This window comes from Parus major, chromosome 4 (assembly GCF_001522545.3).
Source record: "Parus major isolate Abel chromosome 4, Parus_major1.1, whole genome shotgun sequence".
NCBI lineage: Eukaryota > Metazoa > Chordata > Aves > Passeriformes > Paridae > Parus > Parus major.
The window spans coordinates 9,247,508-9,315,533 of NC_031771.1; the positions used below are offsets into that span (position 1 = coordinate 9,247,508).

Here is a 68,026-nt window from a genome sequence, read left to right on the forward strand (position 1 = left end):
GTCCTTGTAAGATCTCAAAAAATTGTTTAACAGCTACCACATAAATAAGAATGAAAACATAATGAAAACAAATTGATATTTTTTTAGCATCATGTTAGAGAGCAGTAAAAAGATTTCACTATAGTAGCTGGATCAGCTCTCAAAAATATAGTTTAAGCTTTGGTTTCCCACACTAATCAAGCTGTATTAGCATTAATGACTGCTGGTCTTTCCCCTCTCCCCATTCCCTTCCCCAGGCCTGGTATATTGACGGAGCAAAAAGAGAGAATTAATTGGACTGTCTGGTATAAACAAACCAAACAACAAATGCTTCTGCAGAGGTTTGAAAGTGACATTGCTTCATCTTCCTCAGCAGATATTCTTCAGCAAAATTTTTGCACAGCTCCAAAAACAACAGATCAAAGGATTTGGCGGAAAGTTCAAAGGGAAAAGAAAATTATTTTCTCCATTTATTTTTTACCTTTTAATCCTTTCTTCTTTCTTTATACTGCAATCTCTCTTTTCTCCCTATCAGTGAGTTTGTTCTGAAAAAGTACCCTTTTGTTGAGGTGACTGAAGGACAGCACCTGACAAGTCAGAGGTCAAAACTCATTCAGTTCTCTTTTTATCAAGTCTTTTGTCTGGAACAAAAATATTATTTTCCTAGTATTTGAGAGTCTAACTGTTGTCTCTTCCAGCAGTTTCTGGGACACTTATACTTTGGATGCTTGTCAAAACCTGCTTTTCTCTCTTGCAACTGAGAGCATGGCAATTCTCAAGCCTTGCAGATGGGGACATGTATTCAATTTAATCTGTAAAACTTTAGGTGGGTAGGAGAGCTCCTAAATCACTGTTGTGGTGAGTTCACAGCAGCACCAGCTAAAAGGCACAGGGAACTAATGACAGCACAAGCTGGAAATGGCAATTAGAGATCTTAGGAAAAAAATAGGAGTGAGCAGTTATATAGGTAAAAATGGATGTAGGATAGGTCCAGAACCCCTTAACAAGCTTGACAGTTGCATCTCTTCCTGTAGACAACAAACCAATTATTCAGAGCAGCCATTAAAAGAACAGCTAAAAGCTTAGCATTTACTGAGAAAGGCAGAAGTTGATAAACTATTTTAGTCTTGGAAAGCAGACTCCTCTTTATTTCAGTGTCAGTCAGACTTTGCTCAGAGAATACTGAAAAAAACCACAATGTTTCAACTCCTTGATTAGGAACTTCTGGGGTTAGAATATGTAAGAGGAGATTAAATTACCACAAAGCAGGAAGAGAAAGCCTTTTATCTGGGTTTTTCTTTTGTGTGTGTGTGTTTTCTTTTTTGTTTTTTGGGGTTTTTTTTAATCTATGTAACACTACAATGTACATTAAAAAAAAAAAAAAAAGAAAAGAAAAAAGGGTTTATCTGGATTAACAGGCTGAGCATGGGATATCTAAGGACAGGCCTAGGTGGGAAGCAGACTATCTTACATCCCTTTTCCAGTAGGTGGTAAGCCTGGTCATCAAGTCTTGCGGGAATGCTGGAGGGACTTCAGAGAGCGGTTGGGTTGGTTGGGATACCTGTCTGGTGACCAGAGGAAGAAACACGAAGGAAAGTCCATGAGCAGCAGATAGCAATGAAATGGGACAGTCTGAGGCTTCAGGTGTCCTGTGCGGTGTTTGAGGTGAAATGAGGGATTGTTTCTTTGAGCCCTAGAAGAATTGTCCACAAGGCAATAAGAAGGTTTTGGTGCAGGTGTTTCCATGCATGTTTAGGCCAGTACCAGCACAAGTTCCCATGGCTGGTCTATGGGACAACATGCAGTGTCAGATGTTGGCTACCACGGCCCAAAAACACTGCCTCAGTGCTCTCTTTGGTTTGCTGGTTTTTCTGAAGTCATTGATGTCCCTCAGCAGAAAGGTGACTTCTGCCTCATATGCACTGTGTGGGAAGGTTTCTTTTGGTTAAGCTGACTAAGAGCTTAGCACTGAGTCAAATCTGTCCTGAGCTGTGGCTCTGAAAGTAAAAGGAAAGCAACACCAAAGAGGAAGCAGACAAATGCCACAGCTTGTACTACTTTCAGAAAACAAGAAGTACATCCATTTGCACTAATGCTAACCAGATGCTGAGCAAATACAGAAACCTATTAAAATCTAATGGTGTCCTTTAATACCCTCTTTGCACTGTCAATAAAAATAATTGAGCAATGGTGACCTGGATCTCCCTTCTCCGCAGAGACTACAGTGAACAAAACAGTCTCCATTTACCCAAGCCCTCTTAAAAAACTTCAGCTAATAAAAGCCCTCAGCATTCTGTGTTAGTATTTATTTCTTCACATTCCCTAAAATCCTATGGACAATTCATGGAATAGGAGGCTGCTACTTGGCATACATCTCCTCTTACAATCTGCTCTGCACAAGGCTATTTCAGTAAATAATATGAAGGAGAGAAGATCCCTTCTCTTAGTGGCTGCTTGGGCCCAGGTTAACTGTATAAAACATACAAGCCCGCCACAAAAAGTAAAATCTCGCCAGAAACAGGCTGGTCCTCCCTGAATTCTGAGTGATTTTTTTCTACAGCCACTTTTTTTCAGAGCAATCAGCTGTTCAAATAAAAGTCTTGTTACTTAACAGGGGAGAAAGAAGCATTTTTCTACCATTGTCAAATAATGAAGACTTGAGAATAAAACTGGACTATACAAATGTGCTAGATATACAGATAATCTTGACAGCCCACTATTCTCCTTCCTAAAATTAACTGCTAAGGATGTGATTACGTTCTAGGTACATGACCAGTTGCAGGAGGAGAAATACTGTTGCCTGCCAGCTATAAAAATCCAGGGATTGTTATACTTCACAGAGGAAGTAAATGCTCTTGACTTATGTAGCAACTGAGAAGGGGGGAGTGAGTCAGCACATTGGAGGAATGGACCTCCACTCTCCATCAGTCTTTGCCTGAGGATGATGGGAGCAAGTTTGGAAGTAAGTAAAAGCTCCTCATTTCTTGCCTTTGTACAAGGAAGGCAGTCCTGTGGCTTACTTAGGAGCTATTACTAATAAAAACAGCTCTGTGAAAGAGTAGAGTATTTGGTCATGACAATCTATACTTCAGCAGAGTATGAAATTACTGTAGTAGAGAAGGTTTTAAATAAAATGAAAAAGCTTGTTATTAATGATAGAAGTTTTGGAGGGGAAAAAAATGGTACTCAAAAAACAGTCCTAACAGTTTACATTCTAAGGAGCCAGAATTAGTTGCTTTCCCTGTAGGCAGTTCAAGTTGAAAGGGCAAGGATCCCATAAACATTGTGACTGAACGGCCCTTTAATGTCTCAGAGATGGTGACTGAGCATAAAGGCACTTTGAAAGAGTGTCTAGGGGACAGAAATGTTTTCACTGCCTCTGTGTAGTATCTTCTCTGAATAAAAGAATTCAGTCTCAAAGCCTGCTACCAGCATCTTTTATTAACTTTGGTGAATGACTGAATACAATGTTTATCAATCTGAAATGGAAAAAATCATGAAAATGCACACTAGTACTATTGCCTGCTGATACATTCAGGCACTATGGCCTCAATTTTCAGTGCCTTCCTGTAGCTTCCTACTGTTTCATTCTCTCTTCTTAGGCCAGCCATGTCACACATTCCTGAGTCATCTTTCAGAGCAGTTTTCAGACTGTCCTGGCACCAAGCTGCAACTAAAAGCATCACTAGAAACAAGGACAGGCATACCCTGAAGTCTTAGCTGTGCCATTCTGCAGTCAGTTGCACTCCTGGAGTCCTAGGAGTGGCAGTGAAATTATGTTACCTGTCCTAAACTGTGGAGAGGCCATGTCCTATATAGCCACTAAGTTCTTGGAACAACTCATGGCAGACTTGTGGCACTGTGGTGACAGAGAGTGGGCCAACCTGGTGCCTGAGGGTGGGAGCACATACCAGTGGAGGAAAGAGGGACAAGGTTGACCAGGGAGCTAGCTGGGAAAGCTCAGTGGTTTTGGCTTTCCCATCAGAAATTGCTAAAACTTGAAATATTTTAGTCAACTGTTAGGGGAAGAAGGGCACATCCCAGCAGCCAGAGTGCAAAGTACCCATTGCATGAAGAAGTGACTGGCTGACATAAGCCTGTGTTTCCCAGCAGGACTTAAAAGCCCATTTGATTTTAACTCACTATCTGATCATTCAGTTGTCAGATTATAAATGCATGAACTGCTATGAGGTGGGCAATGTTAGCATGACCCAAGCTGATCTGAGAAACAAGCTGTATCTCAACCTGCTTGTAAATACCCTTCCTGAACTGCATTATCCAGGGTGATACATCAGAGGTGTCCTCTGAGAGTGCCAAGTAAAATTCTTACATGTTCTTCATCCACTTTGTTCATGGAAGGCCTTTATAGTAGCTGGAGAGGCAGGTCATGCTTACTGAAGACTTCTTTAAAAGAGAAGTAAATGCAAGTAACAATTCAGCCAATCCTCACAGACAGGCCAGTACCCCTCAAAAGGGCATCCTTCTCTGTCACATTAAAGTGCACCTATGCTCAGTGAGAAAGAGCATCCACTGCCAACAGTCATGGAGATGCTCTTTCTGATATTACTAGAACAGGAAAGAGACCCTTAAGCTGCTAATTTGACTTAGGCTGATGACCAAGGCCAACTTTTCACCAGATTCCCTGTTGATGAGATGAAAATGGTTCTGTATCTCAAAAATGATGCTGCATCTCAAATCCTCACCAATTCAACTCTCCAGAACCAGAGGACTTTTGATACACCTACCCAATAAGAAGCCAATAGCTTCGAAATCAGAGCTACCTCTGCCTTTATACCTAGTATACCTGTTAGAGCACAAACTCTAAACTCTTGACCATCAATGAACAAAATCAATGTCATTCTGCATCAGACAAAAGATGAGGGAGAAAGCACATTTTACACACTCCCAACAATATTTAAAAGGCTCTTTTTAAATTTACACGTCCTGATTACTCTGACCTCTATAATAACTTACATTCCAGTTCTTCCAATTTCATCAGGAATGAGACAAGCCAGAGGAAACAGAGGTTTCAGGAAGTGATTCATAAATTGGTATTATTACTTGTATGTGTTGAGTCTTGTTCTTTAAAGCTGTATGTTTATTTTTGCAATCCAGCATATAAATATCTCACTTTACCAAGTTTACTATGGCTGGAAAACACAAGGGAGGGGAAAGTGATGGGTTCATTGTGCTGCATCTCTAAGCAGTAAGGGTTCAGATCATTTTATACCTGAAGCTTTCTGCAGTTCAGAAAACATGACCCAGATTGAATGTCCTTACATTCAAAAACTGAACTTGTAGATTTCTAAAAAATATCTTTAGAATATTTCTGTTTTCTCTTTGCTGTTTTAAATCCCTTTTAAACCTTACGGGTCTCTGGTTATGTTAGATGTCAGCCAGCCTCACTAGAATTCTTGACATGTTTCTCTAAAGTGACCTTTATCTTACACTGAACAAAAAGCTTCAGAGAGTAAGTATAAGGTCTTCCTTACCATTTCCATGTTTATCTTGCTGCAGGCTGCATCTGATCACAAAACTGACAACACTCCCACTTCACAGGAATTTTTCTTATGTAGAGAAAAGGCAAGTAAAACAGCACAGCAGAATCAAGTTATAACAGATACTGATTGCACAGTGTCTTTCTCAGTCAGTAATGAATCACTTCCTTGGTGTTATAAGAAAGGGGCATAAAGTTGCTGAAGGTGCTTAATTTCAAAAGAAACCAACTAAGGGACATGTTGAAGTTGTTGTATTTACTGAAAAGGACACAAAAAGGAAAAAAAAAACAAAAACAAAAAAATCCCACCAAAACGAAACCCAAAACCAAAACAAACAAAAAACCACAAAAAAAATATAAATGAAAACAACAATAAACTCCCCCCCCTCAAAGAACAAAAACAAAACCAAAAACCAACCCTAAAACCAAACCAAACAAACCCCCCCCCAGGAATCTGTATGGTTAATAGTTGCTTTTAATTTTTGCGCTACATAGTGTAGGCCATTTTGAAGGCTAGAAATTAAAGCTAGAATAGCTGAGGGCAAATTATCAACTACTACAATTTCCAGAAGATCATCCCAAATGACACCTGCAGATCAAGGACCTTAGAAACCCTGCAGAGCCATGCACAAGGGCTTTACTTTCACCCTAGTTCACCTCCCTGGGACTCTCTCAGCATTCAGGTGTTGATTGGAAAGCTCTTGCAGGCCAAAAATCTTGGATTAATGCCCCACAAATTACTTTTGCAGCAGGATCCTTTGGCCCTGTAAGTCAGACAGTAACCAAAGGAAGAGAAAGCATCTGTCCCAAAGTTTTAAACCATCTACTGTCCTTTATTTTGAAGCAATGTGATGAAATGGAACTGCTGAATCTTACAATGTGAACACAGAGTGGCTACAGTACAGTGGGAGATGAATTGTGCCACATGCGAAGCTTAGAAAGTTCTGCAAAAGGCTTGTTCTTGCACTATCTAAAGCAGTGACTCCTTCACCTCAGAGATCAGCAGGATGGAGACCAGGCTCTGTGCTTGTAACTTTAAGATTCCTCCTGCTGAAGTAGGCCACATACAGACAGTGTTGTCATTTTTTATTAATCACAGGTAACATAATTCTGGTCACTGCTATAGGCTGTTTCGTCGCTATATATAATCTTGCAACTTTCACACAATTTTGCAAAGCAAAATGAGAATGAGGAACTAATCCCCTTCAAAACGTCTTAGGGCTTTGAGGAAGAGAGCTTTATCTGTGTGTCTAGAGGCTAATTGTTCAAGTCCCAGCTGTTCTGCCAACTGTGGTTAATATTTCTCTGCCCTTCACAACTCAAGACATTACATCCAATTGCACAGTAACTATTATTCCCTAGTTCTGCAGAAAAAGAAATTCTAAAAGTGATTTGGACAGCACTGAAACCAGGACTCACAGGCCAGTATGGGGCTCCTGCACAGACTGAGAGGCCAATTCAGCTGTTCCTAGAATAATTTTCTTCCTATGTATTAAATCAATATATTACTTCAAGATCTGTCTTAATTTATCTTTTATTGCTACATTTTTCACTTTGACTGAAACCATCCAGCTTTTTGAGGACAAGCTGTGGCAGCCTCCTGGCTTCACTGGCATTGTGCCTCTCAGGTTGCAACATGTCCTTCAGTGGTGCACAATCTCAAACCAGTTCACAAACTGGGGTGCTTACTGCTGCTACTGGCAAGGGAGGCAAGTGACAAGAATGAAGAAATAACATTGTGCACCCTCTGAACTGGGCAGCCTCACTTACATTCCCAGAAACAAGGTGATTGGGTCTGTGCAAAATCCAAAAAAGATAAGGACTTAATATAATAAGCTTCTTTCCAAAACACTAAGTTTGGAAAATTAATGATATAGCCTTTTGCCTCTTGATACCAAATGAAACCCTACCTGGCTCAAGCAGGGATTAAAATTTACTCCCAGCTAATTGATGTTTGGAGTCAGTGCACTAAATTAAGTAGTCTCAGCTTCAGCTTCTGCTCCATGTGTTTCCCTGCACGGCTTTGAGGTAGTTTTTTAGGTCAGACACAAACTCTCACTGTGTGTTTGTGCAATGCCAAGCACAAGAGAGTGGAGAGACCCCCAAAAAGCTCCTGGTAGTAAATCCACCATTGGGACTGCAACCAGCTTGGTCTAAATTCAGAATACTGGCAAACTTATTCAAATTTTACCTCCCAGGGTCAGGCTGGTGGGAGTGCACAGAGCAGCAGACAGAAAAAAAAATAGGGATTATTATCATTTAATGTTGTGGGCTTTGGTTTAATTTTGTGATAATCAACATTTTCCTGATGGTGGTGTTTTAAAATAGTGGGCTATCATGATCAAGTACATAGTTTGTCCCAAAACACATCAAAATCAAATGTCATCACAAATGATTAAAACTGTAGAAAAATAAATAAATTTAAAGAGGCATCCTAGAAAATTTCAGTAGCTGTTATGCCTACCCATTTCTATATTTCTTCTCTCTGAAGCAGTGGTGACTGGAAAATGAAGTGGTTTAATTCCAACCTGGAAGAAAAAGACATATTGTGAATTTTTCACTTAATCAAAATTTTTGTAACATGAGTCCACAGTGAAAACATGTCAATAAATTATAAATGTTTCCATTCTGTTAATTTAGGCAAAGACTTTTTAAATAGGAGCAAAACTCAAGGCACTGCATTCTGCAGCTGTTCAACAAGACATTCAAATTTTTTCCAAAATAATTTTCCTCACTTTAAAATAGTTTCTTCAAAGTAGAAGATAAAATGGGGATGGGAGAAGAACTAGCAGACAGATTTTTTTTTCTTTACAAAAACTGCTTCAATAAAACATTTTTTATTAGCTTTGAGTATGCATGCTTCTTTAAAATTATCTGGAGAAAAAAGATGGATGTCAGAAGGACTGAATGATATTAAAATAAAATCTGGGTTAAATAAGTACAACAGGCAGTTCTTTCTGATTTAGTTAGTACCATTCTTCCCTTTGGGGGACTTGTTTACCCCCAGTCAAAACGTCTCAGCTCATGAGAAATTCAAGATGAGCTGCTATAACAAACTGCCAATTGCGATTCAGCAGGGATTTCATCCTACTCTAAAAAGCAGCAATCATAAAAGTTTTACATTGGAAAATACAGCCTGTTACTGTACTTTAGGGTTTCATACTATTCCAGCTATTCCTTTCATTACTAGCCCTCAGACCACCAATTCTGTCTCAACAGCCTGCAAGTAAAGTCTCTTTCCGAATATCAACATGTTGTACTCAAAGTGCTTCCAGAGCAAAAATTATGTCTTTCTGGGCATGGAATCTGTGAAGTGTTTCTCCCTGCACAATTCCATCTTTGGCCATTACACATAGCTGTTACCAAGCTTCCTTTCACAGTAAAGGGAGCCAGTTATGATGAAAGGGACAACTGGTACCTGAAGGCACCCTGCCATCTCCTCATAAGGTCACTGTATTCAAGAGACACACTTGAGTTGTGTCCTCAGATGTTCTTTGTATTCACAAGGATTATATTTATCCTGTAACATATCTAAGTGAATATTGACAACTTTATCTCGTACAACTCAAAAAGATGGGGCTGTAGGCACACATCTGTACTGTGTGTGCCATAATCCTACAGGCACCACATAAAGGTGGTCCCAGCAGCAGCAGTTGGCTTTGTAAAGGAGGCTTGGCAGGGAAGTACTCAGTAGGGGTTTAGTCGTCTGAATTGGAAGCAGGAAAATGTTACTGTAGGCAACTGCAGGTAAGCTGGACTGGATGGGTCATGGACTAAGAATTATTGGCAGAGTCCAAAAATAAATTTGATGGAGCAATACTCAAAGGTTTACAAACTGCCTCATAAAACTTTTATTTTTAGAGTCGCTGTCTTCACTACACTCAAAAACATAAGAAGGACAAGAAGAAAGAGTGAGGATTTTTTGCAGTTTCTCACCCCTTGCAATCCATGGATCCAATCTGTGGAGCAAATCTATGCAAGTATTTTTCTCCACTCTTCTGAGGTCAGGAAAGGGAGAAAGGGGTGTTCATGCATTCTTGCTCCAGTACCAGCTTTTCTAACAGCCAATGAATAATACAAAGTTTATCCTGACAAGTCGTTTGAATATTACTCTCTGAAAGCATGAAGTACTACAGTTAAACCTACAGCACAGATAACATTGCTGTGTGCACTGGAGCCAATTCCCAGCTGCCAGAAGCTTTTCCAGAAGGCACTCCTTCACAGTATTTATAAACACCTACACACACCATTGAAGAGGATTACAGAGATTTATGAAAGGGGGAAAAAAGGCCTACAAAACCAAGCATTTTCTTATTAGATATGGTGGGGTTTTTTGCTTCTGGGGTTTTAATTTCTGTCAGAAATAAAATACAAATATGGTAAACATGCTTTCTTGGTTAATTGACTTGCAGCTGCTGGCAGATAAACTCACTTTATTTCACTCATCTGTTCTATCACCTGTTACGCTTAGAACAGCTATGTTCCATACGATTTGAAGACATTTCAATATATTTTCTTATACTGATTTTTTGTACTTCACATTTTGCTGGTAAAACAGCAACATAGAACATTGGTTAATAAGTATTGTGTAATTCTCAAATGGATTTAGTAATCACTCTTCTATGGTCTTTCAGCAGACACAAACAGAAAAACAAGGGAAACTACACAAGATATTTGTAATAAAATCACCCAAATTACTATCATTTAAAATGCTTATATAATACTAACACAGCATTTGATCATAAGAGATAAGGAAAAAATGAGTTGGAACAAAATTTTTAAACCTCAAGAGATCATAAAAATGATCCTTTGTATACCAAAGTTTAACAACATCACACAAAAGTGATTGTAATGGTAAAAAGAAATGCTGATTTTTTTCCATGTGTATGTTGTTTGCCACTAAGCACTCTATTAACACTGTGTATTACCATAATATCAAATACTGCAGAATTGGGACTTAACTACATTTATAGAAGAAAACATTTTATATCTTCATTTACAGAACAAAAAAGTCCCCATCTCACCCAAAACCTTGCTGCTGGAACAGTCCTAGAGGCTTCTGACACAGGGTCAGGATTTTCCTGTTCAAGGAGCGGTTCCTATCACCAAGGTTTTTTGCACTTGTAATTACATACATTGAATCAGGATTTGCTAAACAACAGGGCTTCAGTTACTGTTCATTAGAGAAAAATAAAACTGTATTAAAAAAAAAAAATCTGTACAACTTTCTACTTCTATCTTGTGTCTTCTACTTAGGAACCGCACTGTCTTAAAGCACCACCTTAGAGCCCAGGTTAAAAGGAACCATTTCAAATGACACACCAAAAGTTAAATTTAGAAACACCCAGCTACTCTGTCACATAAAAGAGACTTTCAAGATGTGTTCAACATGACAATTATCTACAAGAGCCTCTGAAACATGTGATGAGTCAGTTGATTTCAATATGAACCTGACTTATTGTCTCAAAAAGATATATACTGTTGTTGCAACCTATTTAGTAGTTGAGGTTTAGCACCCTGGCTAAAAAGTTTTTTTTAAGATAAAGTATGTATGTGTTAATTTTAATAATAATTGTATTAATCATGATAACTTACTTCCTTCAATGTGTGCAGAAATTAATTAATAAAGACATTTTAAAAGTGTTTTTAGTTAAAAGAGAAGGTGGAGATGTTGCAAAGACAGAAAATACTTCAGACTTTAACATAAGAGATTTAATAATCAAGATACCTTAGCAAGAACAAACAAAGCTTTAAACATTACAAGAAGATTAGATCAGACTAGCAACAAGGAAAAGTATTAAATCATTTTCTGCACTAGAAGAGATGTTACAAAAATGTATAAGTTTGTTTATATGATAACTAACCCAATCACTGTAGTAAAAAAATACTAGCCTTCCTAGAATGGTATATAAACATATATAACCCACAATAAATTCAGATTCTTATCACCAGCCAGTTATCCCCGTCTCTCTCAATCACCAACAATATACCAGATGTGTTAGTTTATGAATTAAAAATATTTCTCATTCTCTACCTTCCCTTTTCTCCTGTCACCTGAATTACAGACCCTTTGGACAGGATTGTGAAACTTCAGTTATGTGAATCCTTATGCACCTTAATCGGTATATGGGGTTTCAAGGCCATCTTGCATGGAAAGTTGCATGGAAAGAACTGGGAGAAGCCAGTACACTGCACTTTTCTCTGCTGAGGTTCAAAATAATATGTTTTTTGCACTCTTAGAAACATAATGGCATAAGCAGCACTTGATTTGATTTACTTTTAATGGAAGACATGACACCAATTTACTTATGTATTATAAAAGTACACACACTCCCTTTTGATTTTACAGAACTTGCATGGATATGCCAAAGGAAATTAATTTTTTATATTAGATATACAAAAACAATATCTTTGGTTTATTATCACAAAGAACTGTAGAAACATGACTCTTTCCCACTATAAAAATGTATCTACTTTACCAAAGTTAAATAATTTCTGGCTTGGTTCTCTGAAAATGTGATTACAAAAATAGAATAGTCCCTGCTCAGCAACAAATCCTCTCTTGAAGTGTGATCAGAGTCACATTTTAGTGATAAAAGCAAATATTCTTCCTGTCAGATTCTAGAGCTGTAATAGGTAGGAGCCCGTGCTCAGGAATCCAAGGGCAGAAGTCATATATATTGTTAAATGAAATAGTAAAGAGTGGTGCCTGCAGGGTGCAAAAATCCCTGCATTCCCAGTCCATGACAGTGGCAGGGCAGGGGCTTAGTGGTGCAGGGTGTCACTCAGAGACTTTTTATTCTTGACTGTCATATGTTATCAACCACAGATATGCGCAGCTGAGGCTTTGTTAATGAGATATGAAGGCTACTTTTCCACACAGTCTCAGGATCAAGTATCCTTGTTTACCTCTGACTTTATGTGCTATTTTTCTGTCTGCCAGTCATGGCTGTTAATCAAACACAGCCGCTCCTGTGTGAAGCAGCCTCTGTGCAAAGCGGGGAACTAGGGCTCCCTGCAGGGCTAAATGTACATGCATTTTAGTAGCTTGTAAAAAAAAGATTATAAGAACTTCCCTTGATAAGACAACAATTACAGTACAGGACTGAACGGCTTTCCTAAAACAATCTACAGCAGCAAGGGAGAAAGGAGCCCTCCCAACCAAGAGGGAATTCTGGAGGGAAAGGGACCATAAGCCCTCTTCATTTAATGCTTCTTAGCCTCCAAAATTCCTATAATTACAAACTGAAGAAGATTGAAAGAAGTTACAGAGCTATGGCAAATCTCCCTGCCCCTAGACACTAATCCCCTCATTCTCCTGTCAGTTGGTTAGTCAGGTGAGACAAAATATTCACCAGTACCCGTAAAATCTGAGTCCACCACTATCATTGCTTTTGATGGATTCTGGGTAATTTTTGATCTCAGTATTGACCTCCCAGTATCTGGTCTTAGGATGGGCCAACCACAACTTGGAAAGCATAATAATCAGGACAGCTTTTGACTTGTTTCTGAGTCATCATGAGATGGGCACCAATGCACTTCCTTACTGAAATAAAGTTAGAGCCTCAGTTTCTGTGCAAAGTGACAGAAAGAAATGGTTTGCATTGACACTCTTGGCTTTTCCTTCTGTGCATGTGCAGACCAGCCCAGCCTTGCTGGAAGTACTTCCTGGTGGCGACTGCTCTGAAACATCTTTTGCATCCAACAGAAAGGACATGAGCACAGGGGTCTGGATGAGCATAAACCTTCCTTTCAGAAACTGTTCTGCTGGTAATGGAAATGGGGCATCACCCTGAGGAGGGGAAAAGACAGCTCAGTTTTACTGCCTCTAATAGTGATGGTTAACCACTAAATCATAAACACAGACAAAGAACCATAAAAATAAATATCTATTCTGGAGTTCCATTTTGGTAACTGTCATTTGGCTGTGTTCAAGTAATCAAGTAGATTAAAAATACTTCTCATAGTCATTCCCATTGCTTTCAATTCCATCATCCCTCACTCAGGATCAGGGAAGTAATAACTGCATGGATGGCAATGCTGTCACAGTTTGTATGGCACCAAGACTTTTCCTATAAGGAAAAAAGGAACTATACATGAATAGGATAGAGAAGGCACAAGGGAAAGGAAAGAGGCAAGTGATTTAGCAGAACATTTCAAATGTTTTTTTAAATCATAAATTTACACTGAAATGTCACTTTAGTGAGTTTCCCTTACAATGATCACTGGATGGCAATATATTTCTGTCTGCCATGCATGTGAAAGAGTGGAACGTGCTGCTATGTTTGCACAGCATTCCTAAGGAAAAATACTGATTGAAGCATAAATAATTTCAATTTATGCTACTACAGGTCTTTTCACATAGTCTCTCTTAAATCAGCATATTTTAGGAAGAAAAATTAAATTATACAAATGAACAACATAAGCAGAGATCTCATTCAGAGTCCTTAAAAATATGAAACCCAGAAAATCCTGGGTTCCTACTATTTTGAAAATGGAAGAACTTTATGCTCTACTGATTTTTTAATGAAGAGATCTTGGAGAGAAGATGTAAGTTGATGCAGAGATGCAAGAAAATATTTTTTGAAGTGGAAGAATCAGATAAACCATGAATCACCAGTGTCACTGCTAAATCTGCGCATGTTCTCAGTGCTATTTTTAGATCACTGACCAACATCCTACCATCCTTGCCCAAGGATTTTAAGCACTGTTTTCAAAGACTCATAAGCAAACGAGACAATCAAACATGAGAAATCAGCATAATAACCACTGTACTTTCTTACTTTCTGTTCTGCTCTGAACGGCAATTTTCCATTTAGAGCATTATTGCATCCCAAATTTAGAGTTTTAAGCCAGAAGTGATTTGCAGATTCAGTTACAAAATAAGTGATTGATGAATAGATTTAAAAATCAATAGGAATGGATATAAGTCATCAGGTTGAAGCTGATGACTATCAAAGTTACAAGAAAACTCCATCTAGCTTTTCTTCCACAGAAAATATTCATGCCAAAATCAGATATTGTAATTAGTACCTTTGCTCTTGTTTTACAGATAACTCTGTCTGGAAGATAGATTCTAAATGGTCTATCCTTATGGGTATTCCTGCTGCATTTCAAGATTGTATTCCTATATATCTAGCTCTTAACAGTGTTAAACTCAAAAAGATTCAAGAAAATCCATGCTAAGAAGAGTGAATACTTTAAAAAAGAACTTTTTTAAAATGTACTTCCATTACACGGCTGTAGGCATTGTGAATCTGAGCCATTTGGACACGGCAGCATTTTCTTAAATATTCTGTAATATCCCACAACAAAATAAGAACCAAAGAAAACTGTTTACAGTAGAGAGCAAAACTAGCATTGTCTTTTCCCCTTCATTCTCCCAATTTCTACTTTCTCACTCCAGCTCTTCAGCTCTTTTATAACCACAGAATCAGAGAGCTGTAGGTTAGAAGGGACCTCTGGAGGTCATTTGGTCCATTGCACTAAGTATCACCAATTCTAAGTCAGATCCAGCTTCAAAACTAGATTATATTTCTGATGGTTATAGCCAGTCCAGTGCTGAATATCTCTAAGGACAGAGATCCCACAACTTTCCTGGGTAGCCTGATTGAATGACTGTACAATCTAATTGTTTTCCTAGAGTTTACCTGGAATTTTCCTTGCTATAAGTAGTGCCTTCTTTAAGTCCACACCCTCTTTCAGTTCTCCTCAACAGTGATGGAGGCAAAATCTGGGTGCAACACAACCACTTCTGTTGCTTTAGACAACCATAGTGTTGCAATAGTCCTTGCTGATCACATTCAGACTTTCTTCTTCCAAAATACATTTTTCAAATACACACTAATTTACGGCTTTAAGTCACCTGAGGCTTTGCTGACATAGGCTTCATGATGGCATGTAGGAATCTTTGATGACCCTACTGCAAGACACATACCTGGTTGGCAGAGAAACAAGTTCTCATTGCTAATACCGAGATCTACATAATTTAGCCTGGTTTTTTTTAGTGAAGATTAAGATATCTTAGTCAGTATGAAGTCCCTGGAAAGGAGTTCTTGAAAGAAGTTAGTGCCTCTCTCAGAGAAAAAGGAGAAAAACCACTGGTTGAGAGATGCCAAATTGTCTTCTGCATAAAGCTTATATAGCCCAAGGGATAATATGGGAGAGCAGAAAATGGAGATAACTGTTTTTAAAAGAAAACATTGCTGAAACAGTATTTCATATAACTGAGACTATAGGTATAAGCAGGTAAGTGCAGGTCTTCTCAGATATTACAGAGGCAAAAAAACACTGAGATAACTGAAAGTTAAGGAAAACTCATAGAGACATGATTGCTACAACATTGATGTTTCTCACCTGGTTTATACAGTGATATGATTGACAGCTGAATGAGAGTTGTCCTTCACATTCTTTTTTTCCACTGAATGTTTGGTTGGGTATATCTGTAAGTGGGGAAAAAATGAATTCCAGGTATTTCCAGCTTGACATAACAGTTTAGATTAGCCATTGCACCTTTTAAAATAATTAGCCTGGAAGTGAAGAATCAAGCTCAGGAATGTGCTAAATGGAGCAATGCTCCAGCAAAGTGAACAGAAAAAGGACTTTATAGTTACAGTGAAAGAATAATCGAAACATCCATCCAGTACATAAATACAATAAAGAAGGTAAATGAAATAGTATTTCTTCACATGTTCTCCTGTGTTGATCAGAATTAAAACAGGAGAGCTTACAGGATGTACTACTGTATGTGCCTGCTTTATGGGGCACCATGGCTTTTGAGAACTACTAAAGCAATAAAAAAAATCAGATCACAACAGCATAAACCAATTTCTGTGGAACAGGAGACGTACATAAAGAGAGGACTGCATTGTGGTCTAACAGAACTGAAAATTGTGGGAAGGACTAGTAAAAGTGATAGAAATAAAGTTTTAATACTAGCAAGACATTTACAAGCATGGAGAGATAGCTTCAGGAAGTCTTCTCATTGTTTGACTAACAAACTCAGACAGCTATTCCACTCAAACACCAGCAGTCATACAGAATAAATTACCAAATAACCCAAACAAACATAACATGAATTCAACGACTGCAAGTGATGGTTTGTTTACTTCGGTGAGAAGACAGAAAACACACTTAATATAAAAGTAATCTGCACATGCAGACCTTTGACTATAGCCAACACATCCTGGGGCAGCACTGAAAGTGCTCAATTTCATCATTCTGAAATAGTCAGCAAGCTGATTAGTAAGAGACAAAGGTGGCATTTAAAAAAGGAACAATTTAATGATTTCTGATCATACACTCATCAGTGGTACCTCAAGCACACTCAGCAAACAGTTTTATGCTGGGGACTCCCTAATCTAAGGCTCTGTTCTACTAATGGGAAGGGTCGGGTCGGTCAGGATCACACAAACTGCTGTCCCCTCCGCTCTGCGCTGCGGGTCAAAGTGCAGCGCGTCAGGGACAGCTGCCAGGTTTTCTTCAAACGCACTCCCCCGATCTGTAACAACGCCATGCCAGTGGTAATGTGGATGTAACCCAGAGCATCCAAGTGAGCTCCTGCTGCGCGGTACAGCTCCACCTACTGATGCGAGTATTCCCCAAGTCACAGGGTGGCTCTGCTGCCTGGGTTTAAGCAAACATTTCTCGTTCAGTAGAGTGATGGTATCACTAGAAGGCATTCAAGGACAAGAGCACAAGGAGCAGGGGCATGAAAGGACACGACACTAAGAAACCTGAAAACCTGTAGCTCAGGTTTACACAAATGCCAGAAGAAGGTGCTCAGAACTTCTTCAGGAGCAGCATGACACAAAATTCTGAGTAGCCCTAACCAAAGGCAAAAATACATCTCTCGAATACACTTGTTTCAAGTCACACCAGGAATGAATTTCACCCCTAGTGGAATGGGACTATAATCAAATTACATTAACGGAAAGGGCTTTAATTAATAATGCTTAACTATAGTTGTATTATTTTCATTGTATTACTGTATTTTTGTTATGTATGACTTATTCTTCATTAAGTGTAATTATGGTAATATTCCAAAGCTGTGTAAGATTTTACTAGCACTTTGTCTTGTTTGATGGCTTTATTCATGCATCTACTCAAAAAAATTATGATTGTATTATAATATTAGTAACTACTAATAAATTCCTGGATGAATACTGGAATAAGATATTACAACAGGAATAGGAAAGAAAAGGAACCTAATTTCTTTTAGTACTTCAGAGGTGATTCACTTCCAGCAAGAATAAAGAATATTGTAGCTCAGGACCTTCTATGGAAACAGAAAACTTTTTCAGTCCTCCACTAAATCCCACATTTCAGATTAACCTCAAGAGAGAAGGAACAACTGGTATGAATTAGATGATGATGCTAAGTCCCACCAGTATTCCCCAGGGAAAGATTCCGATTCCCTGGGGAGCTACCTCAAAGTTTTCCTGTTAATTAAGGAAAAACTGTTTGCACACCCCTCTAACCTCTTAGAATAAGGCTCATGTGTGGTGTCTGCTGTGGGGAACTGCTATTTTGGCACCATACATTCAAGCTGGCAAATGTTAGCTCACAAAGAAAACACCTGTATCTTCAAAGTTTCAGTGCTGAAACATGCATCAGAGGAGAGTGAGCTACTGCTTTTAGCACACAAAAGCACCCAGGTAGATGAACAAACCAAGGTACTGCTAAAAGACAGTTGGCAAATGAAAGTTTACAGTCACGCTGGTTTTCCTCAAGTGCAACAACACTGACACCTATTTGTGGACACAGGGTAGAAAGGGAAGATACGTGCCTTGGCTTCAGCAACATCACTTCTTCCAAAAGCCTCAAAAGGTATAGCCAGACCCTATGCTGATAAATCCCAGAAGCAGTGGGAACACTTCTTCTCTTACAAATACTTTGAGAATGTCCACAGAGTCGAGAGTTGTTTACTCCCACAATGCACTCTAATAAGTGCTCACACCCAGACTGCCAAAGCCCCAAATTCTGTTTTCCATCACTCTTTAGGATTTTCACCTGTTCTTTGAAAAACAATCATCCCAATTTTGCCTAAAAGTTTTTCTCCTTCTTTCTCCTATCTAGATATTTTACCTTTGTACAGGAGATTAACTGCCCACTTTTTGCAGTTTACTCTTCCACTCTTGTCTTTCCTGTTCATACAAACTGGCTAGCATTTAGATCCTTACAGAGGTCTCTAGGTGATGACATTGCCAAGCAGATGAGCCTCCTGGAAACCCTTCCTATGGTCCCCCTCCCAGCGGATTTGTAGCTCCATTTCAAGCTTTCTCCAGTTAATTCCTATGTCTTCAGTCTCCAGTCTCCCCTATGGCTTCTAGGTCACACATTTTGCTCCTGATTTTGAAGCACATTTCCACATTGGAGATATTTTACTTGGAGAATTCAGATAGCTCCCAGCTATGACTGGATTTCACACATCAAAACTTTTCAAGCCTCACCTTTCAAAGGAAGACATTTTTTTTTTTCCTTTGTGTAATGTTTCCCTGTAATTATTATTAGCAGCAAAGAACAGTTAGGTTAATGTAATCAGGCTGAATAAGCATGTTGTTATAAGTTTCTTTGGGAGAAAATAAAGGACATGAGTCTATCTTTCAGTGATGGATATCTGTTTTTCAAATGTCACTGTGATTTTCAAGCCTTTATCCTCTGGGTGAATCTTTTTTGAGTACAGCAAGAGTTGTCTGCTCCCTTAGGAATGAGAGTTGGGGGCAATGAGGGGAACCCACAGTTCAGCGTTCTGTCAGGGCAGGGTCTGACACAGCTGTGGGGGGCTAGAGACCAGCCCAGCTGGGGTGTTGCTGAGGCAGGGGAGGTCCTTTCCATGGAACAGCCCATCTTCCTCAGTCATCCACTGCTCCTGTGCAATCAGTGGAGACAAACCAGCTAATGGGTACAGACAGGCAGACAGAGACAGACTGCCCTCATCCCCCCCCCCCCCCCCGCAGCCAGGTCTCCTGTGCTAGCTAGCATTGTGTTACAGTATCTGTGGGCAGAGACATAAAAGAAAGAGGAAGACAACCCTCTCTTTCCACTTGGGGAAATGAAGTATGGAGAATACTCACACCAAACCAGGACTGAGATGGGAAAAGACTCAGCTTAACAAATGAAATGTCACCCATGCTTTAGATGAACACATTCATCATCAGAGGCATGTTTCTGCTAGCTGATTGTACACCAAACTTTGGGGGAAAGCAAGGGGAACTGAAAGACAAATATGAAAACCAGTGGGTGTTCCATGGCTTTAAAGTGCTGGCAATATGGAGACATCTGACTGCAGAACCAAACATACCATTGGCCAGTTTAAAACTGGAATTGTGACACCTCTTATTTTGCAACTTTAAAACATGCAACCAGCTTACTGGTACTGTTTTGTACAATGTTATATTCCTACAGAGCAAAGCCACAGTGGAAAATCAGGGATAGCTTAACCTGCTCCACTACTCCTCAGCCACTCTGGAGAGGGATTGCTGCAGCCAGCACGTGCTGGATCAGCATGAGAGAAGCATGATGAACTGAAAAAGCTCACAGCTGCATGGCTGCAGCAGGAGACAATGTGGCGTTAACCAACCAGTAGATATACTACATAGCCCAATGTCTAAATTTACCCTTCCTACAGGCAAGTACCTGCATCAAGTAAAAATCTTAGTGAATACATGAAATACTGGAAATATAAATACATAGCAATAGTGTTTATAACACATGGGGACATGGCCTCATTATTTTAAAAAGTCTGTGGGCTTTCTGCTAAAAACTTTGCGGCTGCTACAATTTCTAATTCCCACAATACATCTGAGTTAACTTATGGATCTCAAAATCTCATGAAATTAATTGGAGGACTTCACAGCATCAAAAATGTGTTTTACATGTCTAGACAAATCTGATTATCATCATGCCCTTCAGAAATACGTTATATATTCCCAGCATATCAGATTTTACATAGCATTACCGTTAAATGTGGTCTAATTTCAGCTGACAAACCAGAGAATAATTATTTGGATGGTAATTTACTTCAGTTTTAAGAGATTAGTTATGTTAATGTCAAGTAAGATAATATATTTGGCAATGACATCAGACAGCTCTGAATAAAAAAACCCTTCATTTTGTGTCAAATGTATTTTTAAAACCATATTTTAAAACCACTTTCAGTACCACCAGTAACATAAAATAAAAATCAAAGTTTTCATTGCATTAATTTTGTCAGTGAGTAGTGTGAAAAATGCAGACCTAAATAAATAAAACCAGATAGAAGCTCAGGTTATCACTGGCTGTTTCCCTGTTTTGCCTCTAAAATCAGCATGCACAAAGTCATGCCAGAATCATCATAATCCCTAATTGTCAGTTCCTTGTAAAAAACTAAGGTACACAGGGTTTAAATACTATGCTACTGGTTATACAAATGAGGCCAGAATGTCCATGGCCTATGGGCAGTGAGCTCCTGACACAGGTAACTGAGAATGCAGAGAGGACAATGTGAATCAACAGCTGGAACAGGAACACTTTACCCATGCAACCCTCTTAGGTACAAGGCAATGAGCTTTGCAATCAGTAATTCTCCCAAGTTCTGCAATATTACACTCACCTGTGTTGGTCAATGCCATTAAGAGGATACTTTGTTGGCTGCATGAACATGAGAAGGATTATGTTTCACATAAAAAGAATTGTGCTATTGTGCATGCCCTAAGCTTTGTCCTGTCTCAGTTTTAATTAACACAACTCAATGCTTTGAAAGGACAGAAGCCAAGCTGCTCTTCTTTTGAAGCCCTTCATTGTGTAAATCTTTCCTGTTCCAGTTAAGCTAATCAACATTCTTACAATGCTTTTTCATATGAAACTATCATTATTCTTTAAAAGTGCTACTATCTACCAGTTACCATTTTCTACTGCTTATAACACTTCTTTCTTTTTCATTAGCACTTTGAAAGCTTCTCATGTTCTACAATATCTCATTAAACTGGAATCCTGATTATTTCTATTATGCTAGCAAGTGTGTCACTGGCACTGTAATGGTCTTTTTCTATCTTAACTATCCAAATGAAGCAAAAATCAGTTTCATTTCATTCTTTCCAGACAAATCCCAACTGCTTTTATTAAAGCATCTGTATTTGTATTATACAATCCCTATTCATATTTCGAATGCTACACTATTCCACTGTAATGAAACATCTTTTCATGGCATGTCCTGTCAGGATACAAGCATGCATACTAAGGCACAATTATGAATAATATTTTGGTAATTTCCACCTCATTTAGAAGCTCTTCTTATTACTGCAGTGGCAAACAGTCCCTGGTAGGTAAGGTTCCCTACTTACAGTTGGGTAGATGCACCTCTGTTCATGCAATACTCACTTGCTTTTTCCCTGGCATGTAAAGTTTGTGCATTATGGCTTTGGGACTGCTGGAAATGTTCTCTGTGAAGCAAACTATGCCCTAGCACATGCTGGAAAATCACAAAATTGGAAGAGCATTCCAGTTCTTGAGCATTGCTGATGTAAATATGGGCTAAGAGAGAAGAGATAACAAACAGATGGAGCATGAAGGTGACTGTGATTATTCAGGGCAGTAAAAACAAGGAATGATTACAGATAGTAAATTGGACTTTTCCTGTAAGTATCACACCATGACAAATTTGACAAAGAGGGACAAAAAGAGAATGAGGTGGTTTTGCAGGTATTCATTAGGAATGTGAGCTGGAACTTCATGAGGAAAATATTAAGGTGTTTACAGAGATGGATTTTCAAAAGCATCTCAGAAATTTCAAAACATGCATGCTACTGGCTTTTAGTAAGGCTGATGCTCATAAAGTGCTCTGAAACTTCAAGTGTAATTTCTTTTCCTCCTGATCTACTTTTAAAATACAGACAAATTACTGTCCAAACAAAAATAAATTTGCTTTATTTAATAAGGTCAAGTATAATTCTCAGAGAGTCCCAAGTGCTATAAAATCATTATTTGGCCTTTGGTGAATGATTTAGACTGCCTACAGTGATGTCTATGTCACAAGCAACTTGTGGGCTACAATTAATCTTTTGCAAGGGTTCTAGGAGAGAGAAGGGAAGACAATCTTTAACTGAGATTGCAGTAAAACTTTAACTAAAAATCTTTAACTGAGAAGCAGTAAAAGCCTTTTACCTTCAAAAGCACTGGTATTGGTGAAGTATTGGTAGAAAGTAGCATGGCAAACTGTAGACAATCTAGAAGATACCAGAGGTAACTTCTTAAGCCAGATAATAGCCAGCCCTACCAGAGGGAATATGACACTAGATTTGATGGTCACCAACATAAAGGAGATAATTGAGGATGTCAGGATTGGAGATACTTAGGTTGCAGCAACCATGCATTGGTGGAGTTTGCAGTGTTGAGGAATATAGGTCGAGTAAGGAGTAAAGTCAGGCTTCTGAACTTTAGGAAGGCAGACTTCAGAGAGATTGTCAGAGGGATCCCTGGGAGACTGCCCCTGGGGAGAAGGAAGTGAACAGAACTGGCAAATCTTTAAAGAAATCTTCTATAGAGCAAAAGAGCTAGAGATTCCCAGGAGCAAGAAATCATGCAAGGAAGGCAAGAGACTAGAATGGCTGAGGAGGACCTGCTGGTCAAATAAAGAGAAAGAAAAAAATGCAGAGGCAGTGGAAACAAGGACAGGTATTCTGGGAAGAGTCTAGAGAAGACCTGGGAAGAGTATAGAAAAGAAGTATGATTGTGTAGAGAGGGTGTGAGGAAGACCAAGACAATACTAGAACTGAACTTGTCAAGGGACACTAACAAATAATAGGAAAGGCTTCTACAGGCACATTAATTGGAAAAGGAAGGTCAAAAAAAGTGCAATCCCCCTGATGAAAACCACTGGTAACAGTGGTTTAACAGGTAATAAATTCAGGAGTGGAAGACTGAAGTAGAAGAATCAACATTTTTGGCCTCAGTCTTCAATGGCAACCTCTCTTCCCACACCTTTTGAGCAGGGGACTGAGAGAGCAGTCTCTCTCACTGTAAATAAAGTTCATGACCACACAAGGAACCTGAATGCACATAAGTCTATAGGACCTGATAAGAAGCATCCCAGAGCCCTAAAGGAATTGGTGTATGTAGTTGCCAAGCCACTCCACCTTAATATTTGGAAAGTCATGGCAGTCACAGGTAACTGCAAAAAGGGAAATATTACACCCATCTTTTAATAGGGAAGAAAGGATGATCCCTGGAACTACACACCTGTCAGCCTCCCCTCTGTGCCTGGGAAGAACATGGAGCAGACCCTCCCAGAAGCTCTTCTAAGGCACAGGGAAGACAAGGAGGTGATTCAGGAGAGCCAGCATGGCTTCACCATGGGCAAATCATGCCCGACCAGCTGTAAGAGACGGTCTGAAGATTCTCTCATCTGTATCACAACCATTCAAGAACAGAACTAAGATCCTGAATATCACGAGGGACTTGGTTTAGGGGTTTGGGCCTAGCTGAGGTGGATGTTTGCTAAGTGATTGTTTGCAGGTGGTTGCACAGTACACTGCCCTCGTTCCTGCTGGTGAGCAGAGGTTTGTGCGTGGTACCCTGCTCAATGGGTTTCCACGACACATTGCCCTCGTTCCTGCTGGTGAGCAAAGGCTTGCAAGACGTGGTTTGCTCTGTACCCTACACCTGCCCCCCATGCAATGGAATTCATCACAATGATCATATATCTCCTCTGTTTTTAGCCCTGTGCCCCTTGCTTTGTAAAAGATTATAAAATTACACCCCAAACTTACCTTCCTTTGAAATCTCCCCAACAGACAGAAGACTCCGGGTTGATGGACGGCTGAGTGGAGTTTGACATTGGTAGCTATAATCCCCTTATTCTCTTTTTCTTATGCTTTGCTTTCTCCTCTTTTCCCTCTATTGCATATTAGTGCTGATGAGCACTCAATAAAGTGTGTTTTGCTGTTTGAGTCCCTGGTTTGCTGATAATCTTTTGTACTCTGAGATTGAATAAAAGAACCACATCACAAATCCCGCCTTGTGGATCATGACACCAGCCCAGAAGCCTTCTATGATGGGGTGACTACATCAGTGGACAAGAGAAGGGTAACAGATGTCATTTATCTGGACGTCTGTAAAGCCTATGACACACTATGTTGTAGGTCCCCCACAACATCCTTTTCTCCAAGAGAGATGGAATCAATGGGCGGACTGTTAGGTGGATTAGGAATTGGTTGGATGGCCACATCCAGAAGGTCATGGTCAAGGGCTCAGAGTCCCAGAGGACTGTAACGTTCTATTTCTTCTTGCCTCCTTTGGGCTCAGTTCCCTGTGGATATAACTTTTCTCTAGTCTCTCAGCCTCCTTTGGGCTGAATTCCTGTGGTTACAATTTTTCTCTAGTCTCTCAGCCTCCTTTGGGCTGAATTCCTGGGATCCTCCCTCATAGGGAGTCCCACTTATCTCAGTCCTTATGATTTGAAGAAAACTCCCGAGCTCGTTAGAATCTTGTTTCTCGTGTTTATTGAAGGATGCTTACAAAACTTAACAGGTCTCTCCAGGCTGGTTACAAGATCAATCTTTGCAATTTGGCACATTTCTTTCCTCTGATGGTACAAACAAGGCCTTGTGGCTCACTTCGTGTCTGACGCACAAAATGGCCTCGAACTACGCAGTTCTTTTATCTTTATACCTATTCTTACCCAATTAACAATAGACACGTATATTATTTTTCTTAATGACCCAATGACCCATCACTTCTGTGATGCACTGTTGCATTTTCTATCCAATCACTTACTATTACCCAAAAACCTCTAGGAGATGAACATGAAGAAGAAAGAAGAAGGAACAAGGGACAACACCTTAAATCCTCCATCTTGTCTCCTGTTCTCTAAACTACTTTTTCACCCAGTGATTTAAAAAACTTTCTAATCTACCCACTTACACTTTTTCTATCTAACTTTAACATTTGTTCTCATGTATCACCATGAAAACATGCTCATGAATTTCATATTATATGAAATTCAGTGTTTCTTTGAATTCTAGAACTAAATATTAAAAACAAGGGCACACACACTGTATCTCAGACTCCAACAGAGGACGTCAGTGACGAGTGCTGTCTCTCAGGGGTCTGTACTGGACCAGTGTTAATTAAGTCTTCATTAATGACACAGACAGAGGGATCAAGGGCACCCTCAGCACATTTGTAGATGACACCAAACAGAATGCTGGTGCTGCTGACACACCTGAAGAACGGGATACATCCAGGGGGACCTGGACAAGCTGAAGAAGTGGCCCATGGGAATCTGAAGAGGCGTTACAGTACCAAGTACAGGGTTTTACATGTGGCTTGGGGCAACCTCCGGTTTCAGCCCAGACTGGGGGATGAACACATGGACAACAGCCCTGCCCAGAAGGACTTGGGGATGCTGGTGGGTGTTGCCCTGAGAATCAGGCCTTTAGATATTGTTTTCACAAGTTCTAGTGACTTTCCCAGGAAAGTAACTATAAACATAGGTGTTTATACATTCCATTAAAGATAGGCCTTTTGATGGACGTCTCTCACGGCCAGTGCGGTAGGGAAGGTGGTAACCTGACTATCCAATCCGTGGTCATGGTCGAAAACCTACAAATACTGAAAGAACAAATAATCGAGAATTCTTCTTTCACCGCACCTCGAGCTGTGTCTGTGTGAATCATTTTGTGTCCAACAGTGACAGGTGGGTGAAACATTGGACATGACCCAGCAATGCGCACTCACAGCTCAGGAAGGACTGCAAGGTGACTGGCCCTCCTGAAGGGAAGAGAAAGGAATGAAACAGTAAGAAGTACCTTTGAGCCCTCCCCAGGGGATCAACTTAAGCCAGATCTTTGTTGAAAAGCTATAATGGTAATTCTTTTTTAGAAAGAACATGCCATACATATGTTAGGTGTCTGATTAACATTCAGATAAATGAACATTAACAAATGAAGAGCAATTTATAGCCATTTAAATAAAAATTATTTTCCTCTCTGTTACTGACATTTTCCTACAGTAATTTATGACACTATAAACCTTCTGTGATCCTCTCATTGCTTTATATCTTTCTAGGAAAATGAAGATACTCAAACATAAGTAACAACTACATGAAAAAAGTGTCCGTCTTCTTTTTATTTGTCTGAGTTCTATATCAAGCCGTCAGTATAAACCAGGTAATTTTTTTCAAAATGGGGCTGGATCTGCCTCCTTTTTTTAAAATGTTTTGGCCACAAGTAATTAATTTTCTTTTTTTCATATTGTAGATAATATGCAGTAGAGAATTTTGTCTTCAATAAAGAAAAATAATTATTTTTCTATATGTATTTATGCTTTGCATGAAATTTACTTTAAATAGGTTCTCTCCCAGAACAATGAGATCATTGAAATCAGGACAGAAAAGTCCACAGTACACCCTGACACAATTCAACATAAATAAGCTCTATAAGTTTAGTATATTTGTATAATCATATGTTATTTATAACACTGAACATTTGCTTCTATGCTGCACTGCTCAAAGCATTTTCTTTCCAACCAATTTTAGTGCATACAGAGAATCAGAAAAAGACTGTATTTCCCTCAGATTAAAAGAAGTCTGATACTGAAAGTGCAACTGATTGAGACTGTACCCTACTGTTCAGAGAACCAATTATTTTACACATTAACCTAAGCTCCTCTCAGCAGCTACTGTAAGAGAAGAACATGTCAGTTCCTGATTTCAGATGGAAACAAAATACCACCACTATTGAATTATCACAAGCTCCATCTACACTGATATTTAAAATAGAATCAAAATATTAATGTATTTACAAAATTTCACATTTCAAAGTATACTTTTGACCCTGCACTGCTTTTCTAAACCCAATAATAGTTATTTTCATGGATCTTAAGTAAGCTTAAATTACAGAAAATTTTCTTAGTGATCAAAATTCCAGAGAATTCAGCTATTCAATCCAAAAGATGGTTACTATTCCTTTTGTTGTTATGCATTTCAGTTAGTGCACCCAATACCACACACAAGGTATCAAAATATGGACAGGCTGGTTTATTTTTGAAGATAAACACAGACTCCAAAACAAAATATTCTGAATTAAGATACATGGCTTTGTTGCTAAGAAGTCTTCAGGTGATTTGAATTTTGGAGCTGAATTAAAAAAGAAAAAAATTCCACAATCTACTAGGTAAATGAAACTCCAGCTGTGCAAACTCTTCAAAAAATTCACTAAACTGCATTGACATTTCTGGCAGAAGATAGAAACTAATTGTACATTCTGATTACCAGTGCAACTACCCTGTGTCTTAGGGCTAAATTTCTGCTTATGATCTGCTCACTTAACTGTGAAATCTTTGAGGATGTCTGTCTAAGGCCAACACAATGGATTTCTTATGCTACCCCAGTCTTGGATCTATGCTAGTGGATCTGTGTGGTGGCCAGGCCAGGTCCATTAGTCCGACCTTGGATGCCACAACCTTCCTGGACAGAGGTCTTCTAGGAGACAGCCTTTGGGGGGTCTCAGGCAATCCCTGGCCACCAGGTAACCTCAGCAAGGGGCAGCCTGTGGCTGCAAATGCAGTGATTTCCAGCTCAGTGATTTCAGCTCAGGTTGCTAGGTTATACCAGGCTTACTCAGAGACAGAGAGACAAGAGCATCATGTGGCGATTCCACAAAGGTAGCCGTTATTGTCCAGCAGCCCTGTAAAGGGGTGCCAGGGACAGCAGCTCCCTTCCAAACTGGGCAGAAGCTGGGATTTTTATGGGGGAAAGCAAGGGTGGTACTAAGGGGGAAAACTAATGGGTTACAAATAATCAACACAGGCATCAAGGCATGGTGGGGTAGCTGGAGCCCTCACCATGACAAGGGAGGATGGTCGCATCTAAGGGGTATCTCTCCAGGAGAGGGTTGAGATAAGCTTAGCACAGCCCACTCAACAGACATCCCTCCAGGGGAAGGTTGTGGCAGGCCTATCTGCCTTCACAGGTCTGCCTCTGACTTCTGTTTCATTAAACATGCTTGCACATTTGCCCAAAATACTCTTTATTTGCTTTCCCTCATTATTGTCCAGATCTGCTGTGTTCCTCATTCCACAACACTTCACTTGCTAGGTGAATTTATTCACTGTATTTATTTATTTATTATTTATTCTCTAGTGTTTTGGGATACCTTGAGCTGGAAGTCAGACCCTTTTTCTTAGATTTAAAAGGAAAGGAGGTATATGTAGTCATGCCCCTGTGTCTGACCTCTTCTTCCTCATCATAAGCATTAGGATAAAATACTGACTTCACTTGGATTTGACAAGAGGTACAGATTTGAGAGGTGTAATGCTTTGACCAGGATGGTGGGCTCTGACACCCAATGAATTACCTGATGAAAGAGACTTTCTCTGGACAATGAAGGACCTCCTTAGCTCCCCACAAAGGATACTGCAGAGATACTTGAACTGGTGGCAGATGAATTCCAGTGCCAGAAGTAGCAGCAGTTCAGCTGTGCCTCCATTAATTGCTTTGCCTATTATTGTGTTACTTATTATTTGTGGCAGGGTCCAGACACACCTGCTCAGGTTGGGACTGAGTGTCTCCATCACTCAGTGTGGGTTAGATGCAGTCATGAGGATGACTGAGGATAAAAGGTATTTCTGTGTGATATTTTTAACACAGTGTGTTTACTGAATAAGTCAGAATATCATGAGCACAACCAAGCAGCATATTTTTAAATAGAGACAATAAAAAAAGGATGCCGAGAGACATTTGTGGCTGATGTACAATTGACAACCCCATTGATGGCTTAAGTGGAGAAAAAAAATCATGGTTATTACCTGGAACAAAATTCTCAGAAGCTGGGAAAACCAATCCTTAATCTTTGGCAAAATAATCAGAACAAATGAAGTCATACAGCCCATGAAATGGATGAAGCCTGACCAGTGGTAATAACAGCACTGTGGAAGTAAGAGAAAATATAAGTTCTGTGCATGCTACCAGAAAACCAACAAACAAACAAACAAACAATCAAACATACAACAAACAGCACGCCCCCAAAAAAAAAAAATTAAAAAAAAAGAAGCATCAACCAAGATGCAAAGCACAGTAGATTACTACACTTTGGAAGAGTCTGCACACATCACGCCCCCAAAAAAAAAAAATTAAAAAAAAAGAAGCATCAACCAAGATGCAAAGCACAGTAGATTACTACACTTTGGAAGAGTCTGCACACATCAGGAAGAGTCTGCACACATCAGTAGAAGAGCAAAAGCCCAGGCAATGATGAGCAGTAGAGCCTTACAGAAGTCCCACTGAAAATAATGAGATTTCTTTTGTGCCACATTATCAGGCATATACTGAAACATTTTGTTTCGTTAGCTCAGGCCAAAGGGTTCCATACATGCCAAAATGCTGGATTAGTGAGAGAAGTGCTGTGAATGTAAGGTAACAATTAGCAAAGGCACACAAAGATCCTCACAAGATGCATAGATATTGTAATATTGCAAAATCAATGGACTCCAACAAAGTGAATATTTTAAAATACACACAAATCAAGTCATGAGCTAATCTCTCAGGAGGAAATTTTTTATTCTGTGAAATTTTATCTGGTTTGGTTTTTTTTTTGGTTTCCCCATGTACTTTTTGCCTTGTTTTTAACGATAATATGCATTTGGTCCTCAATTATTTCACCAAATGTCATCTATAAAATATAAAACCAGAAGATGTGATAGCATCTTTGATATTTAGTCTTGGACAAATTACATCCTTTTATGGTATCCTTTACAATGCACATAGGTAATATATGAAGAAGGAGAGAAGGAGACAGCAGAAATCTGTAAGTTTGAAAGGTGATTTGCACTCCTCATGCAAGGAAACAGCAATAAAAATCGGAGATTTATGATACAATTTACTCCTTCATTAAGCAGCAGACATTGTGTGTGTCAGCCAACAGCTATAAGGGTTTCAGTTATCAGTTCTGCCAAGTGTCTCATTAAAAACTGAGAAAAGAAACAGCAGTCTAACTTAAGCTCAACCGGCTACTTTTCCAAGTGAAGCATGCTGCCACATTTTTACAAATTAGACTGTATCCATTTGGATGCCTGTGCGACTACGAACATTTCACAAAAATTTTAGAACTATCACATCATGAAAAACCTGTTAAGTTAGTTGTGCATGCTATGCAAGGAAGTAGAATGCTTGATATTTTCTTCACCTACAGAGTCTCTTCTTTCTTGAGAAAGGTGTGATATTTGACACATCTTTTGGGGAAGATTCGATCAAGTATGCATTGTTATCTGCCACAGCCTCACAGCTGACTTCCACAGTCCATATTCTGTCTAACTTCTGAGTCACAGATGACCTTGCATGCAATCAACTTTTATTACTTTCTGTCAGATAGCTGGGTTGATGTATAACTCTATTTCTGTAAACAGGCTATTTCCTCAGCAGGTATCTGAATTTTATCAAATCTATCATTTATCAAATGAAGCTCTTCATAGACACTTGCTTTTCTGAGTTTAAGAGCAGTTTGTACTTGAAAGAGACGATCACAATTTTTTCCCTGAAAATAGTATGTATTATTGCACCTAAATTCCTACATAATGCCACAGTTTCATATGAACACACTCAAGTTGCATTTATATTGCAAATTTATGCATACAAAGTAAGCATTTGCACAAGTAAAATAATTAAAAATTGCACAAATTTGAGGGGTTTTGGCACAACTTAATCTAATTCTCTATATTTAAATATCTAGGCTCCCACAACCCAAATATAAAGGAGTTTATGTCAGCTTTAAAATCTGGGACATTTATCATGAACATTTTGTGCAATGCAAGAGAAAGGAGATATGAAGCCACCACATGTTCATTTTTTACATTATCGGGGCTTGGAAAAGTTGAGCACTTCATACTGGTGAAACACAAAGCTGGCATATGGATTGCCTCTGGGTTATGGCTGAGAATGTCTAGGGACCCGAAACCTTCCTGACCGCTGTGAGATTTCACTGATGTAATTCTAAATCTCACAAAATTAAGAACATCAAGGAGAGTGTAATGCACAGCTGAGTTTCCAACTTTCAAAATATCAATCTAACCACCATTGTTTCACCATGGCTAGTACATTCGCTTTCTTTAGGGTGTGCACTGAGATAGACATCAGTGAGAAAAGTATACGTGGTAATGTTGGGGGTTAAGTGTCCTTCGTTTTGTTCTGGCTCACCTATGGAACTTTTACCCATTAGTTTCGGGGAAAACTTTTTTGCTGGTACTTTCGTGGGTGCTTGAATAACACAAAGAATTTGGCTGGACCCAGGGGAGATGGGGGCCAGGAAAAAGAGAGGCCGGGGGCAGCTAGGGGCTGGCTGGTTTCTTCAGCTTCAGAGCAGGACACTTTGCTGGGAGTTGTTGCGGCAGAGAGAAGGGAACTCACCATCACCCAAACGGAGCTGCTGCTTCTTCTTCTCCTTCTTCCCTCTTTGTTGGTGGCCTCGCACCCCCTCTCCTGCCGGGACGTGTGGCAGTGCCAGCCACCGCCACGGAGCTGCTGATACACCTCAGCCACCAGCCCAGGATCTCAGCTCATCCCTGCTGTTCCAGCCGACTGTTCCTTGGAGCCCTGCAGGAGCACCGGGACTGCCTGCCCGAGGGGGTTTGTGAAACAAAGCCTCTCCTCCATCCTTTCCTGGCTCGGCCGAGAAGGCTGTCATGGGGTCCCTGATTCTGTTTTACTGTTAACGCTGTAGTTGTTGTTGTTTGTTTGCCTTGTTATACACACTATTAAAGAACTCTTATTGCTGTCCCCAGATCTCTGCCTGAAAGTCCCTTGATTTCAAAATTATAGTAATTCGGAGGGAGGGGGGTCTACATTTTTCATTCCGAGGGAGGCTCCTGCCCTCCCTAGCAGACACCTGTCTTCCAAACCAGGACAATATATAAAAACTGAATTTTGACAGACTGTATCTGCAGGAGGCAAAACAGCTCTGTCAAATCAAAGCTTCTCTCCTCAAAAAATATAATTGCATCATGATAACAGGCTTCAGTAAGACACTGGAGCCGCATGCTCTGCTGTCTTGATTTTTGGATAAATAAATCTGTTGATTGTTGGTTGAATGAATCTTTGGGACATGCAACAGTGTACAACTAGAACACAATGATTCAACATTCAGGCATTTCTAATCAACACTTTCAAACTTAAAACACTTAATTAATAGTTAGCAAACATTATAATTGAAACTTCCAGTGCTCTCAAGCACCTAGCTACCACACTTTGTACCTCACAGATACCAACCCTGCAGTTAATTCAGCTGCTTGCAGCCATCACTGGAGTTGATATGGAGGCCACAAGTAGGGCTCAGGAGTTTCTGACTCATGGTGCAGCTTCATGTCATGCTGACACTTTGAAGAGCAAGTTGTGACTGAAAGAAAAAACCTGCTCCTCATCTCCCCCATTCTCTTGTTGCCTGTCTTACACTACATTTAGCAATCATGCAAGCACACAGCCAAGCCATGTGATGCTCTCTGTCAGAGGCCCAGAACCTACTGCACACAAGTGGGATCCTGCCTCTCGGGGAGACTGACCTCACTGGACATGCCATGCAGCATGCACTCTACAGCAGCAGGAAGTCCAGCATGTCAGACTGGTTAACGTGAGTGGCATAAGGAATGGGCAGATGTTGCATCCAGAGGCTCATGAGCCTTTAGGATGGCCCCCTTACCTATGAAATGTTCTGCTAGAAAGAATTCATCTCATGCATAAGGCTGACAGGATATCTTTAATACAGGATTCTTAGTAAAAAGTTTCCTTTTTGCCTTCCTGCCTTTAAGATTGTTGAGTTATCACAGAAATGCCATCATGGTTAACCAACCTTCTGCTGCTATTTGATCTTTTTCACAGTAAGGGTAATTAGTATCTAACAATAATCATTACTTTTCATGAAACATGACTAGGTGTTTTACTTATTTTTTCAGAGAAAGTATTTAAAGATATATTTTGTTCACTGAAGAATGGATTTATTTTTAATTTTGTCACATGTAGTAGTATTCTTATATCCAGAAGTCAGATTTCACTGTAAACAGAGGAACAGTCAGTGTTCTAAAATTTAGCTCGTAATTATAGATTGGTAATTGCATATCTAATAGTAAGGTTGTAATTAGGATCACCCCCACAGTCCAGGTTAGTCTTAGCTCTGAGGTCACAGGCAATTCAATGGCTCAACCAAACATTATAATACTTAACCACTTGTTTTTCATTGCTGGCTCTATTACTTGAAATACAATCATTAAATAAGGACTATGCATACTTGGTCATCTGCATGCAAATAAGATCACTATTTTCAAGCTTCTCTGATAGAATTACCTTGCCCTCCTTCCAACTATACACCTCCAGCTATCAATTTTAATTTTTATGGGGGTTGTACATTTTCAGACCTTCCTGAGGCTTTTGGGAAGAACCTGCTTTTATCTACAGAGTGGCTGCTGTGACTGGGCTGTTGGACAGAATGGTCCCAAGCTGTCGAAGACTGTTCTCCTATCCCAAGCAGTGGGCACTGCCACCCCTCCCATTCACACTGGTGTGTAAACAAAGAGCAAAGCACTGAAAACCTGCTGAGACCTCTGATCTGGCTCACAGGAGCCCCTAATCCTGCTAATCTTCAGCTGCTCATGCTTTCTGCATTCCTCATATCTCCATGCTCCTGAAAATCATCCATATGTCTCCAGCTTTTCAAATTACTGTTCCAGTTCTTCCACGTTTGCTTCCTTATTTGTGGCAACTGCTTCACTCATCATCCCTCTGCTTTTCCTACTCCATCATATGCCCCATGTGTCTGCCATACCACCTGCCTTTCTCCCTTTCTTCTCCTTTACTCTCTTTCACATCAATATACTTGAGCGCCATTGTAGCTTCTCATACATCCAAACTTCCTTTCTCCTTCTATTCTCCATGATTCTCTGCCCAGATAAGGTCTCACTTTATCCTTTTCCATGCATGTGTCACTGGCAAATTGATTTCAGTGCTTCTTTCTTTCAGAGTACTGCTTTGGAACCTGACTGGACGACTCCTCTCCTCTTTTGGCTTCAGAACTCACCATAACGAGTGCTAGAAATAAGATAAATAAAAAAAGTTCATACTGGTAAACATAAAAAAATTAAAACACTCCTATCCACATCACGGAAAGCAAAGCATTAAGTTCCACAGGCATACAAGCCACACAATCTAGCATCTTCTTCAAGGTTAACTTTTTATGCATGTTTACAAAAAAGTCCTTCTGAAAAAAAAAAAAAGTAATTTAGGTATCATTCCAACACAGTACAATGTATAAGCACAATTTAGATAGTTAAGATGTTGATGGTAACAGCCTCTGACCTTTGAAAAGTTCTTGTAAAAAGGCCCTTGGTCAACACACTTTATACTGGACTGTAATGACTCCGTAATTGCACAGTGGTTTCTAGAACCAGATTTTACACCTTTGAGGAGGAAACAGAAAAGGGAAGGACAGAAGAGCAAAGTTCAAGTCATCTAAGCTATTTAACTGAGCAATTGAAATATTTTATCAACAGGGGGCTCAATTTCCAGGCCATCTCTGAACTTGGTTTTGTGTTTTGTTATTTGACAGCTGTAGTATCTTAGAGCTGTCCCTGGAGGGTCTGTGGGTCTTTTTTCTCACTCTTAAATCAACAATATCTGTTGTCAGCCTAAGCTCCAGCTCAGATTCTGCACCTGTTCCACTTCAAATACTACCAGGGATTAATTAGGCTCATTTTCTATACTCTCCTGATGCTGAATTGCAAGTATTGCTCAACCACATAGCATGAAGATGCTTGTTTTGAGAAAGAGCAAACCAAGGCTTTGCCAGCATGTCCAGCTTATGTAACCAGTGAGCTGGCCTGAAGGATTTCATTTGAGTGAATGGAGTTTGGTCTCCAGTTTTTTTTACTTGCAATGATGGTTTTAATTCAATTTGTGACTTTGTTACCTAGCTTTCAAAGAGATATGGACAAGGCAGATAGAGCACTGAGAAAAGTAATGTACTCAGTCACATCCCTGCCCGTGGTAGTGGGGACTAGAACTAGATAACCTTTAAGATCCCTTCCAAACCAAACCATTTCCTGATTCCATAACTGTATGATAATATTCAGTCCTCATAATTTACAGAACTCCTTGTTTTTTCACTTATTCTGAAAATATATTGTGGTATGAAAATGCAAGGTACATTAACAAGATTTGATTGATGGAAACTGGAGCTAATCTGGGTCAGAAATGAAGGATTACCAGGTTTACAGATGGAACACCCTCACAACAGCCACGTGTGTGGTGGCACTAACTGCTGCTCTGCTAGAGCACTGTTGAACAGCAAAGGCGTCCCTGAGGAAGTGCTGCTGGTCACAAGCACACCTGTAACTAGCACCCAAAAATGAGCAATAACTAAAGCAAGGATGAGCGGTAACTGAAGCAATAAATACACATCCCAGGAGGAGCTGACGGGTTTTGCACAGAGGGCGAGGGCAAGTGCAGGCGGCCATCGCCTCACACACCAGAGTGTCTCCGTGAAAGCAGACGGAGCGGGCAGGCAAACCGGCGGGACCTTAGGTACAGAGGGGAGCAGGTAACACCGGAACAGCCCACACTTTCTCTGAATTCTGCAGCTTCTCGGAGACTCTCCCGGCACCCCAGCTCCCCCCGTGCGGCCCCTCCGAGACTTTCCCACCGCCCCGTCCTACCGTCCCCTCACGGCCGAACCCCGCCCTCGCTCACCATTGGCCGTCGCCCGGGAAGGGGCGGGGCGTGCCGAGGCTGAGCCGGCGCCTGCGCTATGCTCCCCCGCCCCCTCTAGACCGGCTTCCCGCTCGAGCAGCTCCGCTTCCGGGTCGGGGCCCGAGCTCGGCCGTGTCCGCCGGGGTCGCCTCAGCCGGGCCGGGGAGCGGGGCCGGGGAGCGGGGCCGGGGAGCGGCCGTCACCGCCGCCCGGGCGAGGGGCGGACAGGTGCCGCGAGGGCTGCGGGGAGAGCAGCGGCATTGCGCGGCAGGGCGGCGAGAGGGCCGCGGGGAGGCGGCGGCGGCGGCGGCCCCCGCCGAGGCCTGGTCTGGCCCGCCGCCGCCGCCGCTCGGCCGATGTGCCCGGAGCCATGGACAAGATCCTGGAGGGTCTGGTGAGCTCGTCGCACCCGCTGCCGCTGAAGCGGGTGATCGTACGACGCGTGGTGGAGTCGGCGGAGACTCCGCTGAGCCAGGCGCAGTGCCGCGCCATGTTCGCGCTCGGCACCCGGCTGGTGCTTCAGGGCCCCGACCCCTTCCAGCGGCAGGTAGGGCGGCAGGTGCTGGACGCCTACGGCCGCTTCCACCGCGCCGAGTTTGAGGCGTTCTTCAACCGCGGGCTCGTCCTCGGGCTCTTGCAGCGCGGCTACGGCGAGCTGAGCAACCGCGACCCCGCCATCCTCGACTACATCCAGGCGGGGCTGCGCCTCATCATGAGCTGCCCCTCGGTGCTGGAGCTCTTCGAGCTGCTGCAGGTGGAGGCGCTGCGCCTGGTGTGCGAGCGGCCGGCGCCGCCGCTCTGCGCCCGTCTGTGCCAGCTGCTGGGCGACTTCCCGCAATGCCTGCCCCGCGGTAGGAAGCTCTCGCTCGCCTTCTGCCAGCAGCTGGTGCGCAGCATCGCCCACTTCCAGAGCCAGGGCACCCGGGAGGCCGAGCTGCGCCTCTACGTCTCACAGGTGACCCAGGTCAGCGCGCTGCTCAGGAGCGTCTGGAAGGCCGAGCCCGATACGCTACTGCCTTCCCTGCAGGAGCTCTTCGCCGTCATCTCCGCCGCGGGTAAGCGGGAGCGGCGCGGAGTAACGGAGCCATAGGTTATCCAGAGAAAAGGAAAAGCTGTAGCACAGGTAGTGGGTGCTCTGCAGGCATCACTTGGGAACCGCTGCTTTTTCACCCAGATACTAAAATGTAACTTCTTGACTGTCGAGATAGCAAAGCCTTTTTTATTTCTTGCCCATCCCCACAAAAGCTAGAGGGGGAATAGTGATATATTTTGCTGCAAAGCAGGATGGTGTTTGGAAAAATTCGAGGTACAGTGCTTTAAGTGATAGACCAAAATGAAGTTTTGGGTTCCCTGTTAAGAAAGATTTAAAACTTAGCAGTAGTAAAGTAGTTTCACCTTAACACGAGGAAGAATTTGTTTAGGTTAAGGGTGGCAGAGCACTGGAACAGGCTGCCCAGGGAGATTGTGGAGTCTCCCTCTCTGGAGACATTCCAACCCTACTAGGGTGTGTTCCTGTGTTACCTTCTCCAGGTTACCTTGCCTTTGCAGAGGGGACAGGCTACATGATCTCTGGAGGTCCCTTCCAACAGTTTTGTGATTCGGTGAAAAGCTGCTCTTCCATTTTGCACCTTGGAACTGTTTAAGAAATTGGGATTTATAAATACATATAAGTAATATATGTAAAAGCAATATATAAAATTTTAGGAAGCGTCCAGTACCCGAGTAAAGGAAATGTGATTGTGAATAGGTCCTGTCTGACTTCTGAAATGTGTGAAGTACTATAATAGTTACCATTGGAAAATACCTTTGCTGTGGAAAACTTACCTGAGAAACTTATAATTGCATTTTGCTATAAGTGGAATTTTTAGCAGAGAATTGTTGATATAGGACATGGGGAATACCAGCTGCATTAAATTCCTAGGCTTAACATGAAATACAATAAATAACTTGTGGTACTTCTATTTAGATAAATACATAACCTGCTTCTCAATTCCACTTAGGCAGGAGAAGGAGGAAGGTGGGAGATTGTTGCTTTCTTGCATGGGTATGAAATAAACTAAAGGAGTTTGTAGTTCACTGCTGTTCATTGTTAATTCATTGATATGTTTTAATTTTGGTTTGGTTTGTGATAATAGAATGCAAGATGTAGGATAGATTTATTATCACTTTTAAACTATGGTGAAGTTGTAGGGTAGAACATAAAGCTTACTTTTTTCTGTGGGGTTTTCTTTGTAGTTCCTTGTATTATGTCACATTCAACTGTTACAGATACTTCGTTCGAACCGTCTGTTGCACTGGCAAGTCTTGTGCAGCACATACCATTGCAGATGATTACAGTACTCATCAGGAGCCTTACTACAGATCCTAATGTGAAAGATGCAAGTATGACTCAAGCTCTGTGCAGGTAATGTATTTCATTGTCAAGGGAGAGAAGAGTCTTTTTCTTAATCCTGCCTTTCTCAAAGTTATTTGTTACTTAGGTTCCATTAAAAAAGCCAAATAAAAGTGTAAAAAGGAGGAACTTTTAAGATGGTATTCCAAGTCATGCTTCATAGGGTTTACAGTCAAGCTGAGAAGCAGAGCTTTGTTTTTAGAAGATGAACCTTTCTGCTTTTCCAAGAAGCAGGGTCACATCTTATGTGATGGTATTAGCCATCCTCTCCTGCTCTGAAGAGAGGAGACACTTCAGAATGAGTTTTTGTGTTTAGTTTTGAGGGTGTTTTTCTGCTTAGGTATCTTCACGATTTTTTTAATAGGATTCACAGAGAACAGCCCTCTATTACCCTTTTCACTCAAACCTTCATAGGTTTTTTGGATGTTCTTTGATAAAGGAATGATGCAAAAGCAATTGCATGTTATGTTTGTCACTAATCTAACCGTGAGTAAATGTGGCGGAGATGAGTAGCAGTGTAAACAGTCTGGGCATCAGATTTCAATCTTGGTTAGTATCTTCAGATATGTGAATAATAGTGATGCAGAAAGATGACAGTAATAGAAAGATGAAGATCTTGAAGTTGTTCGGGTTTTTTTAAACCCTACTGAAGAAGCTGTTAATTGATCACTGAAGGGTAGGAAAATGGGTAATGCAGTTAGACATGGTACTATTAGAAATTTGTATTGCTTAAAAAATAACTTTTAAGAAGCCTTAAGCTAAAAGTTTGGTGTTTGCAATACTATTACTTTTAAGTATATCCATTTGAATGTAGTGTAATACTTAGCATTCGTGTAGTGTAGCACTTGAATATCTTGGTGGAATACTGAGGGGATAATTTCTCACACTGAAAATATTCCTTGTGTTTACAGTAAGTTGAGAAGCTGTATTTCAGTCAAAAACATAATGAAAAGAAGCAGCATTAGTAATACAGTTTGGGGTAAGACATACTGTTTAGGGACTTAAAAATAATCTCGTTGATTGAAGAGATTTCAGCAAAGCTGTGCGCCCAATCTAACAGTCAGAGCTGGGAAATTCAGGATTTGGTCATGTGGATAATTTTCCAGTAATGTGCTGGTGATAAATTTTCAAGTTAGTGTAGTTTTAACATTTATGTTGCATTTCTGCATCAAGACACTATGATCATGTAACTGCAGCTTGAGAACAGCTTCTCTATGTGCCTCTGCTTAGAGAAGTAATGCAATGCTGAGCTTTGGTTACAGTAGAAGCTGTTATTATCAAATAAGTGCTCTATTTTTTGATATCACCCATGTAGTGGGTGAGTTTTTCTCTCGTTTTTGGAAGGGAAGGGCAATCTTACTTGCTTAGTTCATTCAAGGTAGTACTCTTCTCTTAAGAGCCTCTAGTTTTTTTCCATGGAACCTTGTTGGTTTTGTTTCTGGTTACTCTCATGTCAACACTGCATCCAGTTTCTTTTTCTACCTCCAGTAACCGTTTGCAGTTACTACTGTCTTCTGGCTTAGTGGAGCAATTGTTAAGAGGTTAATGCAGCTGGAATGTCTGGAGCACCAAATGAGAATACTGTCATCAGGCTTGTAGCATTCCCAGGAGATGCAGAACTCCAGGCACAGCAAGGTCTGATGAAAGTCAGCAGAGCTTTGGTGACTGTAAATTAGAGACCTTGTTGCTCACTTCCTAAGTATAACTTCTGTGGCACTACAGAGTCTGTCTGAAGTTGAACACAGAGTAGTAAATGATTTATATTTAACAGACTCATAAATTGAGTTTGTTCAGAGAGATACATTAGACACAAGATCATGTTACAAGGATACTTGGCTTTTGGCTTGAGCTGTTTTTGATTGACTCAGCTGTCTCATGAAACCTTACCCAAAGCATCAGTGAGGAAAAGCAGAAAATTGTTGAATCTCTTTGAGGATGTATGGCTACTTTGAGTCTGCTTCAGTACTCTGGGAGGAAATGGACTGGCTGTACTCAGGATCCCAACAAGTATAATACCACTTTGCACTTCAACCCAAGTATCTTTGTTAAGAGAAACAGAAAATGTTGCTAAGAAGAGCTCCAGATACAACTAGGTCCTCTGTCCTATTGGAAAAAAATGTAAAATACTATAAAAGGCTTGTAATTTGTTGGGAGTGCCAGGTAGTCTGAGGATCTTCTGTTTCTATTTTGGGGATTTTTTTTCTAATCTGAGGGATTCACGCCTGAGCTGTCACATTCTTTGATGTCGTGAAGAAGATATTTTGTGAAAGATGTTACTGTCTGAGGTTGCACAAACAATTTTTTTTCTATTCAAAGATATTGAAAGTACTGTACTTACTAGGCACATACATGGGTAAAAGACCTGCTGATTTTAGGGTGATATGAGGCAGAAGGTCCTCAAGGCTTTTAAGGTAATTTTAATCTAGTCAAACCCAAAGAAAAATCCTCTGTTTATATTCATGATCATCATGGCCCATATTAGTATCTGCCTTTGCATTAAAAATGCTGTTGTTGATTGCCACAGAGATGAAGCCATGTAAATGCAACCAAAATACCTGATCTTCACCTACCAGATCTAAGATTTGATGCTTTTTGGGACAGTCTCAAGCAGGTCTGCAAGTTCACTTCTGTCTCTTATTCTGGCTTTTGTTTCTGCTCTCAAAATCATTAACTCTCAGATTAACAGTCAGATGTTTTAGAGTAGTGTAGGGCTCTAGAGAATACTTGTCTAAACAGTTCAGAAAACAAAATATATCGCCATTAGGCTTAAATTATCTGTGCAGATGTTTCTGACACTGCTGAAAAGTATCAAGCCTACAAATCATGAAGGGGAAGATTTGAAGATGATTTGCCTGTGAGTTGAGAGGTCTTTTTTTAGGTTAAGGTTATTTCTTTGCAGACAAAAACAGTTTGAGCCTGTGTTTTTGATTCTCTGTTTTTGAAGATATATGGAAAGGTTGCTCAGGATAAACATGTTTGAATTTAACATCTTGAGGAAATAAGAGCTTTGTATAAATTCAGAGCAGGGATTGTGATGTTGCCATATTTTTTCCAAATTTTTTTTTGTAGTAATATGGAAGAAACTTAGCAAGATTTGTGCTTGTTTCTTAAAAAGGCAGTTCTAAAGTTCCCTTATTTTAGAGAAACCTTTGAATTTTATGTGTGCAGATTGTACATAATTCTAAGATATATACTTATAACTTGTCTCAATATCTGTCAATTCTTGTGGTAGAAAGTTTTTCCTTCCACCTAATTAGTGCTGCCTCATCTAGTTTGAAGAAGGGAATCTTGTGGACAATTAAAGAAAATTCAAAATATTGCCAAGTAAAGTCTCAGATGAACAAAGCCTAGATTTCATGTTTTAGCTGGCACTTCCTTTCAATATTGTGTGTCTCTTAAATTGCTTCAACTCATCTGCTTGTCTGCCTTAAGGATCAGTATAAATTCACTACTAATTTAGAAGGATAGAATATCTTTGTTTTCTGTTCCTGATATTTCACTATTTTCTAGGCACAGGAGGTCCCTTCACTTTTTTCTTAGCTCAAGTGAAATTCTCCCTTTTGAGATGTATGTAGACCCCAGACTGCCCAATGTATTTAAAATTACTGGATTTTACCATTAATTTAGAGTGTTTGAGTTGGCTTCCAGGGCTGTAGTTGTTAAGTTGAAGAGGCTTCCCTAGTAGTCAGTTTTGGTCTGCTTTGGGTTAAAGGTGTTAGAGGGGAGGTTACAGGTACAGGCACCTTTTCAGCAGTAAATTTTTTGTCAGATGTTAGCTCAATGTCTATAAAATCAGGGTGCATTTTCTAGACTAACAAGAAAAAATACAAAATACTGACTTTTTTATGCTTATGTATTTTTGGGGATGTGTATTTGCTTCGAATGTATTAAATAAACCATTATTAATTTCAGAGTTAAATGACTTGAGATATAATTAATTTACCACTTGCCTAACATTCCTACATTACTTATTTTGAGTCTTATTGTATAAGCATGTAGAAAGGTAATATAAAGTATCTTTTTTGTTGAATTTAAAGTTAGTGGCATATTGGTTTTTTTATATTTTTTGTTCTCCTGTTGCCTTGCAGAATGATTGACTGGCTATCCTGGCCTCTGGCTCAGCACGTGGAAACATGGGTGATTGCACTGCTGAAAGGATTGGCTGCAGTCCAGAAATTTACCATCCTCATTGATGTCACTCTGCTTAAGATTGAATTGGTGTGTTGGAAAAGAGCATTCAAAACTGAGGGAGAGGGAAAGGAATTGCTACCAGCTATGCACTTGTGTAGCATCTTTTTTATTGTAGCATACAGTATCTTCTTACTCTGCAAATATGATGTAAATGCATCTATAGCTGTCACTTCCATGTAATGATTTTGTCTGTTTCAAATGGTTGTGTGATTGAAGATTTAGGTTTGTGTTTACTGAAATTTTACTTTCCAGATTCACTAAAATAAATGTGGGTTTTTTCAGGTCTTTAATCGACTTTGGTTTCCTCTAGTGAGGCCTGGTGCCCTTGCTGTCCTTTCCCACATGTTACTTAGTTTCCAGCATTCTCCAGAAGCTTTTCATTTGGTGAGTTACTAAATAACTGTTTTTCAGTGCTTTGAAATGTCACTCCCTGTGTGATTTCTGAAATGGGTGTAACACAACAGAATTGATGGGCTTGGATTTTGTCTGTTGGAAGGTCCCAGAATCAGGTTCCTGTGGTCACAGGAAGGCTTTTGAGCTTCTAGATTCAACCACTTCCACAAACTGGAAGCAAGTATTGTCCTCCCTTGTATGTACCTATTTCTGGCAGGAGTATCTGGGCCCCATATTTTGACTCCATGCTTCTGAAAATCCATTTTATATGTGTGAAAATGGCTGTTAAAGTTGGGTGGCAAGTAGGTTTTTGAGGACAGCTGTTTGGGGAAAACAGATAACAGAGATAATCTACTCTAGGTAACCAGGTCACCCTGAATAAGCTCATGAAACCAAGAAGTACTTTGCTTCCAGAAAGCTGTGCTGTCTGTGTCAGTGTTCATGGACAAATTAAAGGTCACCATTTTTAATGACCCATCTTAAAAATCCATTTCATTAGTTAAGGCTGTAGATAGGAGGGCATGACAGCGACTGTATTAATACACCAAAGTGTTCCCACATTTGGTGTTCAGCTTAAAGTTTAGGAGAAATGTCTGTTTAATAGTAACAGTCTGGCACATTGTTTCTAAGCTGTCCCTAGGGCTCTGAAGGGATATCAAACTCTTTGTTTAACGTCAGAGTAATTGCCTTATACTTGTTACATTGCTTTTCAACGAGAGATATCTGAAGTTTCTCCACTGCCCTGATCTTGTCTTAGAAAGGAAATTTGAGTGACAATTGAAAGCTTTGAATATGCTCAAAACATAAATATTTCATATCTTTACTGTCTTGCTTTTCTTTTTTCCTGAGAGACAAAACATTAGAAAAAATATATGAGAGAGCTTATTCTAGAAAGAGGACTTTAACAGAGGAAATTTCTATTGGAAACTGCTGTTCTGCATAAATACCTCCCTGCAAGAATTCATGAGCATTTTTGCTCCATTTTAAACAATTTCCTTCACTATCATTTTTTGTGCTATTGCCATTTAATATTCTGTAATATCTTCTTTCACTTTAAGTGGTTGTTTACTTATTTAATAATAAATGGTCTGATTATGAAAGGGTCAAATGCACATTTGATAAACAGAAATTAATGTACTTGGTAATGCATCTGAAACTACATTCCATCTCCGTACACTTGAGCATCATTAGCATAAATATTTTTATAGTGGAGGCAGTCTTCTACTTATGATATAGAATTTATGATCATCAAAAATGTACTGATACTGGTATAAAAGTTTAATGTAACCTCAAGCCAGAAGAGATAATTGTGTGTATTCAAAATGTAACTTTCAGTATTACCCAGCCTGCAGAATTTGACTCTTTGACCAAATTGAGAACCTGTACATTTTCTATTCTTCCCATATGCTTTGTCTATGCAGAATTATCATATCTCAAATCTACTCACTGCAAATCTCCTTCTCAGAGATCAGTAGTTGCTTTCTTATTGCTATTTATAAAGTTGAAGACAGAATTTTTTCATTGCAATAACTTTCACTATTGACTTGAGGTACAGTGAACACTTCATCTTTGTGTTTTTGAACAGTAGATATCTTGCTTACCTAAAGAGTAGAGTTTATTTAGCAGAGATGTAAAGATATTTTTTATAATAAGAGAATAACCAATATTTGAAAGAATGGCAAATCAGTATTTTGTACCTAGTGCCTTTTACTTTGGTGTTTTGAACTATACCAGTTCTTGTAATTGGTATACCTTCCTCAGATTCCTATATTCTTATAATTCCTGTTCTGTATTTCATGCCTTTAGCTTTCAAATTGTTTGGTAGTAATTAATGAAGAGAAATTATTCTATCAATTTCTTTCTCAGTTAATCAATTTTGATTACTTTGAAACTGGTAAAGGTGTCTGAAATACTTTGGTTCACAGTGAGAAATCCCTGTTCTTTGTAAATTGCCTTGAAGTAAATTTCTACTTGATGTCTTATGGCTAATGTCTCATGCATTTAAAAGTAGAGAGCTGTGCTGAAGAAGAGGAAGGAGATGAAGTAAACATTTCTGATTCTAATCTGACCCAATTTAAAATAGTCCTGAGTCTGAACTAAGTCTCAAATAGACTACCATAGCTGTGGTAAATTTTCTGCTCACAGTAAATGACATGGTCGTGGTTTATGGAGCTGAGCTGCCTCACTAGGTGGAGCTATGGACCAGTTTCCTCCTTATAGGAATAGCGGGAATGTATTCATTGGCTCGTAACTCCAAGCATTAGATTCTGTTAGAGGAAAATTGAGAGATTTGTTTTAAAAACCATCTCTGAAATCAGAACAAGATACCACTTAGTGGTGACACAAAAGCAAAATGTTTGCAGTCAATATCTTTCTTAAGATGTGTACTTTTGGTCACTTGACTAGTTAAAAACTTAGTATGCACTTTCTAAGTTCATAAAGTTCCTTTTAAAACCTGCTATGTGAGCTAAAGAGAGCAATGAATATTTAATTGTGCTGCTTGAAAATTGTAATGTATAAAGAATAATGTATGTTTTTGAGTCATTTCTCAATCTCTTCTTAATTTAATAACAAATTTGCAAATGGCAAATGCCCTGTCATTTAGCATGTATAAACCAATGAAGTTCAATGAAGTATTTTGTAGAAGAAAAAACAATGAGAAAATGCAGTTAACACCTTTTTGTTTGTTTCTTTGTTTTCCCATTCAGATTGTCCCACATGTGGTCAGTTTAGTTCACTCCTTCAAAAGAGATGGCTTGCCTTCCAGTACAGCCTTTTTGATGCAGTTGACTGAGTTGATACACTGTATGATGTATCATTATTCAGGATTTCCAGAGCTCTATGAACCCATTCTGGAAGCTATTAAGGTACATTAGGAATGTTAAGAGCATGGAATGGTTTTTTGTTTTCCCAGATGTGAAGCTGCAGTTCCACAGATCCAAATCTTTAAAGCTTCCACATGAAGGAAAGAGCTAACCACATAACCTCATGTCAATCCCGTGTTTGAAATATAAAATAAATAAAAAGCTTTGAAGGAGAAGGCTGGGGAGAGGGAAGAGAACAAGGGCAAGGGGTATGTTTTATCTCCTAGGCTATCAGGGACAGCAGTAAGACCTTGAAAGAGAATTGGAGAGTGGGGGAAAATACAATACTGCTGAATGGCAGGACCTGTTATAGAAGCAAAGGAAAAAAAAACCCTATTAAGTGTGTTGTTTCTCTTATAGGATATGCCCAAACCCACTGAAGAGAAGATTAAGTTGATCCTCAGTCAGAGCGCCTGGACTTCTCAGTCCAGTTCTTTGCCATCTTGTTTATCTAGACTTTCTGGAAAATCTGAAACCGGGAAGACAGGCCTAATAAATCTAGGAAATACTTGCTACATGAACAGTGTTATTCAGGCACTTTTTATGGCTACAGAGTAAGTGCTTCTTAACAGCTCTTTTCATTGCAAATAATTCTTGCAGTTACTGCATTCTTGATTTTCACAGTATAGTAACCCCAGTGGTCCTGGGGGTCTCTTAGCTTGCTAGAGCCGGGTAAGTTTTTTTGCACTCAGTTACTGATTGCTTTGTTCAAGTTCAGCTCTGGAAACTGCGGTTTTAGCCACTAAAAATCCTGATTCTTCTGCCAGTGTAAAAATACATGTCCTTTTTTTGTCACTGTCATTGCTCACTGCTGTATTGTAAAAATTTTTGGGGATGCCTTTGTAGTAATCTAGAAGGATATTAAAAAAATCTGTCTTTATCCTCTTCCTACACATTAAAATGTTTAAAGACATGGGTATTTTGCAGTGTTTATTCTTACTGTACTGTAATTTTATATATGTACTAGAGCAGAGTTCTGGTATTAAAGGAAAATTTTTACATGTTTTGCTTTCTTTCAATTTGAAGTAATTATCTGAGCTGGAACGATAACTGCATTGTTAGAAGTCTAACAAGGAAACTGATGTCTCTCTCATTTTATTTCAGTTTCAGAAGACATGTTTTATCTCTGAATCTAAATGGCTGTAATTCCCTAATGAGAAAATTACAGCATCTTTTTGCATTTTTGGCCCATACCCAGGTATGTCAGTTTTCCATCTGCTTTTTTTTTAAGCCTAGAGCTGTATACCAAAATTGAGAAACAAACGTGATGCCATGGGAGTCCTCTTGAGTATATATAGTTTTGTATGGGAAAGTCTGCCTTCAAATGCTCAGATGGTATGAATGGACTTAAGAAATACACATTCCTCTGAAGTGGAAGATGTTGGCATTTTGCTGTTCTTATGAATATGCAGTGATAGATTTTCTTTGAGAAGTAAGAAAGAGAAAATCCAAAGAAGACCTGAGTTGGTATATAAAAGCTGATTTTATGTATCTTTCTAGGGTAAACTGTGACCTTCCTCAGTGATTCATACACTAAATTTAATTTTAGTTCAAATTCTATAAATAATGTGAACATTATTATCTGCTCAAAACATTTTGCTAATGCTGGAAAGGCACAAGATACTTCTGTTCTCTATGAATAATAGCAATAAACTTGTGAAGGGGATGAGGCTGGATTAGCTTCAAAATAAATGGGTACTTATGAAGTACTGGTGTTCTGATGAAAGCCAATATGTTTTTAAACTCACCAGCAAGAACAGTAGCTGCTATTATGCATAATACCTGGCTTGCACTCACTAAACATTGATATTTGCCAGCAGGATAAACTATTTTTATCTTTGTACTGGAGGTGATTGCTACAAAATTAATGGCTTTCCTTTTGTATGATTAAGTTGTTTAAATGTTTATGTACCATGTGTTTCATCTACTCTGGGATAATGTAGTCCAGAGTTCAGCTCTTAATATTAAAATAATATAACCAATATTTTAAGTAGTTTCTATGTAACCTTGCCTGTTATCTTGAACAGAGGGAGGCATATGCTCCTAGAATTTTCTTTGAAGCTTCCAGACCACCATGGTTCACCCCTCGATCCCAGCAGGATTGCTCGGAATATCTCAGATTCCTGCTAGACAGGTATGGTTATGGTGCCATTAATGGGAATGAATCTACAGCCTTACCACCTAATGTTGAACTCTTAGAAGCATTAGTGTAACAGTTCCACTGCATGAGTAGGGATCAGGAATTTTTAACCTCATTCCTGTCTTTCTCTGGTTTTCTGTATGATGTATGAACTACTTTTCTTCATGGGTTTAGTCTGTGGTGAAGTCTGGATGCCATCTTGAATCCACATAATTTGAAACAGATTATGGTGGTAACAATGTGCCACTTTTATAAATCTAAACATGGGTATTATGTTCAAGTTGTGGTCCTAATGTTAAATCAATGTGGTTGCTGAAAGCAGTTTAGTTGTGCTTCTGGAATTTCATGCTGGTGGAGACAGCTGTATTTCATACAAGGCACGTAAGTCTCAAAGAGATGTACATGTCTTTATAACCAGTTAATTAAGCACGCAGATTAACTGTGGCAGAGATAAATCAGTAATACCCAAATTTGTTAATAACCCTCTTTATTTTTGGCTTGCTGAGATGGGGCTTAAGCAGTATTACTTTAAGACATTCCGCTTCTGGAGAAATTTATTTCAATAATGAAATAGTGTTCTCTTATTTTTTTCCCCATGTCTTGGGTTTCTCTTTTGATTTGGATTTTCTGTAGTTTCATAACTTTCCTGGCTGCAGAATTCCGACTTTTTCTTTGGAAATAGTCTGGCAGTAGACAAATAGTTACTTTTTCTCTTACAAAAAAGCTAGTCAACAGGGCTAGTCAACTCAAGAGCTGATTAATTAACATAATGTAATGCTAAATAATAAAAACATTGTTAGGATTTTTAATGCTTGCCAGTTCTTTCAATATATCCATTGTGTTCTGTTATATATAATGAGACCCACAATAAATGCATTTGTGCCTCTTGTACTCTGTTTTGGATAGTACAGGCCTCTATGGTTCAGCTTCCTTGTATAAAAACTAACAGATTTTTTAGTTTAAGACACTTCTAGCAACTTAACCATCTTTATTTTTTATCTGGAAAAAATAATGTGACAATATTTGAAAAATAGCACAGTTACTTGGATTTATTTTTCTTTGTCTTCAGGTTGCATGAAGAAGAGAGAACTTTGAAAGCATTGTCTTCCACCAAGAGTTCTGAAAGTATAATGACTGATGAGTCCCAGGCACAAGAAGCTGTCCATAAAACACAAGTATTTACTGAAGCACCTTGTGTGGGAAGTGAAGAAAGAACTCTGATAGAGAAGATGTTTGGAGGAAAATTGAAGACTAACATATGCTGTTTGAACTGCAAAAGCATGTCTCAAAAGGAAGAAGCTTTCACAGATCTCTCTTTGGCTTTCTGTCCTCCCACTTCGGTAGAGAATGTTGACCCAAAATGCATGGAACATTCTGAAGTGAAAGATGACTACATGGTGCAAAGTAACACTGTAGCAACCAGTCCTGCTGCAGAAACACCTCTCACTAATCTGCAAGTAAATCGTGGATGTGACACAATAATGAATGAAGGAGCTATAGAAGATTTTTCTAGTGAGTCAAGCTCTGAGAATACCACAATTTCTGAACTCAAAGTTGAAAATAATGGGGATATGTCTCAGAGTCTGGTAGGTAAAAATACCCTGTCAGTTACAGACTTACTCAATTATTTTCTGGCACCTGAGATCCTTAGTGGAGACAATAAGTATTATTGTGAAAAGTGTGCCTCTCTACAGAATGCTGAAAAAACTATGCAAATCATTGAGGAACCTGAATACCTCATTCTCACTCTTTTGAGATTTTCATATGATCCAAAGTGTCACATAAGACGCAAAATCTTGGACAATGTTTCTCTACCACTTGTATTGGAACTGCCAGTGAAAAGAGCAACATCCCCTTTAGCTGTTGTTTCAGGAGACTGGGCCGTTGATCTGGAGATTTCTGATACTGGAGAAAACCTTGCTAAAAAACTGAAGCCCTCGGGTGTTGATGAAGTGACCTGCCCACAATTGGTGCCCTATGTGTTAAGCTCTGTGGTGGTGCATTCTGGTGTATCCTCTGAAAGTGGACATTATTATTCATATGCTCGGAATGTTACTGGGTCAGGGCCTTCAGGGCTCTGCCACCAGTCTACAGCTCTTTCTTTAGTTTCTCCTCAGGATAAGTTGTTTACAGAGGAGAGTCCTTGTACTGTTGTAGAAAATGAGCTGGACACTGAGATGCCAAGAGAATGGTTTCTGTTCAATGACAGCAGAGTGACATTTACCTCATTTCAGTCAGTCCAGAAAATCACCAGTAGATTTCCAAAGGACACTGCTTATGTTCTTTTTTACAAAAAGCAGAACAGCACCTGTGGCTTCAACACCAATCCAGCGAATGGCCTCTGGGTAAATGGAGACCCTCCTCTACAAAAAGACCTCATGGATGCAATTACAAAAGATAACAAACTGTACTTGCAGGTAAGATGGAAATTTTGTGTAAAGGGTGACTCCTTAAGAGACTGTCTCACAAGAGGCAGTCTAAAGGAAAGATCAAGATAGCTTTTAAGTATTCTGCTATATTAATCTTATAAATCACCAGTCTGACTTCATTTTGGTCTTGCTGGACAGGTTTTATAGTAAGGTTGTCACTGTTAGATTGGAAATGTCAAGGAAAATGGCATAAACTCATTTCAGTTTAAACTTTGAGTGGAGATACTATATCATGTCCATATATATATATATGGTTAAATGATACAGGTAATTTAACCACTTGTAATTCCAGATGGGAGAGACTTCAAGCAGTTAAAACTTTCATTGCCTTTACTAAACCACAAGAGTGGCTTAAGTTTACTTAAGAACTTCTAAGTGGTGTTCTTAGTGTAGGGCATTTTCATTTGGAGTGAAGTTTTACTTACAAAACTGTGCTTACCCAAATGCATGACCAGATGTGGGTGACTGGATTCCATTTTCCCTTTGCCACCCAAGCTGTATCCTCTGTGGGACCAGCACTGCCAGCAGTATGCTCCCTGTGGTCTGAGAACTTCACCTAGCTGTGGCAGCCTTTTTGTTTGCTGTTAAAAAAAACAAAACAGTGTTCTCCACACTTCAATATGTTCTTCTTAGAGCATTGCTATTTTTAGATGTTCTAGGAGTTAAAGTATATTTTAGTGTGTGCTCTTTGATGGGTTAAACTGGTCCTGTAAGGGTTATAGGCCAACTCAAATTAGAAGAGCTAGGTAAATTTAACTTAGAAAAAATGAGCTAAATCTCACTGGAAAATCTGCTGCAGGTATTTTACAAACATGAACAGGAAAACTGAGAGCTTAAATAACAACTCTGTTTCTATTTTCAAGCGGTGTGGTTAAAGCATTTATGTCCTATCTGTCTTTGCTTATGTACCATGTCTTGACTTTCTCTTGGCTTCTGTAGCAGCAATCTCTGATTGCAGGAACACAGAACAGCTTGGGTTGGAAGCGGCCTTTAAAGGCCATCTAGTCCAGCCCCTTCCATGAGCAGGGACATCTTCAACTAGACCAGGTTATTCAAAATCCCATTCTGCCTGGCTCTGAATGTTTCCAGTGATTGGGGCATTTACCATCTCTTTGGGCAAAACCCAGTGCTTCACCACCCTCAAAAAAAATTCCTTCCTTTTATCCAGTATAACTCTACCCTCATTTAGTTTAAAACCATTACCATAATTTAAATCCTTGCCCTGTTGGGAGTATTCTTTCCTCTTTAAATTGTAATTGTCTCAAAATGAAAAATATTTTCCAAGCATGTTATTTTTGTTTGTTTTCTAGGGTCTTTCTTGGTTTGTTTTTGGTAGATCGTTATCTACTTTTCACTTTTGAATTCTTCAGTATTGGCTTTCTCTGTAGTGTTTCATTAATCTCAGAGTTTCTGGGCTCCTGACCTTTGCTCATCTTAATTGAGGCTCATTAGAAGTGCTCAGTTACTGTTTTTCTCAAATTAATGCTAATACTATGATTCACTGAATTAGATTATTGTAATTTTAAAATGCCATATTTCACTGTTGGTTCAGAGTTCTAAACTAATGTTTTCCAGCTAAGTTAAGAATATATTTTTCTGTCTTGAGAAAGCCTTTGATTTTTAGAAGACATTAAAAAAAATTCTGTATGTTACTGCTTTGGTTTTGCTATTGCATATCAGTTCACCACGTGGTAAACAAAGATGTTTCCAGGATAAATAACGAAACCTGCAATATGGGTAGATCCCACTCCATTTAAAACTAATTTAAAAACTCTTTCTGGGAACATGTGCAAAGCAAGGGGCGATGCTCTGCATTATTGACTATCAAGTTTTACTTACCTAATATAGTATTTGTTAGGATAAATATAATAAATACAACAATCGTAAAACATTCAGCATTTTTAGAACTAAGGCTATTTGCAGGAGTTCAGGACCTCTGACCAATGAACCAATATGATTTCGCAGAAGCCATTTATTGTTTACACTACACACTTATTTATACATTCTAAAACTACCATTCACGTGATCACGCATCTTTGCATTGGTGCCCCTGTCCTGTCCATGCACTCTGCACGCACCCCTCGGGGCACAGTCCAGGTGTTCAACCACCCTCTGTTATCTGGTTCTTGTGGTCCTGTTTTCTTGTTTTTCAGCCTCTTCTTTCTTACTTTTAGAACAGCTTATGTCTCAACAACCTTGAGAGATTCCAGAGGGTCTGATAAGAAACTCTACAGACAGTTTGGCTGGTGCACACTATGGTCCAAGCTGTTCAGATGCATTGCTACAGCTATTGTTTGTAAAAATGCTAGTGCTGTAAGCTAAACAGTTTGGTAGCGTTTAGTTTTCAACTAAACAGGCTATTTATGGAAGGTCTGCTATTTTGATCAAAATGTGCAGCTGATTCCTGGTAATATGAGTGAGTTTTTAATATTTGTTGCTATTCATTGTAAACTTACTTAGTTTTTGGTGTGTTGTAGAGCTAGCTAGATACCTATGAGTCCACGTATTGCTGGAGATAGCATAATGCTGTCTTCAGGAATATGGCCAGCACATCTGTGTAGACAGTGTCCTCCAAATATCTTACACAATTTTGAAAATGCATTTCAGTCCTTAGTTATGTACAATAGTTTCAAATTTAGGCTGTGTTTTTGAGGAGGGCAAAATAGTTTAAACTCACAAGGACTATTTTTAGAACCTGTGAAAGTATTTGGACAAGACTTCAGTTTAGTGCTTTCATGGTAGTATTATACAGTCAGGAAGAATTGAAGGTGACCACTGTATTTACTAAAATCCTGTTCTAAAGTTTGCTCCCATTGCCTTTAGGGAGGTCTGTGGTGATGAAGTGTCATGTAAAGGCAGCTATCAGTATGAGCCTTAGCACTGGAATACTTTCAGTTCATTGCCATGTCCACTGTCTTTTCCTGTCAGCCTTCCAGAGCCAGTGCTGCATGTGTTCTCTCCCTCAGTTTTTGAAGCTCTTGGACAATTTTAGGAAGGTAAAAGATACAAATTTTCTGCAGGGCTTATTGAACTAGTTGTCCAGAAACAAAACAGTGCATCGTATGTCTAATGAGGGAAAAGCCTGTGCTCATCCCCTTCTTAGAAGTCTCAGGGGCATTCAGCTGAAAAAGCAGCTGGCAGAAGACAGAGCTTTCATGTTCCTTCCACTTGTGCAGGTACATTTTCCTGTGGTTGACTCTGATTTTTATGAAGTGCTTGAGAGTTGCAGAGACTTACTAAGTCAAAACAGTTAGCATAGCAATAATACTTGAAACCTGAAAAGCTGCAGTGAATAGAAACTAGATAGCTTTTCCATCTTTTGGCCTTTTATCTGGGTATATTGCTACTCTATGCAGTTGATTGAGTGGAATGAAAAAGTATATTTAAAGTAATTAACATTGATTTAAAGGTTTTACCTTTCAGCTTTGCAACCAAGAGCAAGAGCATCTGAAAATTGCTAGGATGAAAATTTATATGAAATGTATATTAAAACCTGTTTTGGTAGCTTCTCATCAGCAGTCTCATTTTTTAGTGACATCCCATGTTGCTATAAAATACAATTTTAGCGTGAACTCTGATGGTTTTAATTTTGTTTCACTTATGCTTACTGACAATCAGTGAAATTGTACATCTTAAATTGCCTGTGGATGTTCAACTTGAAAGCTCAGCAAAGCCGTTCACTAGAAATTAGTGATGGTGCTTTAAAAGCCATTTCAAGGGCATGATGTTGTGGATTGGGTTGTTTTTTGTAATTGTCTTTATTCTTTCATTTCAGGAGCAAGAGCTTAGTGCTCGAACACAAGCACTTCAAGCTGCCTCAGCCTCTTGCTCTTTCCGACCCAATGGATTTGATGACAATGATCCCCCGGGAAGTTGTGGGCCCACAGGTGGAGGTGGAGGGGGTGGGTTCAGTACTGTCGGTAGATTGGTCTTTTGACTATGAAGACAACCTGGAATACACTGGTTCCAAAGCAGTCTAGTACTGCTGAGGACAAATAAAATACTGAACTCTGTCAGCTATTGTACCAGGCTTTGAGACTTGATCCTTATCCAAAAGCAAATATTGGTGGTTTTTTGGTTATGTTTTATTTGAAATAAATAAGCGCATAATGGAAAAAAACCTACCTCTTAAAAGTTCAGTTGCTTTCATAGTAAGATGTGCTTGCCCAAAAACCAGAAAATTAAGATTTTTTTTAAGTAAGTGCTAATGGCATTGCATTAAACTGAACAAAATGCACTTATATCAGTTTCTCTTGTCCTCATCCACTGAATGAATAAAGTTCATTTTTTACTCTTAGAATATTGCTTTATGTGGAAACCCATTTTCAGATGGGCTAAACTGCACTGTACTCTCACCCACTGCTTATTTTCAAATACCATACCTTTGTGGATTTTCAGAGATGATGCAATTTGTAATGAAGGCAATAACTTAAATGTGACATGATACAGTACTTTCCAGGTTAAAAATTATTCAGTCCATTTCCAGTGTAAATGAAAAGAAAAAATTTATAAATATTTGCTAACTTGTTATCCAAAAAAGTGCATGATGTGTAGGAGCAATGTTTTTAAATAGAAATTGTTAACTTTGTAGCATTTTGAGGATTTTAAAATTATTTCAGGGAATATATCTACTGAGTATTGGAAAGGAAGAGATTCTGTATGTGCCTTGCAGTACTGTAACTTAAACTCCCTGAGGCTGCAAAAGATGTGAAAAATGTCTTAGTAGACAATTATTTTTTGTCAGCATTAGAAATCAAGACATTTATAGAAAGCTTTTGGATTTCCAGAAGTAAAAATCTGTTAGTTTGAAATGCAGTTAAGTGTTGCCGTTTATTTTTCGATTAAAAAATATACATACCTAATGATCTATAACTTCGATGGCCTGTACTGCTGAGAAAAAACTGGTCATAAAAACGGAGCTATGTTTGTCAAGTCACAGAAAAGCTGCCTGTACTGATCCTTGCTGAGGATCTTTACTTTTATGAGTCTTTTGAAGTTTTGCCTTTGGGTTTCACTGGTAGTGAGAACTTCCTGATGAGTTCAGGATTTTTTTATTATTATTTATTTATTTTTTTTTAATTTTTTTTATTTATTTTTTTTTTCCAAAGAAGCCCAAAATTATTCAGCCTAAGGAGTGGTGTTTGATTGCTCATTAGGCCAGCAGAAGTTGAGGATCCACTCCTTTGAGTCTTGGCAGAAGTAGCAGCTTTAGTCTTGGTGTGCAATGAGGGTAACAGAAGTAAAGGACTTAGACTGTTGAACCCAGTGATTAATTATTGAGTAAATTTAGAGTGAAGTGTAAATTTATTTAAAGTATTTTTACAAAATTCTGCACTGTTTTTGCTGTGTTTTTATATTCTATTAGGTGACAAAGTGTGTCCTTAAAAAGCATGCAGACCTCACAAGTTTTAGCATAACTGTATAAAAATAATCAGATTTCTTTGAAAATGCTTTAAAAAACCATAAGATAAGTTGAGAAAATTAAGTCTTGCTCATATGATTCTGAATATATGGAGTTTAGTCTGAAAGGTAACTTAGCTTGCAAGGTATTTTTATATTATCACTAAAATGATGATATTTACTGTAGGTTCAGATGTTAAGAAAGCTAAAGCAACTCACTTTTTTTTTTTTAAATTTTTTTTTATTTAAATATTTTCCAAGTTTTCTTGTGACGGTTTGTGATACCTTGGCTCTGGCCTACTCTTTTCATTGCTATCTCAGCTGTAGGTCTCTGAACCAGGAGTTCAGCCACAGAAACATGGAATGTTTTTTGACCAGTATGAGGAACGTTCTCAATTGGTTGTACTTGGATAAGGTGGTTTTTGTTTTTTTTTTTGAAAGTTCACTTTGCTTTGAAGTTTGGTAACTTTCAGTCTAAGAGGGTTTTTTATTTCCATTTAGGCTTCTCTGACAGTTTGCTCTGGTTTGAAAATGTTTTATAAGACAGATTAATTTGGCTTTTCTCTCCCAGACTGAGGACGCACTAAAAAGCTGTCCACTCTTTGCATTACCATGTGAATATTTTGTCTCTCTGTACCAATTTACTGTTTGTTTTAAACTACTAGTAAGTAGAAACAGGGGCAAGTGGTTTTTCTCTATGTGAAATCATAATTTTGTAAAGGTCAGTTTGGTTTTTATGTTCTCACAGTAAAAATACAAATTATGCAGCCTACCTAGAAATAATATACAGTATGTCTTTCATATACCTGTTGAACTATATTTATTTCATGAGCTCTTAGAAGGCTTTCTACACCCTTGTTTGCCTGTTCTAAATTAGGTGTTAAATATGGAAAATTTACATGAGAATAATGCCAATCAGGTTGGATCTGCTTAGGTGCAAAATGATGGATTCTGAAACTGAAAATAATTATTTCTTTCACCTTGTTGACTTCTGTCAATGCATTTGCTTGGGGTTTTACAAGTAGATTTTAAAATTCAGGATACTTTTTTGCAAGTGCTGGCTTGACAGCTGTCCTAGTCTGGTGAGCCATAGATACCCAACTTGGAAGGTTTCAGTAAACCTAGTGGAAGTGGAGAATTTTTTCATGCTTTGAAATGTGTACCTTTTCTATTGTTACAGTAATAGTCTTGCATGTGGTTGTCTTCTGGACATGAGAGAAAAATGTACATATGGTACTTTGATTTCTATTGCTTGTGAAGGAATGCTGGATGGCTTATTAATTTACCTTTTTGGCTCAATTCTAATGAATTGAATATTTTCTAAGTTGAATCAGTAGAAAGATACAAAATGCATAAGACCATTTCAGAAGCTTAGGGTTTTTTTGTTGTTTCCTTTCATGAAAGAGACACAGTTGTACCAAACTCAAGGTATGTCTTTTAAAATTGTATTTACTTCTACCAAGACAGACTGTAATTTGGTCCTTGTTTTAGTGGTCACTGGAGTTTCTTCTGTTTCTTGTGTTGTACTGTTAATTTTGTACAGTTTTTTCATGTAGAGCATTACAGTGGATTACTGTGAATGTCTCCCCTGTAACAAATTACTACAATGTCTGAGCCCATTTATCCAGGATGAGGAGAGAAGAGGCTTCTTTGGACAACTAAACAAATAACACTTTCTGGCTAGCCTTTTTTCTTTTTTTTTTTTTTTTTCTGTGTTTCCTTCTCTGGAAAGTTAAATGTTTCATCTTCTCTATGCTCTGGAAGTTTAATTTCATGGGTAAGCCTATTTCAATCTGTAGCAGTAAGTTTGTTCATTGAGTCAGAATACTTTTTTGTACAAGTGGCAGGCACAGGGCAGCTCTGGGAGCTGAGAGTATTGAAGCGAAATCAAGTGGGTATAAACTTTCTGTAAATAAAATTTAGATTAGAAACAAAGTTCCTAATTCTGGAACAGCCTTCTGGGCAGAGTCTTGCTTTGAAGGAAGAGCCAACTCTGTCTATAAAAGAAATTAAATGCAAAGTGGTGTCTGAATAGTAGGCAACTAGACCTGATAAACCAGAGGTCCTTTCTAGTCCCTTCCTAGAATTTTGCTCTTTTGTTGGGTTTCCTGTCTTGCCACATTGCCAGTTTTGTTTTTAAAGGTCAAAGATTCAAGGGTAAATAAGGGGAATATTAAACTGTGACATAACAACAAAAGTTAACTGCTCAATTTTGGGTGGTGCTGGTCTCTGATATAGGGGAATGAAGCATAAAAATTACCAAATCATGGCAAGTGGGAGCTTTGAGGAGTTGTACTTTAAAGAAATGTGCTCACTTTCTAACACAAGTTTGATTTCCTTGGGTAACAACCTACAATGAGATGTAATGAGTTGTAGCACTTGGTATCCTCAGTAGGCTGTAATCAAATGGAAATTACTGGACGTTTTCAAAGGGTGAGCAAATGATCTATGATGCAAACAAGACCAGAATAGACAATCCTCAAGGCTTTCATGTTCCCTGCAGCCAGTCATCATAGGTCTACCTAAATCTGAATTCTGAGCTATGAATAATACCTTGTTAAATCATAGAGATGTGGGGTCGAATGTGAGAGAGAATGGAGAATTGTGTGGTGCTGTTTGTGTCCAACACGAGCTCCGGCTGTGGGGTGTAGTGTGGCACTGCCTTACCACACAGTTGTGTGTTTTGTATTATAACGTGCACACACGTCCCCCAATTCACTGGGAATCTGCTTTTGCTTGAATTAAAGCATCCAGATCAAAGCCACAACAGCCCAAACTACCCAGCCTGAAGCACAAATGAACATATTTTAAGACAATATGTGCCTTCCTTATTTAAAATGGAAAATGCTCTTCTAAATCTGTAGGATTCTAGATAGGAATGTGGATTCAAGATACACATTTCTTGTTCCCTCTTCTTTTTTTTTCCAGTGCAGATAATATTTTTAGGAATCAGGTGTAAAAGTGCTTTAATAGACACATCAAAAGAAACAACACTGGGTGGTTCCTCATGAAGTTACTGTGAAAAAGAGGAACAGCAGGTGGTGAAGGAGAAGAGCCAGTACTGAACTGAAATGAGACAAATGCAGAAAGGACAGGATGGCTCCAATCTGATTTAAAAGCTGCACATGTTTTAATTTCACTGCTGTAATTTTATTCCAGCAAGGATACTTTTTCAATAATGCCTTGTGTTATCTGAGCCTCATCCTTCAAAAGTTTCCAGTGTATCATTATATCCATTTATATTTTGAAGAAAAACATCTTAGTAGGCATATTGAAAATATACTGCTGAGGAGCGTATTTCAGGTTGACATTAAAAAATGGATTCAGCAACAGGATATGTGATTGTGCAAGCAGCTGAAATATCATACAGCATCCTCGAGGCCAGTGGTCTCCAAACTTACTGGTTGCACACCCATTTCACTAAAAACTCTTGCGTGTGCACACACTATATGTTTATTTATTAATTTATAAATAATATATGTACTATACTAATATATTATGTACATACACAGGAGTAGAAATTGAAAAAGTATTATAGAAAAGTGAAATAAAGACTATTTTTAAATTATTTAAATTTTTGTTTGTTAATTCTGCAAAATATACTTTCTTCTTGCACCCAAGTGGATTGTCTTGGGGTGCATGCACCTCACTTTGGAGACCACTTCTTTAGGCTATGGTCTTGGAAAGAGTTTTAACTTGATGGGAACAGCATCAAAACCAAACAGTTTATAATTACAGTTTCTTTTACTCTGTGAATGTAGACTGTTGTCCTTTACTTTGTGCTGCATGACTGGTTTGGATCTCTGTTTATTCAGAGTTCTTATAACATTTGGTCCAAGGGTTGTGAACTGTTTTGCTGTTTGTTTTCCTACAGTGTGGATTAAATGACAAAACAAGAGGTGTCAGCCTTAAGTGGTTTGCAGAAATGCAAAGCTATTCCAGTTTAGAGGGGAGGGCATATCCCCTGCCAAACACAAGGATGTGTTAGTACTTGGCTTTAAAAGTTAGTGTCATTTTTCAACTGACTTGCCCTTTCTCAAGTGTTCACTAAAGAATTGCAATATTCAGTGCTCAGCTTCTCAGAAGAAAGTAATTATTTTTCTTGCTGTATCTTTCCTGGTGTTTGTTTTACTGAACTACAGTTGAAACCATTTTTGCAGTATGCCTGTTCTCAAATCTTGTAAACTGGCATAGATTTTTAATAGCATTTCATACCAGTTTTTAAAAATTGATGGGGCAAAATGACTGTACTTGTGTTGGGCTGCATAAAGAAGTCAAAATATATATATTTTTAATGCCTCAAAAGATGTCTCAAAGTACCTAAGTTTTCATGTGTTCAACTGGAGAGACAAGATAGATGTTCTAGTAAAATATAACAGTGGTTTTTAAATTGTATATTTTACCTGTAAATCTCAGCTTGAAGGATCTCACACAAAAACATGGAAGATAAGTCATCTGAGAACTCTTGATGGTCCAACTGTATCTGAAGAAGGAAGTAGCTGGATTTCCTGTGTATTTACAATGCAGTGATATGAAAATGTTTCATTTGAATTGTCGTCTCAGGTGAGAAAGATGAAATGAAAGAAGATGAGATGACTTCAACTTGTTGAAATAATAAAAGACATAATAGTTGGTTAAAATGCAGCCTTTCTCAATGAACGTGGAAGTTACGGCACAGGAACATTCAGGTCTCCTGTAAATAAAGACGTGATTCTCAAAAGCTGTTTTCAACTTTTCTGTATTTTTCCTCATGTTTCCCCGGACTAAAAATTGAAAGAAGGCTTTTGGTTTTGGTTGCTTTTCTTGACTACAGGAATAGGTGGGAAACTCAAACGATTTACAGGCCAGTTGATGATCTGTGAATTACTATTGGGTGGTGAACTGTGTGAGAGGCAAGGGAAAGGTTTGGGTTGCCCTTAGAATATGTAGTTTAAAGTTCAGTCTCCTTGAGTTGGCTACCCACAGCTTCCTCTGGCATTAGAAGCAACTGTCTTTATGTGGTCTCTGGATGAAGTTTGGTGCTACCTGTGAGGAGAAAATTGTGGGAACCTCCCCTTCATCCATGTCCTATTCAGGCTAATTGAAGAATTAGTCTTGACCTGAGATGTTTCAATTTTGCTTTGATTAAGTAACTTGAATCTGCTAACTGCCAAGGGTAAGGAGAGATCAAGCTTTAATACAATAAATAATCTAATACTATTTAAAATTTTTTTTTAAGAAGTGCTTTGGCTCCAGTAGGAGCTGCTGGTTGTGTGCTGTGCTTTAAACATCCCAGGTGTGCAAGAGGCGTTTCCTACTGGTGAGACCATGAAAAAAGCAGCTATGCAGAATTCCTTGGGGAAGGGAATTGGCTGCAGTATAAACAAGCAAGTATAGGTGGATCATTTCATTGGTCTGCTGTGTTTTGCATTTGGGGGATTTGATGTGAAAGAAGACATGTAAGGTTGATCCTTTTTTAAAAGTAGTTAAAAACGTTTTTGCAGAAGAAGGATCAGTTCCTGGAGCAGGATCCTACTCAGTGTCAGTGTGATCTTGCATAGCAGCCTCCAAGAGTAGTGCTGCTCCCACAGTGTGTGTTACGGTGGAAGGCATGGATAGAAAGACAAAAATGCAATTAGTCCACTAGCCTGAAGTGCACCCTCTGTTTACGGATCACAGGCTTAAGTGTAGTCATAGATGAACACCATTTCCTTTCATTAGGGGGTATCAAGAAGCAGAGTATTTCTGAAACTTCTCATTTTCTTGGGACCAAATCCAGTGTGGAGTTCGTGCATTGTGATCAGTCTTTCTGCAGTTGTGATTGCATAGAATCAGCCACAAGTCAGGAGGCACTTCAAGTGCAAGGTTTTAACTTTATTTAACAAGGCTGTTTTTGAACTCAAGCCAGCTCATCTCCAGCTTACTTGGTCCCCTTTGTTGCTAGGGATTTGCTCAGTGGGAAAAGCCATGATGATCTATAGAGTAGCAGCTCACATTCCCCAGCTCACATTCTGGGAATGGGCATGAATGCTCAGTTTTGGGAAGGATTTGATGAAAAGCAAAGTGTTTTTATAAAGGAGAAGGAGAAGCTGGAAAGAAATGTAAGCAAGAACTTCAGACTGTGTGGGTATGCAAAGCTGTGGATTTCCTACTCTTTTTGGGACAAAAAAGAGTTTGCTTTGTTTAAGCAAAACTATACCAATTTCACATGTCACGTATATATACATGAGGAAAAAATGTGGGAAAAAGTGTAGTAATCACTTGGTCAAGGTAATTCTGACTTGTGTTTTTATTATTTGAACTATAGTAACACCCAGCCTATCCCTCTACTTTTTATTTAAGCAATTTTTTTTACACAAAACTAAATATTTTGAGGTTTGTCTTTTTAACTTAATCTGCTTTGGAAATAGCTCTTTAATTTTTCCGAACAATTTTCTGCCTTGCATATTCTCCCCACTTTTTTAAAGGATCATGCACAATTTCTTACATAAAGAGATGTGGGTGCATGTAATGACAATTAATCAAATTTGGTGTGATAAGTATAGTATTTTAGGTTGTAGATAGCCTTGTCCCTGAAACCTCCTTAACCCCAGATATGTTTTTTAGGATGCATGTTATTATCCTTCAGATGACTAGGTCGCAGCAAGACTGTTCTCTTTACATCCCCCTCCTAATTTAAATGCCCCATGAAAAAAACTGAAGGGATGCAGCCAAGAGTCTGCCTGGCTAAGAGAAACTGTGGCATCACAAATTAGAGAAAATCATTATTTGGTGATTTTTCTTAGCAGTTCTGTTTAGTAATGATTTTAACCTGTTCTGCCCATCCACCTGGGAACTTCCTTTAATCTTTCTCCCCCCTAAACAAATTTTGTGGAAATCACACTTACAAAATGTTTTCTGCTATGGTTTCAGCAGTGTTGTGATGTTTTTCCTCTTCACATCCATGCTCTCCCTCATTTATGTCTCTTGCTGACTGATGCTGACCTCTCCAGGACACAGATGTATCTTCTAGACTGCATTCAGGTCAGTACAGGGCTGCACCTAACATTGTTTCTTTCTTGGTTAGCTTCAAAATGCTACTTTGATAAATATAATTCCCAATTGTATCAAATTTAGGATAACAAGAAAGCAATTAGAAGACTTGGAGTTAACTGTTGCATCTATTAAGGAGAAGCGACAATCTGTACAGTCTCAGTTCTGCATTCAAAAAATTCAGGCAAGTAGCAGTTACAGTAAAATGTTTTCTGTGTCTTCAGCACTTGTAAGAACTCCTGCTAAGAAATCTGTATGGGCAGTGGTAGAAGGGGGTAGTGTAGTGGTAGATTTGCTTCAAGTATTTGTAGGGAATTGCAATATTAAGAGGTTCTCATAAAGGCAAATCACTGCTCATTTTTATGCAAAGGTCTGTGGTTGCAAGTGCTTAAACCATTAATGATTCAGTGCCAATTTAGGTATTTTGTGTTTGGCTCTGAATAACATTGAACTCCAGGGCAGCACAACAATTCTGCTGGTGGCAGGGCTTGGTGGTTCTGTGTTGGCTGGAGGGAATGGTAAATTACAGCAGTATTCATTCAGATGGATCCATGGACACTGGTGGTGATGGTGAGGGGTAACAGAAACCTTGACTTGGTTTTTTGTTCATGTGGGAGTCAGTGAACTAAGTGACTCCAAGTAGTGTGATTGCCAAGTAGAAACTTACCCTGTATTATCAGGGTATGAGCAGTGATGAAGCAAATTGTTTTGTGACTTCCAAATACATTACTGCTTTTGAGGGCAGAGGAATTTCTGAAATTGAATTTCACAGTTGTTAGCTGTAAATTAATCTGTGCATATGGATATAGTATATGAAGAACAGGAAGGAATATTTCTGATTAAAACTGCCCTGACTCAAGTATTCTTGTACAGTCTTGCCTCTTTTTTCTCTAATTGTTCTACTTCAGAGGTCAGTGTTGCAACTTCATCTGTGTTTTGTTTTCAAGGACTTCTGTATATCCTTTGTTGCATCCTTATGTAAGGTTTTAACTTCCTTTGGGTGGCATAAGATTTTATAAATATATTTATATACTATATATAAATATATAGTAACTAAGTGGAGTAAAACTACTCACATTTAAATTATAATACTTATATATTTATATATAAAAATATATTAATGTTAATAATTAATATATAAATATATTTATCTTTATTACTTATATATTTATATATTTATATTAATATATAAATATATAAATATATAAGTATTATAATTTAAATGTGAGTAGTTTTACTCCACTTAGTTACTAAGGTCCCTGGTGTGCTATATTAATTTTGGAGTGATTATTTGTTTATCCAGTAGAGAGCACTAATGACTCTGCCATACATTTGTTGACATTCCCATCAAATTATTAGGCGATTTAAAGTTTTGTGCCATGGGGCACTGGGCCTGGGCTTAGGAATGTAGAGTTTTTTCTAAGTCACTGGATGTCTAAAGCTCTGCTATAAATAGTTTTGGGGCAAAAGAATGTGAAGCAGGAGCCTGCAGGAAATCCTAAACTAACATTTACCTGCAGTTTGGAGGCACAGAAGTACTATAGTGTCTCCTTAGCACTAAAGAGCTAAGAGAAGACCTTTAATGTGGAAGTTGATCAACATCCCTCTTGAGCAGCTGGTGCCAGGAATGTTGGGATAAATGGCTGAGTGCTGATACTGCAAGTATCAACAACATCTCCCTGGTATGGTATAATCCTCTTTTTATGTAGCCTCTTTTTATGTAGCCAGAATCTTATCAGCAGTGGCTAAAAAAGCATTTTTATTAATCATCTCTTAGAGTCTGCCTTTGCTTCAGAGCCAAGCTGGACATGAGGTAATTTACTGAAGCTGGAATTCTAAAGTCACCATGGGTGATATTGCATTAGCAAGGAACAGATGTCAAATGAAGATTTGTGACCAGCAGCTTAAAAGTCTTTTTACTTAGATTCTACTCTTACCCTATTCTTAGAATCTTTTTACTCTCTTTGTGAGAAAATTACATGGAGCCAAGAAGAAAATAGAAACAGACCCACTAATAAGTTTCAAAATAAACAAATGTATCTCAAAATTGTGTCCTGGACTGCTGGGCAACATGGTGAGAGACACTTTGCCCAGCTCCGTTCGTTCTTAATAGCTCACTGAACGGTTAACCTTACATCTGCAGCATGAAGATGCTGCCTATAGGACAAAAAGGTGTTTCAATTCTCCCTGAGGATAACAGAAGAATTTTAATATTGTGACTAGTGTATATTAATCTTCCTAAATACACAAGTAATCTGAAACAATCATACTGAGAGAAGCATGAGTTACAGTAATTCATGTCCGTCTTGGATGAATTTAAGAATAACTGTCTGGAGGCAATGCCTTCATTAAATTATTTGTAAAGAGTTAAGGAAAAACAATCCATCAACACACTGTGATGCTGAGCATGAGCTTGTAGTATTACATCTAGGCCTTTTGCATTAGCTGATGTTTGGTTTGAATTTCGGAGACCACTCTATTAACTCAAGAACAACTCCCAATTTTTATCCTTGCTATTTGAACAGAATCTTTTCTATTAGAATTAATATGAAAAAAAGAGGGAAAGGTCTAAGCCATAAATAAGATAGTGTATTTAAATAAACTATGTTAACATTAAAAACAGCATCTTTCTGAGCTTAAAAGTCAAGCTGATGTGGAAAATCTGCTTGCTTGGGGGAGAATGTTTCTGGATTAGAGGAATTTCAGTTTTTCTAAGTAAAAATGGGTTCTTTTAAGAGGGCAGTCATAGGTGTTGCTGTGAGATACACCCAGCATTTTGTGTATTGGGTTTTGGTTGTATGAATGCAGTTAATTCATGTAGCTATTATAACAGTAAATTCTTTTCTGCTTTTAATCGAGTTTGTCAGTTGGTCTTAACAGCTACCATATGGTAACAATCTGCATTACAACCCTGGATTGCCTGAAATTAAATGGGAGTCCTGCCATGGAGCTCAGCAAGTCCGGGATTTCACTCTGCTCTTCATCTTGCATGACTATTGCTACTCAGGGTGTGGCAAATACTCTATATTCTGCATCTTGATTTATGTGAGCATTTGCTGAGCAGATGTTAGGGAGCTATACTTGTTCATTTCAATCCGTCTCTCCTATAGCAAGTGAAAAAGTGACGCCAGCTTCACCAGCTTGGTTTCAGGTGTGATTCTGTTCACCTGGGGTGCTTGGAGAGATTACAGTTTCTGACAGGTCAGAAATATCGTGCTGGATTTTTGAAATGCAACTAGAAACTGAATAAGGGGTTGGAGTAGGTTCCAGGAGTCACTTGGAACCCTAACTATTTTGGGATGTATTAGTCCTGCTGTGGTGAGAAAGCTGACCAAGCCAACGCTGCTGCAGTGCCAGAGCTGGGCAGGGGGTGAGTGGAGGCAAGGCTGAAGGACTGGGACCAGGTGGGTCGGCTGGGCTTCCCCTTCAAGTGCTGATGGGATGTCTTCCTTCTCCAGATCATCACCTCTGCCAGACATGGAGCCATGACCTAGCTCCCTGGGGATGAGGGAGAGTACCTTTTTATACATATAAAGCACTTGAGTTCCCATTTTCCAGGAGAAATATTGGTCTAAAGGTAAAAAATAAAATTAAGAATTACTGAGTAGCTTTGGTTAATGGTATGAAAAACTTCTTTGCCAATAATTTTGGTTTGCAGCTGCAAAATAACACTGTGCTTCAATAGTTCAGTAATGCTGGAAAGGTGTTTGTCAGAACCCCAGTTTACAATGAAGATAAAATAAGAATGCATAACTGGCATATCTTAGCCAGAGGCCACTGTGGGAGTTACTCCCACAGTTATGTCTGGTGCCTGCCAACTCCTACTGAGCCTGGTATTTTCCCATTGAATTGTTTTTACTGATAGTTTCCATTCAATAACAGCAATCTTTGCATGAATGAGAGATTATCGCTCTTTATAATTAAGTAAAGAAGTATTAAGTGATTTCTATATCCTGTGTAGCCTGTATGATAAAATAATCTAAGGATTTGATCTTTTTTCTTTACTTAAAGCAGTTGATGCACATTTTACCCCATGTTCAGATATAAAATAAAATATTTCCTGTCATGAATCTTTTTTGGGGAGGAGCAATAAATGCAGGAAGAAGGCTGCCAGAGATAATTACTAAAATGCCCAGCTCACATATATGTGTGTATATATATATATATGTATGTATTTATGCTGTCACAAGACAAAGCTCCACAGTGTTTTGGTTCACAAACCATGGAGTACATTTTTATGAGCGGTAGTAACAAGGAAATAAAGCAGTCAGAATAAGATTATACTCTTTTCTCCTCATGTCTTCCTAACAAAAGCTAAAACTGTTTAAATATTACTGCTGTTCAACTGGGAACTCCTGATTTAATAACAAGAGGACAAAAGCTGAGCTCAATTTCTTGCTGGGAAAGAGGAGTGTGCCTGAGATAACTTGCCTGCACTGCAACATTCCGCCACCAAAGAGGGATTCTGTCAGCCTCTAGCATTCAGACCCTTTCAACTCCCTCCGCTCTGTGTGTGCAGAAGAACCACAATAATAAATGTTTCCATCTGCTTGTGGGTAAGAGTTTGAGTCTTATCCTATCCTCCACAATGATCTATGCACTTGAGACAGGCAGGTGGGATTATTTCCATTAGTGAGAACCAAGATCACAACCTGAAAAGCCCCATCTGGTCAAAACCTGCTGCAAATTGCCTGATCAGTCTGAGATCATCGCACTGATGTCCTGTGTGCTGACAGGGTCCTCTTCCCATCTGCTGTCTTTGTTGTTGATCCGAGCTTGCTCTGGGATTAGCCTGGGATGGTTGTCCTGTTGCATGTGTGGCTGTGTGAGCAGGTGTGTTACACCATGGGCACACACCTGTGCAGCAAATGTAGGAGATATGCACATAGGAGCCAGAGTTTGTGTGTGAGCTGGGCCTTGGCTTTGGAATGTGTGTCAGAACGGTGTGTTCATCTTGAAGCATTCAGCTCTTCCAAGGAGCTTTCATTGGTTGCTGTGCTTCTGTTTCAATCCCCTTTTGGGTGGGGGGG

The 68,026-nt window shown here is 39.1% G+C and overlaps 1 protein-coding gene and 2 long non-coding RNA genes across 4 annotated transcripts; 1 reads left to right on the forward strand and 2 right to left on the reverse strand.

Moving 5' to 3' along the window:
• Window positions 1-25,449: 25,449 nt before the first annotated feature.
• Window positions 25,450-31,893, reverse strand: LOC107202669. Its single transcript, XR_001520786.2, has 3 exons — window positions 31,854-31,893; window positions 29,261-29,380; window positions 25,450-26,224 (listed from the first exon to the last, which is right to left on the reverse strand). It is a non-coding gene; the product is annotated as an uncharacterized LOC107202669 (long non-coding RNA).
• A 1,529-nt stretch (window positions 31,894-33,422) lies between these two features.
• LOC107202684 lies at window positions 33,423-36,083 on the reverse strand. Its single transcript, XR_001520795.2, has 2 exons — window positions 34,788-36,083; window positions 33,423-34,520 (listed from the first exon to the last, which is right to left on the reverse strand). It is a non-coding gene; the product is annotated as an uncharacterized LOC107202684 (long non-coding RNA).
• Window positions 36,084-36,503: 420 nt separating this feature from the next.
• On the forward strand, window positions 36,504-60,705 carry USP38 (ubiquitin specific peptidase 38). 2 transcript variants are annotated; one of them, XM_015625150.3, is made up of 10 exons: window positions 36,505-37,231; window positions 38,445-38,580; window positions 42,657-42,786; window positions 43,042-43,143; window positions 45,861-46,019; window positions 46,377-46,570; window positions 47,121-47,214; window positions 48,044-48,150; window positions 49,226-50,573; window positions 54,361-60,705. In XM_015625150.3, the coding sequence occupies exons 1-10, from the start codon at window positions 36,547-36,549 to the stop codon at window positions 54,520-54,522; spliced, it is 3,117 nt and encodes a 1,038-aa protein (XP_015480636.1). In that variant the 5' UTR covers window positions 36,505-36,546; the 3' UTR covers window positions 54,523-60,705. The 2 variants fall into 2 exon arrangements, with proteins under 2 accessions (XP_033369307.1, XP_015480636.1); XM_033513416.1 differs by lacking the exon at window positions 45,861-46,019 and having other exon boundaries at window positions 36,504-37,231.
• Window positions 60,706-68,026: the final 7,321 nt, after the last annotated feature.

Coding starts and splice junctions, on each gene's coding strand:
- USP38 (XM_015625150.3), top strand. CDS start 36,547: ATGGACAAGATCCTGGAGGGTCTGGTGAGCTCGTCGCACCCGCTGCCG. Junction 37,232..38,444: donor CGCCGTCATCTCCGCCGCGG/GTAAGCGGGAGC, acceptor CAACTGTTACAG/ATACTTCGTTCGAACCGTCT. Junction 46,571..47,120: donor GCACTTTTTATGGCTACAGA/GTAAGTGCTTCT, acceptor ATTTTATTTCAG/TTTCAGAAGACATGTTTTAT.